The sequence below is a fragment of the Azolla caroliniana genome, unplaced genomic scaffold (assembly GCF_043228905.1).
Source record: "Azolla caroliniana isolate FFs.n. ecotype wild unplaced genomic scaffold, voAzoCaro1.0.p SCAF_18, whole genome shotgun sequence".
Taxonomy (NCBI): Eukaryota; Viridiplantae; Streptophyta; class Polypodiopsida; order Salviniales; family Salviniaceae; genus Azolla; species Azolla caroliniana.
In genome coordinates, this window is record NW_028230453.1 from 12339335 (window position 1) to 12411423 (window position 72089).

At 43.8% G+C, this 72089-nt stretch overlaps 1 protein-coding gene and 1 pseudogene across 4 annotated transcripts; one reads left to right on the plus strand and one right to left on the minus strand.

Moving 5' to 3' along the window:
• Positions 1-45374: 45374 nt before the first annotated feature.
• On the plus strand, positions 45375-46019 carry LOC147852426 (small ribosomal subunit protein uS10 pseudogene; annotated as a pseudogene).
• Positions 46020-50180: 4161 nt separating this feature from the next.
• On the minus strand, positions 50181-54176 carry LOC147852427 (uncharacterized). Of its 4 annotated transcripts, XM_087334450.1 has the most exons (9): positions 53049-54164; positions 52595-52697; positions 52300-52464; positions 51756-51826; positions 51507-51606; positions 51091-51213; positions 50797-50889; positions 50476-50543; positions 50181-50364 (listed from the first exon to the last, which is right to left on the minus strand). In XM_087334450.1, exons 1-9 carry the CDS (start codon positions 53912-53914, stop codon positions 50289-50291), a joined length of 1665 nt encoding a protein of 554 aa, XP_087190576.1. In that variant the 5' UTR covers positions 53915-54164; the 3' UTR covers positions 50181-50288. The 4 variants fall into 4 exon arrangements, 3 of the variants coding, with proteins under 3 accessions (XP_087190576.1, XP_087190577.1, XP_087190579.1); XM_087334451.1 differs by lacking the exon at positions 52300-52464 and having other exon boundaries at positions 53049-54165; XR_015531473.1 differs by lacking the exon at positions 50181-50364 and having other exon boundaries at positions 50487-50543; positions 51111-51213; positions 53049-54172.
• Positions 54177-72089: the final 17913 nt, after the last annotated feature.

The window sequence follows — 72089 nt, forward strand, 5'->3', positions numbered from 1 at the left end:
TGATATGAGGAATAAAATCACGAAGTACCTTGTTCATTCCATTCATCATATGCGGCACTGAGTTGGTCACTCCTTGCGGCAAGATACATATACGTACTAACCCTATAGGTGTCTTGATAGAAATAATATCTCGACTTTTGATAGCAAGTTGAAATTGATCGTACCCAGAATAAAGGTCTCCCATTGAATATATAGCTCTTCCCGCAAACATCTCAACAAACTCATCTACAATTGGCCCTACTCCTGAGTTTCGGATTGTTACCTTATTCATGGGTTGCATATCTTGGATAAATCAGAGCCGTCCATCTTTCTTTAACACAGTGAACCATCGACTCGAGTAAGGAGCGTTCGATGGTTCCAAGATACCCATCCTTATCTTTTCTTTCAGAAGTTCTAATAGTTGAGGGACTCTAGCCCTAGGCATGGGTATTGGCTTAAAGTTCCATGGAATATGAGGGATAGTAAATATAACCATGGGCTCTACAATTCCTGGATCCACACACCCTATTTCCTCAGGTTGGAATGCGAACACCTTTCCATGCCTTTTTAACATCTCCCTAAATTGTTTTTCTTCAACTGGTAATAGGAAGTCACCCCCTCCTATTTTCATCCCTTGTATTGTTTCTGGAGTAAACACATGTCCCACCTTTCGTGGGTATCTAATCATTGGCTCTGTGGCTGCCTCTTTGATTGCCCTTTCACTATCCCTAGGAAGTGGAACAGCAATAGGACGAACCTTCTTCTCTACTATTTTGTACTTTATTAAGACATGTGCATCATGATCCTTTTGAGCAACTTCTTCAATGACCTCGTACATCTTGATCGAATGGATAGGAACTTGACTTTTGTTGTCGTCCTCCATTGTTTCCAGATGAGTTAATTCTTAATTCTTCAAAACTTAATTCTTCAAACATATCCTGAATTTCTTCATCATCATCTATTAATCCAGAACACTTGAAGTACTCGGAAACATTTTGTATTTTATTATTATCTACTTTTAGCATAAAAGTAGCACCACTAGATGAGATTGTACAAGGAATATCTTTATTTACATTATTATTTATGGGGTTTTCTTTCATGTTCGGGCTATCACAGCCCTTACTTGTAAAAGCCCTATCTAAAAATCCTGGGAAAATTCTTCATTAACATCCCGAACTAGATGTTCCCTCAAGCATGCTTTATTTCTTTCATGGTTGGGCCTCATGGTTAAGAATTGGACTATCTTTCTTCCATCTTGACTCTTGATTCTCACGAAAGCCGAACCATCATCAATCACCTTTGTTTCCATCTTGACTGTGGTGATGTAAGGCTGACCAAGGATGACGGGGTAGGTTGATCGATCCTGCACAAAGAAATTTTGATTCACCGACACATCACCAATTGTTACCTTCACATTGGGGCATGCTCCAAATAGATCCTCCATAGTCTCTGTGGCAGCTCTTATCTTCCACCCATGATTTTTGTCAATCGGCCACCATCCTTGAGCGTAAAATTCCAACGACATCATGTTAATCTCGGATCCATGATCGATCAACCCAATACATGGAATTTGTTGCTCCCCAATTTTTGCAAGTGCCTCCGTTGTTGCTCGAGCCCAATGGTCCCTTGTATAGTGACTCCTATCCTCTTCATGAATCCCAACGTCATTTCTGATTTTTACACTTGCAGCGTTAATGGTACCACCATACAAATCTCGAAGTGTTGCTGCACACCCTCCCGTAACTTCCTCCGTCACCTGTCTCTTTCTTCTAATAATATCTATGATAACTTTATGAAATTCTTTCTTTGCTATACCCAATACTTCTCTTAAAGTAAATTCTACCTTACTATTTAATATTCTTGTTTCTAGTACCTTTTTTATATCCGTCGTTGTTTCTATATCTGAAGCAAGCTTGAAAGATGGGCCTGTCTTCCCTTTTACTCTATCAGCTTCCTTCGTCTCAGGATCACCCTTTTCCATATCCCTTCTCTTTTGTTCTCGTGTCTCATGTTTCTTTGCCGGATTAGCCTCCTCAGCTCTCTTTCTCTTCTCTTCCACTAGTACCTCTTGTGCATTCACTTGGGTGAATGCTGATAGTGTGTCTACTGGATCATTCCATCCAGTGAAGTTCCATATTTCATCTCCTGCTCTTTTTAATTCATCCACTCGAACCTTCCCTTTTCTTGCATAATCCATCACATCTTGCCAAAAGCCAGATCCACCATATGAGTCTTCTACACGCAACCCTAACATTGCGACAGATTGTATCGCTTGAGTTGTTTCTCTCTCGGCATCTTCCATTAGCTTTTTCATTCCACCTCGCCCGCCCGAAGTTGAGTTGAAGTGGTTGTCGAGTCTCTTACCATCATGATAATAGATTTTATCATGATTAAGAGCATCCCTATGTTCTTGACAATCTTTCTTTTGATTGTCGATATTGTCACACCACATACACCTTCGGACCATTCCACCTCCTTGCCTTGACGAAGTTGAGCTTTTTCCAGATTCTAGCTTTGTCACTTTGATCGACAAGTCTTTCATGCCTTTCACCAGCTCCTGCAAGAGTGGATCTTCTATTTTCTTCTCTCCTGAGTTGTTTCCTATTTCGTCTCCCTTCCTCTCAGGCAACTCCATAAACCATAACTTTCTTTTACAAAAATGGTTGCACACCCTTTTCACCTCCTCCCAGTCTTCGGTAAGTCCACTTGGATTATTCTGATCTTCCAGAAGCATTCCCAAGTCCTTCCTGTCTTTAATATTAGTGGCTTGTAGAAACAATATTATTTTACCTGGCATTATTATATTTCTATCCCTAACATTTAATTGCTCAAATCTTTCTGAAAATTCTTTTAATACTTCCAAAACACTTAAATGTTTATCAAACTCTACCCAATCCATGAAAGCTCGCCTTGTCATCCTTGAGATATCATTGAGGTTGTATTCATTCAATAATGCTCTTTTGAAAGTCGCCCATGTCTAATGCTCCCTTTGTAGCCCTTGGATCTTCTCTTGTAGCCCAATCACAGCGACTCGACTAAAGCTATTAATTTTTGCAGCTTCATCGACACCACATTTAAGCATTTCTTCATTGTAAATCTTCAGATATCTTGTTAAATTTATACCTTCAAAGATTCCTACTCGTGCAAAAATATTGTCGACCGCTTTGTCAATGCTTGTCATCATCCCTTGCTCTTGCATCACTCGTTCCATCATCGTACACATAAGCCTCATTTGCTCCTCCATTTCTCCTTGTCACCGCCTCCACATCGGGTTCACCAAATGTGTCGGGGTAATTGTGATTCGTGCAGCGAAGTCACAGGGACTAAGGTTTAAGGGGAGTTGAAGAAACTTTTATGAAGCTTGCGCAAAAATGTTAGGAAGATTAAGGATAAGAAGAATAAGAGTTAAAAGTATTGTGTGACAAAGAGACAAGCATAGATTAGAGACAAAGACCATATATGACTTAAGAAGCAAGAGTATATGATATTAACATGATTTATATTAAGAATATAAGATTTTACCACAAAGATTCAGGATAGCAGGAATAAAAGTTGAAAGTAATGTATGAGAGAGAGATGAACAAGGATGAGAGATAGAGACAATGTATGATTGAAAAGGTAAGAAAATATGATAAGAATATGTATTATATTAAAAACCAAAGATTGTACCAAAGTTACAATGTCGATCACAAGATGCAACTTTTCTTTTAGTAAATTGTAGATTTGAACCCTTGACTCCAACCTCCAAACACAAGCCTCTTCCCAAATGAGCTAACTTGTTTGTTTGATCATATTATTTCTCTAACTTTCTCTTCTTGATTGATTTCCCTCCCTTAATTGATTCCCCTCTTTTTATAGGTGCCCCCATGCAAATAATGCATGTGAGGGTAAAGATATGCATGCAACGCATGATCACCATTTGGCATTCATGCGTTACATGTGATGCATGATAGACATCTCGCTCATTTGAGCTTCCATGTATGAAAATAGACATGGGATAAGTATAATGATGGAAATACATTCCAGAATAACTAACCTAGCTAAGTGGTGTATACCTTGTGCTTGGTATACAAGGTTGAGGGTTCACGTCTCTCAATTTTGCTCAATACAATATTTAACTCATTATTATATCATGAAGAATACTTCTAAAAATAAATAGCCTAGCTTAGTGACATGTACATTGTATTTCATATATAAGTGTGTGGGTTCAAGTTTTTCAAATATTATTAAATACAATATTTAAGCTCATTTTTATATCTTGAAGCACATTCTTCACGGCACCGTCTCCTCGGTTCCTTGCGCAGGGTTAGCACGGTAGAATCTCCAGTACTCACTGATTCTTCATCCGACTGATCATTCCCACTCAGCCGGTCATTTAGCCAACTTAGCCGGAATGAGATCGGACTCGCATATAGAGTACCGAATTCCTCACCTTCTACTTGAACCTCTTCGGGTTCACTAGCCTCATCCTCCGGAGTTGGGTCTTCATCAGGAGTTGGAGTCGGTAGAGAGTACTATGATGCTGACTCATCAAACTCGACATCTTGACTTACTCGGGCTTGTTTAGTGCGGGGGTTATAACACTTATAACCCTTCTATTCATGCGAGTAGTCGACGAGTATGTCCTTCTCCAACTTCGGATCCAGCTTCCTCCATTCCTTATCCGGTACATGCACATATGCTATGCTACAGAATATCCGAAGGTGTTTTAAATTTGGCTTCTGTCTGAAATACAGCTAATGTGCTTACACCTTATCTCCGATCCGGTTTTGGATGTAGACGGCCGTTTGGACCGCCTCAGGCCAGTAAAACCTAGGCATGCTTTTCTCCTCCAGCATTTCCCTTACTACGTCGACAATCAACCCGTTCTTTCCATCGGCCACACCGCTTTGTTCCGATGTGTATCGGCAACTAAATTCTCTCCGAATTCTGTTTTATTGCAGATAACTATTGAATTGGCCGGAAAATTATTCTTTTCCCCCATCCGACCACAGGCACTTGATCTTTCTTTCTGTTTCTCTCTCGACTAGGCTTTGTAGCTTCCAGAAACGGTTGAAGACTTCACTTTTCCTCTCAATGAGGTAGATCCATGTGTGCCAACTGTAGTCGTCGATGAAGGAGATGAAATACCGACTCCCGCTAAGACTAACATTCTGTCTAGGTCCCCATACATCTGAATGGATTAATTCAAGCTTGTTACAACTCCGATTTTGTTTGGTGGAGAATGGAAGCCGGTGTTGCTTCCGGAGTTGCCGGGCTTCACATATTTGGGCCTTCCGGCCACTGAATTACGGCAATCTGAGAACAACCTGTTTCGATTGCAAGTCTTCAAGCCTCCAGTAGTTGACGTGGCCAATCCGCTTGTGCCAGAGATCAATGTCTGATTCAGTCTTCTGTCCTTTGGAAAACAAGGCAGTGCTGATGTTGCCTCTCAGGAACACGGTCCATGGTCAGTCCGTCGACCTAGACCCCAAGGTGAGTGGGAACAACGAATAGAGCTTAAGCGTACTGCGTAAGAAGAGAACTGTTGTGGTTCCTCCGTGTGTAAGGGGAGATGGCTACAACCGACTCCTTATCACAGGTTGCGCTTACGTACTACTACGCTTACGTATCCGAGACACAGACACTGAATTAGTCGTAGTTATACATAGAAACTTAGAGAAGATAGTATTCTATTATCAGGCGTTCTTTTACAATTCTCAAAATTTACACGCACCCCGTTCAGAGGTTTTTTTCCCTTTATATATGCAGGGTCTAATTAGTTGTTCACGCGGGGAAGCGTGAACCGTTACATACGTTACGCTTTGTATAGTTTCTTATTCATACGCTTTTGGCCGTCGGTTACTATTCCGGCAGACAACAGCTGACGTCGTTGGTGTCGGGGATGAACATCCTCCTATCTCTGCGCCTTTATGTCAACTGCACCTGCATTTCTCTAGTCGACGATTTGTCTAACTGACACCAGGTTCTTTGTGATTGTCAGAACGTGTAGTACGTTCATCAGCCCCTTTCCGGTTTTCCCAGTTCTGGATCCTTCCGATTCTTCTGCGTAGTGCGAGCTTTACCGGTTTCCCTGTCCAGCCTTGCCGGATCCGGATTTGTCCGAATCAGCACACTTCTTCCAACACCTACTTTCTCTATGGCCTTTTGTGCCACAATACCAACATTCTGTGTTGGCCTTCCCTTGCCGGTTTCTAGCGCTATTTTGACTCCCCCTGCTCGTGGAGGGTCCGAAACTACTGTCGGCACTGTCTCGGTGCCTTTGATTTTGCTCTTGTCAGTCGCCTCCATTGCATTTCAACCCACTTTGTCCTCCACGCCCACGGGGCCGGTTTGCCTCCGTGGACAACATCTGGTTTTCTGGTTGATTGGTCCTCGACCCACTCGCGTAGTTTTCTTCGACCATAAGCATTAATTGCAAGTCGAATTAGGATGGTGGCTTCTCCAAGGTGCAAACCGCCATCCTGATTGGCCCATATTGTTGTGCTAGACCACCAATGCATATTTGTACCATTTCGTCTTCGTCCACCGTCACATTGATGGTGGTGTACTCCGTAACCAACATATCTCTTTGTCGGATGTTGTCAGCTCTTGCGAGAGCTGCAACTTATGAGTTGTGGTACTTGCTGGGAAAATCTTCCGAAGATTTTCCTAGGCCTCCGGTGTTTTTGCATCCTTGATGTAGCCGAGCATCTTATCGTGCAAACAAAATGCGAGGTAGTACAACACTCGGCTCATCCCTTGTTTCCATTTCGGGAAGACCTTATGTGTTGGCTCCGGCGCTACATTGTTCGATCCTTCCACATAGCAGTAACAATGCCCCAGTAGGTACTGGTGCATTTTATATGACTAGGATGCATAGTTGCTCTTGTCGAGATTTTCTATGGGAAGCGAACTTGTTGGGAATTCGGTCCCTCCGGATGGGATCCGGATGAGAACCGGACAAGCCGGATTCGGAAGGGTTCCGAATAAGATACGGAAACCGGATGGATCCGGTGCGAACCAGATCCAAGGACATATTTGTAAATATGTTAGGATAAGCCCACTGAGGCTATATTTGTAAATAGCCCAAAAGTCATATAAAGTATAAATATGATTTATGACAATCACATTGTGTTGTTGTTATTACTATTTGTTGTACAGAGAGAGAGAGAGAGAGAGAGAGAGAGAGAGAGAGAGACAAAGAGCAATACTCTGTCCTAACCGCCGCTTGGCGAAGATACAGAGCTTGAGGTTGTTGCCTCCGAGTCTCTAATTGTAGCTTTCTCATACAGTGACAATTTGGAGTCTGGGGGCTCCCATGGTTTTTTCCCATCAAAGGTTTTCCGTGTTAACATCCTGTGTCCTCTTTATTTTATTTTTTCCTTCCATTCATTGTTTATGAATCAGTTGTGGCCGAGTGCCATTTTCCACACAATCTGGTATCAGAGCGAACAACATAGGCATGTTCAAGCTCACCGGCTCCAACTACTTAGTGTGGAAGTTAAAGATGAGGGACATGCTAGTGGTTAAAGATCTTTGGTTGTTGGTATAGTTCGGGGACAAGAAACTGGATAAGATCAATGCCGCGACATGGGAGGTGATGCACATGAAGACGACGGCGTACATCCGGTGCTTCATCGACATAAGCCTGTATAACAACTTCAATGAAGAAAGTAAGGCCCATGAACTCTGGGAGAAAATCGACATCATGTTCCAGAACAAAAATGTCGTTAATTGGGTTTCGGTATTCTGGAAATTAGTTAGGCTTTGGTACCAAGACGGCTCTAGTATGGCAGAGCACATGAATGCCTTCCAAGGGCTAATACAACAAGCCACCTCATTAGAAGTACCTCTCGCGGATGAGTTACTGGCAATACTCCTGCTCGGTTCCCTCCGGGATGGTTGGGAGATGTTAGTTGTCACGTTGGGCAATGTTGGGCTGGAAGGAAAGCAGTTGTCCCTAGCAAGGGTAAAATCAAGTTTGTTAGATGAAGAAGTTCGCCGGAAGGACCAAAAGTTCGGAACCGATCCGAAGGCCTTGGTCACTGAAGATGACCAAAACCAGGGAAAAGGTTAGTATTGGAGTCCCCAAAACCGGGACAAATTGGGGACGAGGTTGGAGTCAAGGGGAAGGCCTACTTGCTTCTATTGTGGGAAGTCGGGGCACTTCTAGAAGAACTGTCGGCATTTCCGGAAAGAAAAAGGAACTGACACCATCGATCCGAAGAAGAGTTCAGATCGGAAAGGAACGTTAGTGATCACGACAAGTGAAGAAGAATTGATGCTCATTGCAGGGGAGAATGACTTAAACCTTGTCGGCAACAAGACAACGTGGGTTGTCGATTCCGGATTGTCATTCATTTGACACCGGACTGGAAATGCTTCCTACATAGCCGGAGATCACAGTTTAGTCCGGATGGGGAATGAAGGTACATGCCGAATTGTCGGCATAGGAGATGTGTTGTTGACGACATCAACTGGATGCAAATTGCTTCTGAACGAAGTCCGACATGTTCCGGAGGTTCGGTTGAACATGATATCAGCCGATCGGCTAGATGATGAAGGCTACACGAGTAACATCCGCAACTGAGTCATGAAATTCAGCAAAGGAAGCATGATCGTGGCTCGAGCCCGGAAGATCAACACGTTGTATCTTATGCATGCCTGGATATGTCAGGAAGAAGTGAACATAGCATCCGACACTTCCGATGAGTTATGGCACAAGAGATTCTGTCATATGAGCCAAAAGGGGATGAAGAGACTTGTCAAAGATAATCTCATTCCGGTGAAGGACGTGCAACTTGAGAAGCACCACCGATGAGACGGAATGCAACATTGGAGCTGGTGCATACTGATGTGTGTCAAGTGGAGACGAAGTCACATGCCGGATCACATTTTCCGCACAATCTTACCATACCTCTGTCCATCTCGGTTCTTTCCTATTCTTCACAGGGTGTTAGGGTTTTTCTTTGAAAGCGTCTGTCAGATGCAGAGGTTCTCAACCCTCGCGCTCTGATACCATGTGAAAGTTAATATGTGGTAGCGTATGACAAACCGGCTCAGCCGAATACCAACATAACGTAGAGAGAAAAAGGTTTAACAAAGAATGCACAAGAGAGATAGAGAGAGCAGAACATAAAACTCAATTCAAAATAATAACACTCTGTGTACATAGAATGTGCTTAGAGGGCACTTTTATTCAAGTCCATAAAGGACTAATATAAGTACTGACAAGTATGTCAATGCTCATACGAGCGACTGACATTGACTCCCAAAACTATGCCTACATACTAGGCTAGATCCGCAGGCCTCTAACGGCCTGCCGGTTTGAATCCAATTCGGCTCTTGGTTTCGGATACTATCCGAACACCAATCCGGCTCTAGCTTATTCAGCCGATCTGGATCCGGTTGAGCTTGCTTGCTCAACATTAAGCAAAGAACAATTTCTGAAATTGAGAACCGAGAAGGTCGAGATATCAAAAGTTCCTTATGCCTCGGTAGTCAGAAGCCTGATGTACGCGATGGTATGTATCGGGCCAGACATAGGATACGGAATCAGCGTGGTTAGCCGATATATGAGCAACCCCGGAAGAGAGCATTGGGTTGTCGTGAAGTGGATACTTCCGTACCTAAAAGGCACCTCGAACGTGTGTCTTCGTTTCGGTTCGGGTAACCCCACACTCTGAAGAGAAGAATGCGGAATATTGCTCGGCTACAACTGAGTCTTGAATCGCTTCACTGAGAATGAAACACAGAAATGGGAAGTGAAGAGTACACAAAGGAAATACACAGGATGTTTACGTGGAAAACCCTAAATGGAAAAAAACCACGAGAGCCCACAGACTCCAACTATCACTATAAAAGAAAGGTACAATCAGAGCCTTGGAGGCAAAGACCTCGAGCTCTATATCTTCGCCAACCAGCGGTTACAACAAAGTATCGCTCTGTATCTCACTCTCTCTCTCTATACAACAATATGACAACAACCTAAGTGATTGCTCTAAGTCATATTTATACTTATATGAACTTAGGGCTATCTACAAATATAGCCTCAATAGGCTTACTCAAAACATATTTATAGATATGTCTTCTCTTCCAATTCTCACCGGGTCTCCTTCGGTTTCCGGATCTCTTCCGGCTCTCACAGGGTCCTCTTTATTCATCACCGGATCCCATCCGGAGGGACCGATTTCCCAACAATCTCCCCTTTCACTCCGGCATGGGATGTCTTGTCAGCCCGATCCGCTTTCGGCACACGTCCAACTTGTCGGTTGTCAGGACCTTGGATACCATGTCTGACCCATTCTCCTCTGTGTGGATCTTCTTCAGCAAGAACTCTTGATCTTCTACTCTCTCTCGGATCCAGTGGTACCTCCGTTGGATATGTTTCATCCAAGAATGGTAGGCCATGTTCTTTGCAAAGTGGATGACACTTTGATTGTCGCAGTAGAGCCGGTATTCCTCCTGTTGGATTCCTAGCTCTCCGATGAAGTCCTTCATCCAGATTATCTCCTTGCTGGCTTCTACAGCTACCATGTACTCCGCCTCCATGGTTGACAACACAACCATCTTGTGCAGCTTCGACTACCATGAAACAGCTCCCCCTGCATAAGTCATGACATATCCGGATGTAGACTAGTTGGTATCCGCATCAACCGACATATCCGAATCCGTGAATCCGTCAAGTTGAGGATTTTCGGAACCGAACTGGAGGCACATACTCAAGGTGCCTTTCTGATACCGGAGTATCCACTTGACCACGTTCCAATGTTCTCTTTCGGGATTGCACATGAACCGGCTCACCACTCCGACTGCATATCCGATATTCGTCTAGGTACATACCATCGCGTACATCAAGCTTCCGATAGCAGAGGCATATGGAATCTTCATCATATCCGTCTTCTTTGCCTTTGTCCTCAGGCTTTGTTTTCCGGATAGCTTGCAGTTTTCCGAAAGTATCGATCCGACCGGCTTCGCCTTCGAATGTTGAACTGTTGAAACACCTTTGTCATATACTTCTCCTGTGACAACCACAACAACTTCTTCAACCGGGGTCCCGGATGATGTGCATCCCCAATATCTGTCTTGCGGGACCCAAGTCCTTCATTGAGAAGGTTCGATTCAGAGCCTTCTTTAGCATCCGAATCTTGCCTTGGTCTCGTCTGACAATCAACATATCATCCACATATAGGAGGAGTATCAGGAAATCCCCTCCATCAAATTTCTTCACAAACACGTAGTGATCGGCCTACGTCTTGTGGTACCCTTGGTCAGTTATGAAGGAGTCGAACTTCAGGTACCATTGTCGAGGAGCTTGCTTCAGTCCGTATAAGCTCTTCTTCAGCCGGCACCCCAGGTGCTCCTTCCCTTTCTTCTCAAATCCTTCCGGTTGATGAATGTAGATCTCCTCTTCGAGGTCACCATGGAGGAATGTCGTCTTCACGTCCAATTGCTCTACCTCGAGGTCCATGCTTGCCATTATGCCCAATACCATCCAGATGGATGCCATCTTTACTACCGGGACAAAGATCTCATCGAAGTCCACTTCTTTCTTTTGCTAGAATCCCTTCACCACGATTCGGGCCTTGTACCTTGGTGGATTTCTTGTGTCTCCCGGTTTCAGCTTGTACAACCACTTGTTCCGGAGTGCTCTCTTCCCTTTCGGCAACTCCGTCAGTTCATATGTGTGGTTCTCATGCAGGGAATCCAACTTGTCCTGCATGGCACTCAACCACTTGTGGCCGTGGGTGTCTCTCTTTGCTTCTTCGAAGCTTTCCGGCTCCCCCGGCATCCGGAAATCTCCCAGAGAGGATATCTCCATCCCTAGTTTTTGACTACCGGTTCCTCCGTCTGTTCTAAATCCGAATCCAATTCGGGATCTTGCCCGGTTCCGGTGTTTTCTTCTTCTTCTTCTTCTTCGTCTTCTTCAATCAGTTCGGTTTCTTGTCCGTAACCGACCGGTTGGTCGAGTGTCATCTGGTTACCACCTAACATCTGGTTTTCAACCAAGTAGGTCCTTGTGTCCTTAGGACAGTTTTCATTGGATGATCCAAAGTTGATCATCTTCTTCTCCGACTCCCAGTCGGTAATGGTCCTATCTTCCATGAAGATTATGTCCCAACTCCGGAACACCTTCTTGTCGACCAGATCCCACACCCGGTAACCGAACTCATCGTCGACGTAGCCAAGGAATATGCATAGCTAGGACTTCGGATCCAGCTTTGCTCTCTTGTCCTTTGCCACATGCACGCATGCGAGACACCCGAACACCTTCAAATGCCTGTAAGACACATCTTTACCGGTCCATACTTTTTGAGGTGAGTCTCCTCCCAAGGGTACTGAGGGTGATGTGTTTATCACATAGATCGCCGTCATTAGCGCCTCAGCCCAAAATGTCTTGGGTAACTTGGTATGTGTGAGCATGCTCTGGACTCTCTCCATTATGGTTTGATTCATCCTTTCGACCAGCCTGTTTAATTCAGGCATCTTCGACACGGTAAATTCAAGTCAGAATCCCTTCTCCGGTCCTGTGTCGGGTGGAACGACGCTCCGGAATCGACAACCCACGTTGTCTCGTCGCCGACAAGGCTTAACTCATTCTCTTTGGTAATGAGCATCAATTCTTCTTCACTTGTCGTGATCATCAACGTTCCCTTCCAATCCGGGCCTCTCCGGTCTGAACTCTTCTTCGAATCGGTGGTGCCAGTTTCTTTCTCTTTCGGGAAATGCCGATAGTTCTTCTAGAAGTGCCCCGGCTTCCCACAATAGAAGCAAGTAGGCCTCCGCTTTGACTTCGACCTCGTCCCTGACATGTCCCAGTTTTGGGGACTCCGATACCAGCCTCTTCCCCGGTTGTGGTCATCTTTCGTGACCAATGCCTTCGGATCGGTTCCGGACTCTTGGTCCTTCCAGCGAGCTTCTTCATCTAGCAGGCTTGATTTTACCCTTGCTCGGGACAACTACTTTCCTTCCGGTCCGGCGTTGCCCAACGTGAAAACTAACATCTCCCAACTATCCGGGAGGGAACCAAGCAAGAGTAGTGTGAGTACCTCATCGGCAAGAGGTACTTCCAATGAGTTTGCCTGATGGATCAATCCCTGGAATGCATTCATGTGCTCCGTCATACTAGAGCCATCCTGGTACCGTAGCTTCACTAGCTTCCAGAATACCGAAACCCAATTAACAACATTCTTGTTCTGGAACTATCATGATATGGCAAGAATCGAACCCATGACCTTATATTACATGGGTCGAATTCTTACCATTAGGTTATGTATTGTAATACGAAGGATATTACTTTCATTTAAGTTTTACTATAGAAAATTGATGTATATTCTAGATTTCTCTAGAACATTCTAAAAACTTCAAGAGTACTCCTCAAAACACTATAAAAGGAGGCACAAAGCATTATTTCGAACCAAATCGGTTCAACGTCAATCTTAAGCCTCATAGCGATTCTTGTACTTATTCTTCATATAATATAACATATCTTTTGTTATCATCATTCTCCCTCTCTCTCGATCTCTCCCTCTCCGGTTGGATGCAATATTTAGAAAAATGGTTTGGTAGATGGGATGCAAGACACTTGCTTCATGATGCGTCACTAGATTCCTATGTAAATGAGGCCTTTTTGCAATGCCAATGTATCATGACATGGGACAAATGTGGTGGCTCATGCTTCACACATTATACTACAAATGTTGCACCTAACTACAAAACCATATTCTTCGCGGAACGGGGAAGCTATACACATCAATACATGTTAGAGCCCATCCCAATATTTTCCATTCGAACCACTGCTTCCATGCAACTTAGCTCGCACGATTGAATGTGAGACGAGGCGTTGGGGCACAAGTGATGAGAGTGGCCGACTATGCACACTTTGCCCTAAACAAGTTTGAGAGTCTGAGTATCACACTTTGATAAAATGCTCTGCCTTTGATCATATTCGACCATGCTTTCTACATCTCTTCGATCGAGCCCAATCCTTGCACAAATTTCTCTCACAACCACGATGTGCAGTCTCAATTGCAACATTCATTGGTAAAGTTCTTGAACATTGAGAGTCGCTACTCACCTTCACATGTATCACGTGAAATGTAATATTTTTGGTCTCATAGGTCATATTTGACCTCTGAAGACGATAATATAATCTATCTATCTATCTATCTATCTCTCCTTCTCTCGTGAGTTCTACACCCTTTTCTCTCTCTAATTACTAATTCGCATCTGTTAGTACTAATTCTCTCTCTTTCTTAGTGTTGTTCCTAATAGTTTGAACCAATTTTTTCTCCCTCATCCTCTTATCCTCCATAGTAAAATGGCAACTGTTAGCACTCAAGAATACCAATATGTTCTATCAGAGCTCCAGTGCTTAAAAGAGAAGTTTGTAGCGCTAGAACAAGAAAATCACCGTTTGTTGGGGGATCTTCAACAAATAGCGCTAGAAAAACAACAACACGGGGAGCTAACGTTACATGTACAACAACTTAAAGAAACTATTATATCACTACAAGAACAAGGATCAAGCACTCAAGGGATTCACAAAGAACCCAAGATCGGTCTTCCTACAAAATTTGATGGGACCTGATCACAATTTAGAGGTTTTCTTAATCAGGTACGTTTAGTGATTCAAATGCATCCTTCTCGATATCCCACTGATGCATCACGAGTGGGACTAGTCGGCACTCTACTTAGTGGCACGGGTTTGGCATGGTTCACCCCCCTATTAGAAAAAAGCTCTCCCTTGTTAAATAATTTCGAAGAGTTTATTACCGAGTTTAAAGCCTATTTTGGAGATACCGATAGTGTTAGGACGAAGATCAACAAAATCCGGAGATTGCGCTAAGGTGAGCGACCGGCCTCGGCTTATGTTGCGGATTTTCGTCTCCTTGCCACGGATATTCCCTGGGATGACCAAGCAGTAATGGAGCAATTTCGTTTTGGCCTACGTAATGATGGTAAGGATTTACTCTTAACCTTCCCCGAAGAGCCAAAGTCATTGATAGAAGCAATCAGTCGCGCGATGCGATGCGACAACCGCCTTTTCGAATGACGTTCGGAACGTCAGTTCGAGATGCCAAGGATACCTATGCCTCAATGGTAGCAAAACCTTTTTCAAGGGAGTCATATCATGCGTCTCCAACTATTGGGAGATAGGTCCCTCCAGATGGGAAGGGAGAAGAACAGTGCCGACGAACAATCGGATGAGGAGTACCCGGCTACGGAGAGCCGGATGATACAGACCCGGTGTGAACCGGATGAGGAGTACCCAGCTACGGAGAGCCGGATGATACAGACCCGGTGAAGACCGAATGAAGAGACATATTCGTAAATATGTTTCTGAGAGTCCATCAAGGCTATATTTGTAAATAGCCGAAAAGTCATATTAGTATAAATATGACTTAGGGCAAACTTTCATGCGTTGTAGTTGTTGTCATTTTCTTGTTGGTGCAAGAAGAGAGAGCGTGTAACAGTGTACAGGTTGAGAGAGAGAGAGAACGAGGTCGTTGCCTCTGTTGTAACCACCGCCTGTGGCGAAGATCATGAGCACGAGGTCATTGCCTCTGTGAACTCACTGTTTGTACATTCCAATATAGTGATAGTTTGCAGCCTGTGGGCTGCCGTGGTTTTTCCCTCAGTTTGGGTTTTCCACGTAAACATCCTGTCTACCTTTTTTTTTTCCTCTCCTTTGTGTTGTGCATTTGTTTCCCGTTTTCTGTGTATGAAAAGAATCTCGGTTGTGGCCGAGCGTTGGACATAAGGAGCGTTGAGTTCCCGTCACCAACAAATACTCCAACTCCGATGGAAATCGACACCACACGTCATCGCGGGCCATTATCGGAAGAGGAAAAACAATGAGGCCGAGCAAATCCACTATGTCTTTATTGTGGTGGACTAATCCACCTATACTCCCTCATAAGTCACGATGATAAAACTGGCTATGTTCTTTGGCATAGCCGAGGGTCGAGGGTGTACTTGCATATACTCATGAAGCACACAAGCGACCTCTCGGAATAGAGTGTCCTCGCCGCCTTGCGTGCGGTACGCTTTACTGGCCAGGGAGTACTCACCGAAGAACTTTGTGAGCATCTCCGGTGAAGGGTTGTCGATCGAGAATAATCCGCCCTCCAGTAGGTCGGTCATGGGACGGATGGCCTCTTCTGTGATGACCTTTGTATCAATCTCGTGCATGACTTTTTGCGCCTCGCCATGTGGAGGTGCCTCGACGATTCTTATGAACCCTTCCAACCCGTGTTGCTTGAACCATTTCTTGGCCGCTTCCGAGACTACCATATGTTCCATATTGTCGTTTGAGTCTATGGGACTTCTTGCGCTCTATCTGTTCTTCTTGCGCTCGTCTGATCACTCTTAATCGGCTGTTTGCGCTTAGTGCTTTGTTCTCGTGAAATGAGAGGGACTCTGCGAGGCAGAGGTTTTGTCTCTCCATGCTTGGCACCTTTTGTCTCTCCATGCACGTCGTGTACTATTATAGCAGTCAGTTGACACATGGTGGGCTTTTCAAGAGGCTTTAATTAGCCACCAACCCCATACCTTTCCAAAAGTGCCCGTTCAGTCCTCGCCTATGCATGATGATTTTTATTTTATTTTTTAGACAATTAAGCATTAGTCCCGGTTGTCTCATAACACTGGCTCCTCTTGGTTGCCGGCCAATTGCTTGCCGCTTCCGGTTACCGTGTCGGTCAGCACCTGATGGAATGGGTTTGGTGGCATGGGCCCATAATAGGGTTTAAGCCGGAACCCATTTACCCATTTGTCCAGTACTTCGCCGACAAGTGCGCCTAATTGGTAAGAATCGTTGAATTCTCGTGTGATCCAGTATGGTCCGGTCCACTGGAATCGTAGCTTGCCTGGCATTTTACCCACCTGGGTCTGAAACAAGAGTACCGGTTTGCCGATTCTGAACAACTTTTCATTGCCCTTCCAGTGCTAGTCGACGAATGCCTTCCTTCGTCGCTGCTCCAGTCCCAACTTCATGATATTTGCTATCCGATGCTCTTCTAGCTCACATAATGCCGCCAATTGGATTTTTTCTGATTCCTTTTCACTCAGTCGCTCCCGGACTTGTATCCGTAAGCTCGGTACTTGAAATTCAATTGGCATCACCGCTTCTAGTCCGAATGCTAACCGGAATGGTGTCGTCCTAATGCTTGTTTTATACGTCATCTGGTAAGCCCATAATGCACTGTGCAATTTCGTGTCCCAATCGGTCCGGTTCTCGTTAACAATCTTCCAAAGGATGTTCTATAGTGTCTTGTTCGTGGACTCAGCCAGTCCATTGGACTGCGGGTAGTTTTATCGCTAGGGGCCGGACAATGGCCTAATATAGGGTATCTCCTTGAGACACTTCACCAAAGGGTGTTCGGTGAGATAGAGTTAGACCGACTATTAACGGATCCTTAATGAGTTACTAGCGGCAATATCATTAGTCACAATACACGCGTAGTATAATTTACACTTAGCGCAGAACGGTAATTAACAATGATTCAGATATAGAACAACACTCCTCTATTAATTATCCGCTAATGATTACAATCTAGCCGGCCCTTTTTATAGGTCTCTGGCTTTAGGTACAAACCGCTGCCAACCGGCAACCGGCAACTGGCTACCAACCGGTCCGGATCCGGATCGGCATACCGATTCCGTGTCCGTCTGTTCGTTTCTCAAATCATAATAATAAATATATAATTAGCTCCCGGCTATTAATTATCCCCTCGTTTCCCATTCTAGACTTCGCTTGTCGGCCGGCTAACACATGGCACGCCCGTGGGACAGTACCTTGTACGTCGAATACAACTATCCGACCTTCATTCATCCTCCAAAATGTCCAAAATACTTTGATCCAAGGGTTATAATGGTTCCTCAGGAAGTTGTTCTGTCATCTGCGGTATCATCCAGGTGTGCCACCAACTGGTGTACCGCCACTCTCTGCTCATCCGCCAAATATAGGAAATCATCCGACAGTTCATCCTTTATTGTTTCAATGCTTTCTCTATCCAGGATGTAAACTTTATCGCCTTCTTTCCGCCGGTTTTCCACATCTACCCGCAACAATTGTAGCTCGGCTACCTGCTTTGCCCACTTCGACCACCAATTGCTTTCTTTCACCAATTGCTTCATTCGATTCTTCCATGCTAGTACGATGTCCCGGATCTGCCCCAACCCCATCTTCGACTTGTTTTCTGTGGCCTGTTTTTCGTCCTTCAATTCTTTGATTAGGATTGCAATTGCCACTTCTTGGCTTTTGTAGTGCATGAGTTGGGTCTGATATGTCGTCTGAACTCTATTCAAAGCCATTGTAGCGCGCTTCATTTCTGCATGGTGCTACACTTGCAGGTCCAGTCGCTCTTTCGCTACTGCCACCAATTGTTTTGCTTGTTCGGCTTCCTTCGACTGCTCTTCTATCACTACCGCCGTCAACCGGTTAACCTCCTCCCGGAGTTCTCCCCACTTTTCCTATTGCCGGTCACTTTCAGTAGTCAATTTCTTATGATCGGCATCCAAATGCTTATAATCCCAGTGCAGTCGGTCGAAGTCGTCGGTTTTCTGTTTGAGCTTTTGATTTATAAGCTGGCGAGCACGGTCCTCACGGTATTTTTGTTGCCGAAGCTCTTCTTTGAGGCGCTCAATCTCTACTTCTGCCATCCTCCGGAGTTTCTCTTTTTCTTGCATAAGTTTGTCTTTCTCTTCTTTCAGCCGGTCATACGCTTGATGACCTCTTCTCAGGCTTTCCTCTGTTCGGCGGAGGCTTTTGGCCGTTCTCCGTTGTTCCTCCTCCACCGCTTTTTTCCATTCTCATTCCCTGGCCCGTAAGGCTTCCTATGCTGCCAGGTCTTCCCTTGGTGTGGCGATCTCCTATGCTAACGAGACATGAGTATCTGGGCCCGCCGCCGTCACCGGGGTTTGGTCGATCTGTTGAGTTACCGGGGCCACTGGTTTTGATTGTTGTGGTCCTTCTATGACCAACTTGGCCATGGTTGTTCTGGCCTTCTCCATGTCTTCTTCCATGCTCCGGATTCTTGATCGGGCCATATCTAATTCCTCAGTTGTGGCTAGCAACTGGGCTTCCTGCGCTTGCTCTTCTAACTGGCTGACAACCCCAATCACTTGTTTTGCCACCCAATGGAGCCATCGACTGACGGTGCCTTCGGGTCTTGCCAGTTCTGGTGGTGGGATAGCGTTTCCACTGGTCACGAGCCTATTGACGGTTACGTCCCCTAGCCGCTCCCGTTCTGGTTGTTGTTGCTGTGGTAGTGATGCCGACAATTCAATGACCGGTTCTTGATTCACCGGTACTGCCGTGTTTTGGACCGCCGGTTCTGCGATGTCCTGCCGCAGCCCTTGCTCCATCCTCGAGTCCTGTTGAGCCCGTTCTACCACCTTCCTCGATTGCGGCTCCTCCGGGGAGGGTTCCCGTCTACTGTCCTCCGTGAGCCTTGATGGTCCCCCTTCGTGGCCCTTTTCTCTTGTTTGGCGATGCCGTAGCAGCGTCTTGGTCACCTCGTCGTCCTGTTGCTCTTCTTCCAGGGTCTTGTTGCTGATTACCGCCGCCAAGAGGTCCTACCTCGGCGTTTTCTCCGGTTGCTGCTCTGCTTGATGTTCCGGCAAGCACAACTTGATTTTCAACGGTCTCCCCGAGGTGTCCATCGAGGCCTCCTGCTCTGCCAGCCGCTTCCGATTAGGCCGTTCCTTTGCCTGGGTAGGCAGGAGTTGTTGTCGTTTTGAAGCTGTTTTGGGGGTCGCTTCTATCGATCTTCCCCTCTTCCTTTGTTTTACGGGCTCCAACAATGGTGTTAACAGTGTGAGCCATTGCGCCACTGTTGTCCACATCCTTTTGCCATCTTTTATCGAGACGATCGTAGCGCTCAGGCCGTCGGCAATCATTACCGACCAATCCACCTGTACTCCCTCATAGGTGCCTATGATCAGACCAGCTCTATTCCTGGGCATCGCCGGGGGTCAGGGGTACACATGGCCATACTCGTGGAGTACCCGAGCAACTTCCCGAAACAAGAGATCTTCACCGCCTTGCGTTCGGTACGCCTTGCTACCCAAAGAATATTCCCCAAAATACCTCGCCAGCTGCTCCGGCGAAGGGTTGTCGATCGAGTATATTCCTCCTTCCGGTAGGCCGGTCATGGCTCGGATGGCCTCCTCGGTGATGACCTCTGTGTCAATGTTTTTAACAACATTTTCCGCGTCTCCATGTGGCGGTGCTTCGACTATCCGCAAGAATCTCTCCAAACCGTGTTGCTTCAGCCATTTCTTAGCCGCTTCTGAGAGTACCATGCATTCCATGTCGTCTTCGGAGTCGGTAGGTTGTGGTAAGATGGTTGCGCCTACGTGCTCTGTGTGCTATCACCTGATTACTCGTAATTAGCCACCCACCACACCTTTTCAAAGTGCCTATTCGCTCCTGGCCTCTGCATGATGACCTTCTTCTTTTCTTTTTTTTCCTTTTGAGTTTGAGTTAACTGGAAATACTGGGTCCGTATCCCGGATTTTCCCCATATTCACTTGTGCCGGTAACCTGTTCATTGTTATCCGGTAACGCCGGCTTTGCCTGCCTGTCGGGTAATTCTTCCCTGCTTCCTACTGTTGTATCGTCCTCCGTCTGTTCGAACGGGTTCTGTGGCATCGGTCCACAACACGGTTTAACTCCATTGACCCATTTGCCCATTATCTCACCGGCTAGCGTTCCGAGCTGGTATGAACCGTTGAATTCCCGTGTTATCCAATACGGTCTGGTCCACCTGAACCGTAGCTTTCCCGGCATCTGACCCATCCAGGTCTGGAACACGAGTACCGACTTTCTGATCACGAGCATCTTCTCATTGCCCTTCCGGTGCCGATCGACAAATGCCTTCCTTCGTCGCTACTCCAACTCCAATTGTATGAGACTTGCTATCCGATGTTCCTCGACTTCACATAATGCGGCTAACCGGATCTTTTCCGATTCCATTTCACTTAGTCGTTCTCTAACCTGTATCCGCAAACTCGGAACCTGTAATTCGATCGGCATTACTACTTCATATCCAAATGCTAACTGGAATGGTGTTGACCGGATACTCGTTTTGTATGTTGTTTGGTATGCCCATAGTGCACTATGCAGCTCGGTGTCCCAATTGGTCCGGTTTTCATTGACAATCTTTCGTAGGATGTTTTGGAGCGTTTTGTTCGTGGATTCGGCCAGGCCATTGGCATGTGGATAGTAAGGGGTACTACGCTTGTGTACCACAACATAAAATGTTGTCAAGCTCTCCACTACTTGACCGAGAAAATGTCCGATTGGTCGCTAATTAACTCAATCGGGCATCCATACCGGCACCAAATGTACTCATATAAGAACTTTGTCGTTAAAGCCGCAGTGTTGTCCCGCAACACCTTGGCTTCTACCCACTTGGTGCAATAATCGGTGGCGACTATGACATATCTGTTGTCGGTTCTCATTGCCAGAGGTTTAAATGGCCCAACGAAATCTAGGCCCCAATTTTGAAATGGTTCTAAGGGTAGCACCAGTTGGTGAGGCATCCTTGCCTATTTTGTTGGTTGGCCCATCCATTGACATAAATCACCGACTTTTGCGTACCGAACTGAGTCCTTTAGTGTCGTCGGCCACCATAGCCCGTTGTGCGTTATCTTTCTTGTCGTAGCGTCCCCGGCATAGTGCCCTCCTGCAACGCCACAGTGTGCTTCTCGTAATATTGTGTCCTTTTCATCGATGTGCACTGCTCGCCGCCATATGCCATCCGCGCCTTTGTGGTACAAGGTGTCCTGTAGTAGACAAAAATGTCGGCTTTGTACCGCTAACCGCTTCCGCTCATCCCGATTCATCTCCTCTAGTGGGAGTCCCGTGCTTAGGAATTGAAGCATGTTGGTTAGCCACTTGTCTTCGTCAGCTACCGTGCTATCGGCTACCGTTTCGGTTGTTACTTTAAACAACTCAGCATCCGGAAAGTCATCCGGGACTCCGTCGCTGATCTCACCAAAGTCTAACCGGCTCAGATAATCGGCAACCGCATGCTGTATTCCCGGTCGGTGATATATTTCAAATTCGAAATCTTGTAGCAACAATGTCCATCGGGCCAGCTTGCCGATAAGTGATGCCTTTGAGACCAAATACAACAACACTGAGTGCTCAACATGGAAAGAAAATTTCCCTCGCAATAAATAGTGCCTAAACTTGGTAACAATGTAAATCATCCCTAGGGCTTCTCTTTCTGTTGTTGAATAATTGCGTTCTGCCTGGGATATCTTCCGGCTAGCGTAATAGACCGGTCGGTACCATTTCGATTCAGTCAGTTGCATTAGTGCGTTGCCGATTGCTATGTCGGACACATCTACGAACACGTGGAATTCTTTTGACCAGTCTAGTGGTTGCACAACCAGTGCTTGTGACAGCAGTACTTTCAGTGCCCGGTAAGCCTCGTCCTCCGTATTGGTCCATTGGAACGGTGACCGGTGAACCGCTGCATGCAATGGTGTAGCCAGATCGACCAAATACCGGAGCATCCAACTATGCCACCGGATTTGTCCTAGAAACCGACTCAACGCTTTCGCTGTGGAAGGTGCCGGGGCTTCTAAGATTGCTTTCACCTTATCGGGGTCTACTGCGATCCCGTCCTTGCTGACTAGATGGCCCAGCAATGCGCCGCTTGTTACTCCGAACACACACTTTGCTGGATTCAGGCTTAGCCGATAACTCCTCCATTTCTCAAGACGTAGCCGGAGGTGTTGGAGATGTTCTCTGTCTTAGCTATACACGGCAAAGTCATCTAGGAATACCTGCATGAATGCCGAAATGAAGTTGCCAAATATCTCCATGATTATTCGTTGGAAGGTCGCCGGCGAGGTCTTGAGCCCGAACATCCTTACTACTGCGACAAAGACTCCCCATTCGGTGGCAAATGCCGTCTTGTCTTGGTCATCGGGGTGTGTCCTTATTTGATTGGAGCCGCTTAACCCGTCTAGGAAACTATACACTTCATGCCTGGCTACCGCATCCAGCACTCCATTTGTAAACGGTAGTGGAAAGGCGTCGGTCACCGTCGCCGCATTGAGTTTGTGGTAATCAACGCACACCCGGATCTTACCGTTCTTTTTCGGCACGATGACTATGGGGCTTAACCATGTAGCTTTTTTCACTGGTCAGATAAAACCGACCCATAGCAACTTGTCAATTTCCTCTTTGACTTTTGCCGCATAGTTAGGGTTCATCCGGTAACGTCATTGTGCTACCGGTTTGGCATCCTTATGGAGGTGTATTTGGTGTTGGTACAACTGGGGATCCAACCCCTACATGTCTTCATAGGACCAAGCAAATACGTCTCGGAACTCCTTTAATAAAGTGATCATCACCATCCTGTTGTCCGGTGACATTTCCTTAGCAATATGCACTGGTCTGGCATTGTCCCCGGCCCCTAAGTTCACTTCCTCTAACTGGCATGCTTTCACGCGTTGGGATACCGCCATCTCCCTCTCCAGAGCTTCCTGTGCTTGCCGTAATTCTCTGGTAGCTTCCCGATCTGGTTCCTCGATGTGGTCGTCCAATTGCATTCTATATGGTGACACTGCTTCCGCCACATCGATTTCAAGTAGGGGTATGATTTTTGGGTTTTCTTCTAAGTACTAGTCGACCTCTTCGTCCGCAAGCCCCTCGAGCATGTTCACACCTTCCACATATAGCGACGTCAGCTCCTTGCCAGTACTGGCTCAAGGGTGGGTAGGTACCCTTATTTTTGTCTTCCCTTGTCGGAAGGTAATCATGTTTTTCCGCCAGTTTTGTTTGATATTTGCCATTTTCAGCCATGGGCGGCCCAGCAACAGCGGGTAAGCACCTTGCACATTGAGTTGGAGAACCAATGCCAAAATGCGGAATGTGTGACCTCCGACAGTTACCTCTAGGTCTCGTATCAGACCAGTAGGTCTTACCGAACTTGTATCCGCCATCCGGAGCCAAAACGGGCAAGGCTCCCATTCCTAGATTCCCAGGGTATTACAAGTCCGTAGACTGGTCACGTTCACGCCTGATCCTCCGTCCACAATCATTCCTGGTAGTTCTCGTCCTTTGACAATGGCAGTGATTGCCGGACTGTTCGTGTCTACCACTGTTGGCCCTTCTTCCAAATTTGAGAAGAACGCAGGAGCCGGTAACGGAATGGATGTGGTCATTCCTGATTTCAGCCCTTCCGTAAACCGGGGCACTAGTTGTAATGACCGACCCAATGGCAACGTAATTTGACATTATTGTAACGCTTGCCATGTTGGATTGTCTAGCTGACTCGTGTCATTGGCCCTTTCTGGTCTCTCCTTTTGTTGTTCAAGCTCCGCCACATTCTGTTCATTTGCCTTCTTCACCCACTCCGTGGCTTGCTTTCGGATGGCCTATTGTGTTTCCCACTCCATTGTATATCGGCAACTTCTGCTACCACCATATTTACGGCTGGTTGTTGCTCGTAGCTTTTAATTGAGCACTGATTGCTACAATGCCCTTCTTGCCGGCAATAGTAGCAGTACGCTTTCCGGGTGTTGCTGGATTCAACATTCCCTCCGGTTCCCGGTTGAGGTCCTATTGGTGGTCAGTTAGGTGGTTGGCCTTGGTCCGGTTGGTTGCTTGGCGTGCCCTTGTCCGGTTGCCACTGGTGGTCCTCCTTTCTAGCATTCCATTTTTTGTTGTAGCGTTTCTTGTTCTGGTAACCCTATCGGGGTCGGTTTTCATAGTTGCCTTGATTTTCCCTCCGCTGGTTGTACCCAAGGGAGTGGTCCCGGCTCTATCTCTCGTATCATTCACCGATGTAATCTCGGTAACTATCCTGCCAGTTTCAGTTGTGAGTGTCCCTCTTATCGTTGTTCTGGATATCTTGCGTCGGCCGATAACGCTCATCTCACCGCCAACGTTCTTCTTCCTCCTCCCGGTTGCTCTGGGGTTCGATTTGCCTTACCGGTGCCGCTTGTTGGTTCAGCAAGTTATATTCGCATCGGTCCATTGTGTGCGTTCTAGAGGGGCATAACATGCACTGTATCCGTATGGTACATTCTATTGCCGAGTGCCCGGCATTGACACAAGTCGTACATTGTATAGTTTGCCGAAACCGTAGGTCTTCTTCTGTTGGTAATGTCCGTTGGAGTGCCCCCATTGTTAGCCATGAGCTTGTTCCCGGCATTGACACAAGTCGTACATTGTATAGTTTGCCGAAACCGTAGGTCTTCTTCTGTTGGTAATGTCCGTTGGAGTGCCCCCATTGTTAGCCATGAGCTTGTTTTCTCCATCTCCCTGACCCTTTCTATGACTTGGTCGATCGTGCTGGTGTGGAAATCGATTAATGCACACACTGTACGCAGGGGTTCCCTGAGTGTGGCTAGGAATATTGATTTCGCCTCTTCCTCCGGTGGTGCCTGATTGAGTTGACTGTCCATTCGTTGGAACCGGATTACGAATTATTGAATGGTTTCAATAGGTTGTTGTCATATGGTGTAGAACTATAAAGATTTGGTTTTTAATTCCTCAAATGTCGTGATGGTGCCGGGAGTGTGCGTCAAGCGCCATCGCACCGCTGGTCCTTCCAAGGTCATGCCGAACCCTGCAATCTTCGAGCGTTCTGCTTCGGCAGCGGTCAAGCGTTGCGACACATGGTTTGCTTCCCATGTTTGCAGAAATGCATAGACATGAGCTTCTGCGTCCGGATCATCCCGGTACTTGGGATATTGGAACGGCATGTCGTCGTCCGGTGTCGTAGGTCTTTCCTACTCTTCTTTTGGTGTCAGAGGTTTTGCCTCCTCTTCTTTTTGTGTCTCACGTAGCGGGGTCGGGAGTTGATTTGCCACCTACCGATCTGGGGCTTCCAGTTCCGTTAGCTCTGGTTCTGGTGTTGGCAAGGTATCCGACTGCTCATCCTCTGATCCGTCTAGGGTGTCGTGGCTGCTACGGTAATTCGAATGGGCACTGCATTCGCCGTCTGAATCCGATTCGAAGGCTGAGAATGGTTCCGAATCGCCTCCCCCTGTCGCTAGTGCATGCAGAATGGATTCCGCGTCTCGGAGACTGCTCAAGCTGCTTCCTTTGTCCCGTTGGGAATTCTGCTACCCGCGGAGTGACTCTGCGGCCACTCACCGGATTACTTTGGAAAATGAGCGATTCGCACGGATCTCTTCAGTCGCCTGTTCGAAAACCTCGCTTCCGCAATCGTTCGGCAAGTCTTCTTACTGGCTCCATAATCGGGTCGTTTGTTGGTCTAGTCATCCATGCCCGCCGTTGGTAGCTGCGTTTGTGCAGTAATCGTGGTCGCCAAAAATTGTGTTATCGCTAGGAGTTGGACAATGGCCTAACACAGAGAGTCTCCTTGAGACACTTCACCAAAGGGTGTTGCGGTGAGATAGATTTAGACCGACTATTAACGGATCCTTAATGAGTTACTAGCGACAATATCATTAGTCACAATACATGCGTAGGATAATTTACACTTAGCGCAGAACGGTAATTAACAATGATTCAGATACAGAACAATAACACTCTATTAACTATCTACTAATGATTACAATCTAGCCGGACCTTTTTATAGGTCTCTGGCTTTAGGTACAAACCGGCGCCAATCGGCAACTGGCTACGAACCGGTCCGGATCCGAATCGGCATACCGATTCCGTGTCCATCCATTCGTTTCTCAAATCATAATAATAAATATATAATTAGCTCCCAGTTATTAATTATCCCCTCGTTTCCCATTCTGGACTTTGCTTGCCGATCGGGTAACATGTAGTACAGAGTGCTACCCTTGTGTACTACCGCGTAGAACGTTGTTAGGCTCTCCACTACTTGACCGAGGAAGTGTCCAACCTGATCGCTAATTAATTCGATGGGACATCCATAACGACACTAGATGTACTCATAAAGGAACTTCGTCGTTGATGCCGTGGTATTGTCTTGCAAAGCCTTGGCCTCTACCCACTTGGTGCAATAATCCGTACCGACAATGATGTATCTGTTGCTGGTTCGCATGGCTGGTGGCTTGAATGGTCCGACAAAGTCCAGCCCCCATTTTTCAAATGGTTCCAAGGGTAGTACCAGCTGGTGAGGCATCTACGCCTGCTTTATCGGTTGGCCTATTCGTTGACACAAATCATATTCCTTCGTATATCGGACCGAATCTTTTAGTGTCGTTGGCCACCATAGCCCACTGCGGCATATCCTTGTTGCTGTAGCTTCTCCGGCATAGTGTCCTCCGGCGACTCCGCAATGTGTTTCCCGTAATATGGTGTCCTTTTCATCACTCTGCACCGCTCTCCGCCATATTCCATCGGCTCCCTTGTGGTATAGGGTGTCCTATACTAAACAAAAATGTCGGCTTTGGACCACCAATCGTTTCCTCTCGTCTCTGTTCATCTCTTCTGGAGGTAGTCCTATGCTTAAGAACCGATGCATGTTCGTTATCCATTTATCCTCGTCCGGAACTGTACTATCCGTTGTGGTTTCTGCCGTAATTTTAAATAGTTCGGCATCCGGAAACTCATCTGGTACGCCATCACCAATCTCGCCAGTTTCTAACCGGCTCAAATAATTGGCAATCGCGTGTTGTATACCCGGTTGGTGATAAATTTCGAACTCGAATTCCTGTAGTAGCAATGTCCACCGGGCCAGCTTACCTGTGAGGGATGCCTTAGAGACCATGTATAAAAGCGCGGAATGGTCTACATGAAACGAAAATTTACGGCCCAACAAATAGTGTTGGAACTTTGTGACACTATAAATCATCCCCAAGGCCTCTCTTTCTGTTGTGACAGTTTCTGGCTCGCATATTATACCAACCGGTACTACTTGGGTTCAGTCAGCTGCATAAGTATGTTGTCAATTGCTATGTCGGACGCGTCGACGAACACATGAAACTCTTTGGACCAGTCAGGGGGTTGTACTACTGGTGCTTGCGATAGTAGTACTTTTAGCGCGCGGTAACCGTCATCCTCTATAGCCATCCATTGAAACGGTGTTCGGTGAACCGCAACATGCAGCGGTGCTGCAAGATCTGCCAAATACCGGAGCATCCAGCTATGCCACTAGTAGTCGGCACCGTCTTGAGTCCAAACATCATCACTACGGCAACAAAAACTCCCCACTTGGTAACGAACATCGTCTTTTCTTGGTCATCAGGGTACATCCATATTTTATTGTAACCGCTGAATCCGTCTAGGAAGCTATATACCTCATGACTAGCTACCGCATCCAGGACTCCATCCGCGAATGGAAGTGGAAAGGCATCGGTCACTATCGCGGCATTCAATTTCCGGTAATCGACACACACCTGGATCTTCCCGTTCTTCTTCGGCACGACAACTATCAGACTCAACCATGTCGCTTTCTTTACCGGCCAGATAAAACCAACTTGGAGTAACTTGTCGATCTCTTCTTTTACCCTTACTACATAATTAGGGTTCATTTGGTAGCGCCTTTGTGCTACCGGTTTGGCGTCTTTGCTGAGATGTATCTGGTGTTGATACAACTGCGGATCCAGCCCTCGCATATCCTCATAGGACCAGACAAATACGTCCCAGAATTCTTTCAATAATGTAATCATTGTCGTTTTGTTTTCCAATGACATTTCTTTGGCAATATGTATTGGTCGTGCTTCCTCTCCAGTTCCCAAGTTTACTTTCTCTAGCTGGGACGCCTTCACCCTTTGAGATACTGCCATTTCCTGTTCCAGGGCCTCCTCTGCTTGACATAGTTCTCTGACAGCATCTCTATCCGGTTCCTCTCCAGCATCTTCTGGTTGTGCAATATACAGGGAGACTTATTTGGCCACACCTATTTCGAACAAGGGTACGATTTTTGGATTATCCTCGAGATACTGATTGACTTCCTCATCAGCGAGCCCTTCCAACATATTAATGCTTTCAGCGTATAATAGTGTTAGCTCTTTGTCAATTCCGGTTTGTGGATGTGTCGGTACCCGTACTTTGGTTTTGCCTCGTTGGAACGTAATCACATTCTTTCGCCAGTTTTGCTTAATGTGCGCCGTCCGCAACCATGGTTGTCCAAGCAATAGTGGGTAAGCCCCTTGGGTATTTAACTGGAGAACCACCTCGGAAATGCGGAATGCATGTCCTCCAATTGTTACCTCCAGATCTCGTATTAAACCGGTGGTGGGTCTTACCGAACTTGTAACTGCCATCTGGAGCCAAAATGGGCAAGGCTCCCACTCCTGGATTCCCAGGGTGTCACAAGTACGGAGGTTGATTACATTGATGCCCGATCCTCCATCGACGATCGTCCCAGGTAGCTCACGTCCTTTGACAATGGCAGTGATTGCCGGACTGCTTGTGTCCACCACCGTCGGCCTTTCCTTTGGGTTGGAAAAGAAAGCCAGAGCCGGCGATGAGTTTGGTGGTGTTATTGCCGATTTCAGCCCATCCGTGAACTGGGGTACTAATTGTAGTAGTCGGCCTAATGGCAACGTAATTTGACATTCCTGTAACGCCTTCCATGTTGGGTTTTCTGACTATATTGTGTCGGTGAGCTCCGCCAGTGCCTCCTTTTGTTGTTTGACTTCAGCCACATTCTGCTCATTTTCCTTCTCTACCCATTTGGTGGCCTATTTCCGGATAGCCTCTTGTGCTTCCCACTCCGTTGTCTTTCCTTTTGACCTAGTGGTGACTTGTTGTATATCCGCAACCTCTGCTACCACCATATTGAGTGCCGATCGTTTTTCATTACTTTTCACCGGGCATTGGTTGTTGTAATGGCCTTCCTGCCAGCAATAATAACAATATGTTTTCTGGGTAATGCTGGATTATGCTTTTGGCCCGGTACTTGGTTGAAATCCTGTTGCCCATTGATTAGGCTCTTCTGTACGTCTTTGTTCTGGTTGGGTGCCACTTAAGCTTCTCTCCGGCTCTCGTGGGTATTCCTTCACCGGTTCCCGACGCTCCTCCTTTTGGGTGTTTTGTTTCTTATTAAAACGTCAGTGGTTCTTGTATCCCTATCGGCAACGATCTTCATAATCCCCACGCTGATCCTCTCTCCTCCGGTTGTAACTTGGAGAGTGATCTTGATCAGAACGGTCACCATTATAATCCCGGTACTTGTCATACCGGTTCTGGTCATAAGTGTCCCTTCAGCCCCTATACCGGACATCCTGTACTGGCCGGTAACGCTCGTCTTGATGCCAACGTTCTTCTTCCTCTTCCCGGTCACTTCGGGTATCCATTTGTCTTACCAGTGCCGCTTGCCAGTTCAGTACGTTATACTCGCATGGGTCCATTGTGTGCAACCTGGAATGGAATAACATGCACTGTGACCGCATGGTACATTCTATTGCCGAGTACCCGGCATTGAGAGAAGTCGTACATAGTATAGCTTGCCAAAAACATAGGTCTTCTTCTGTCGGTAATGCATGTTGGAGTGCCGCCATTGTTAGCTACGAGCTTGTTTTCTCCATCTCCCTCACCCGGTCTATGACCTGGTCAATCGTGCTACTGCGGAAATCAATGACTGTGCACACCGTACACAGGGGTTCCCGAAGTGCTGCTAGGAATATTGCTTTAGCCTCTGCTTCCAGTGGTTCCCGACTTAGTTGGTTGTGCATCCACTAGAACCAAATTACGAATTGTTGAATGGATTCCATAGGTACCTGTCGTATGGTATAGAATAGGCCAACCATCTCTCATTGATCCATCTCCTTGTTGAAGAATTGTAAAAAACTGGTTTTCAAGTCCTCAAACATAGTGATGGTGCCGAGAAGGTGCGTCAAGCGCCATCGCGCGGCTGGTCCTTCTAAAGTCATGCCGAACTCTGCAATCTTCGATCGTTCTGCTTTGACGGCGTTTAAGCGTTGTGACACATGGTTTGCTTCCCATGTTTGTAGAAATGCATACACATGGCCTTCCGCATCCGGATCATCCCTGTACCTGGGATATTGGAACGGCATATCGTCATCTGGTGTCGAAACTCGAGCTGGTGGTGACGGAGGTCTCTCCTCCTCTTCTGGTGGAGGCGGTGTCGGAGGTCTTTCCTTCTCTTTTCTCGGCGTCGAAGGTCTTCCCTCCTCCTTCGGAGGCTCGCGTGGTGGTGTCGGAGGTTGATCCGCCTCGTGCCTTCCTAAAGCTTCCAGTTCTGTTATCGCCGGATCCGGTGTTGGTATATTATCCGATTCCTCTTCTTCCGGTCCGTCCAGGGTGTCGTGACTGCTGTGGTAATTCGAATATGCGCTGTATTCGCCGTCCGAATCCAATTCAAACACCAAAAATGGTTCCGAATTGCCTTCTCCCGCTGCTAATGCTTGTAGGATGGATTCCGCTTCCTTTACACTACTTAAACTACTTCCTTCGTCTGGATGGGAATTTTGCTGCAACCGGAGTGACTCCACGGCCACTCGCCGGATCACCTTTGAAAAGGATCGATACGCGCGGATTTCTTTTGCCACTTGGTGGTACTCTTTGCGCTTCCACAGTCTTTCGGTGAGTTGTCTCGCTCACTCCGTTGTTGGGTCGTTTGTTGGTCTAGTCATCCATGCCCCCCGCTGTTCACTACGCTTGAGCAGGAATTGTGGTCGCCAAAAACTGTGTTATTCCTTGGGCCAGGACGAGGCCTAACACAGGGTGTCCCTCTAAGACACTTCACCAAAGGGTGGTGCGAGTGGGGTAGGCGTAGACTGTGTGTGATACAACGTATTCCTAATCGGTGACTAACCGGCGTGGTTAAGGATAGTAATACACTCGTAAGATAGATTCTATTAAGCACAGAACGGTAATTAACTTAGACCTTCAAAGATTAAACAAGATGTAAACAACACTTTCATTAATAAACCGCTATTTAATTACAATTTAACCGGGTCCTTTTATAGGTCACCGGCTCTGGTTACGAACCGGTCCAGATCCGGATCGGCATACCGATACCAGGTCTGTCCATTCACTTCTCAAAATATAATAATTATAGATAGTTCTAAAATTATAATTATCCCTTTCCCATTCCGGACTTTATCTGGCTTTTAAGTCTTTGCCGGTCAACAAATCACACTTCAATGAGAATGAAACACAGAAATGGGAAGTGGAGAGTACACAAAGGAAATACACAAGATGTTTACGTGGAAAACCCTAAATGGAAAAAAACCACGGGAGCCCACGAACTGCAACTATCACTATAGGAGAAAGGTACAATTAGATCCTCAGAGGCAACGACCTTGAGCTCTATATCTTCGCCAACCGGCGGTTACAACAGAGTATCGCTCTGTATTTCACACACTCTCTCTCTCTGTCGCTCTCTCTGTACAACAATATGACAACAACAACCTAAGTGATTGCCCTAAGTCATATTTATACTTATATGAACTTAGGGCTATTTACAAATATAGCCTCAATAGGCTTACTCAAAACATATTTACAGATTTGTCTTCTCTTCCGGTTCTCATCGGGTCCTCTTTATTCATCACCAGGTCCCGTCCGGAGGGACCGATTTCCCAACACACTGGAAGTTTATACTGACTTGGACATGTCGACTAATGTGGATACTACTCGATCCATGTCCGGGTACGTATTGACTTATGCAGGGGGAGTTGTTTAGTGGCATTTGAGACTGCAGAAGGTTGTGGCGCTGTCGACCACGGATGCCGAATATATGGCCGCAGCGGAAGCCGACAAGGAAATCATATGGATGGAGTTTATCAGTCAGCTTGGAATTCGACAAGAGGAATTTTAACTCCATTGCGATAACCAAAGTGTCATCCACCTTGCGAAAAATGTCGCCTACCACTCGAGGACTAAACACATCCCGAGAAGATATCATTGGCTCCGACAGCGAGTAGAAGAAAAGGAGTTTGCTCTAGTGAAGATCCACACGGTCAAAAATGGATCAAATATGTTGATGAAGGTGTTGTCAACCGAAAAGCTAAACACGTACCAATAGAGAGCTGGTTTGGTGAAGTACCCCATCTCGGAGTGAAGGGAGAGTTTGTTGGGAAACAAGTCCCTCTGGATGGGAAGAGAAGAACCGATTTGGTGAGTAACTCGGTCGAGGCTGAAACTGAAATCGAGGATACAAGGGTAATTCGGCCGAGGTTGATAGGCCGAAAATGAAACCAAAATCGAAATGGAAATCGTTTCGGAAGACTATAATTGTAATGGTCTAAAATGCCTCTTGGGGGCTATACTTCTAAATAGCCAGAAAATTGCTTTTGTTTATAAGCAACTAGGGCAAACTTTAGTATCGTGTAGTTGATCATTATTGTAAAAGTTAGAATGAGGTAGTGGCCTCTGTAACTGTTCAGATACAAGCTCAACATTGGTAAGATCGGTGCGTAAACCGATACGCAACAAGAGGCCGGATCGGCGGTGCGGAAACCGGGAGGCCGTTGAGCAGATATTCCGCGAGGGAATATATTTGGGAGTTAGTAAAGGAGCTCAATTATGAGCATTGAAGTACGTGTCAGTACTTCTATTAGTCTGTATGGACTTGTATAAAAGTGCTCTCTAAGCACATCCTATGTACACAGAGTTTTTACACGTTATTTTGAATTTAGTTTCTTCTATGTGTTTTTTCCCCTCTTTGTCTCTTCCGCGTACATCGTTTCTTAAGCTCTCCATTAAACCTGTTGTTTCCTCTTGTTGGTATTCTGTGTGTCATATAGCTTCCACATGTTACATTTTTCATGGTATCAGAGCGCGAGGGTTGAGAACCTCTACAACTGACTTCAGTTCGAAACACATACAAAAAACAAACCTAATCTCGGTCAAGAATAGAAAGGAAAAAATAGATAGAGGTATGGCTAGTTCGCTTCCAATTGAGAAGCCCGACAGAAGTAACTACGCATCTTGGTCGTACAAGATGCACCAGTATCTACTTGAACATGGATACTAGACCTATGTCGATGGAGTGAACGATGGAGCACCCGAATCGACACACAGAGACTTCCTAGTCTGGGAACAGTCTGCGAGCAGAGTTCTGTACTGCTTCACGTCCTATGTGAGCGAACAGATCTTGAGCTACATTCAGGATGCAAGAACACCGAAGGATGCTTGGGGAAATCTGAAAAAGATTTTTGCCGCAAGCACCACAGCCAAGAAGCTCCAACTCTAACAAGAGTTGAGCAATGTGCATCACGTGACATGACGGTGGCTGACTACACCTCCAAGATAAAGGATATCTTGGTCTCCCTCGCCTCCATACATGTGACGGAGGATTAGCATCGAAGTTCGGAGCATTCCGAACTGCTAATTGTACAAGGGAGAATATGCCGTCGTTTTTCAACTTGCAGTCGATGCTCCTTGTAGAGGAGAATCACGCAGGTGCGTCGACAAATACACACGCCAACAACAAGATGTTGTACACGGAGGGAGATAGGCCCCGTGGTCGTGGTGGATGAGGCGAGTCGGTGCGCAATGGAGGCCGCCAGCGGGAGCAAGGAAGAAGGCATCGTGGTGATGCCGACAACGATTCCGGACCCTCCAGAAGCATGGGTAGTCGAGGAGGCGACGAGAACCGGCAAGGAAAACACGCCGCAGAATGCTGGTATTGTGGCAAGAAAGGCCACAAGGAGACCGAGTGCTGGAAGAAGCACGCTGATTCGGAGAAAACCAAATCCGAATCCGGACCAACCGAACAAGGAAATCGGTAGCGGACGCACTACGCCGAAGGATCCGAAAAAGTTGGAAAGGGGGCAGCCTTCGTGACAAGACACAAAGCAAACTCGATGAGGAAGATCACCCCGAAATCAGACGAAGTGTGGGACATTGACTACGGAGCGTCAAACCATATGACGAACCATAAAGAGTGGTTCTCATATCTGGAAAAACCGGAACAACCGGGAGTAGTCGCAACAAGAGACAACACTTCGCATTCGATTGTACATGTCGGTGAAGTTCCCCTCAGCCACGTCGGGAAATAGGGTAAGCTAATGAAAGTGTTACACGTCCCGACAATTACGAAGAATTTGGTGTCGGTCGGACAGATCGTCGACCAGGGGATGCAAGTCCAGTTCACGCATCTCGAGGAAGAAGGCCAAGTTATTGCACAAGGGCGCAGAGATGGGAGGATGTTCATCCTCGACACCAATGACGTAGGCACCACCATGTTTGCGAAAGGGCAAAAAATCGAGTCGGATATCAACTTTTGGCATAAGTGGATACGTCAACTACCAAAGGTTTTAGGACTTGCAATCGAAACAAGTTGTATTTGGATTGTTGAAATTCAGTGGATGAAAGGCCCAAATTTGTGAAGCCTGCCAGCTAGGGAAGCAACACCGACTTCCTTTGTCCAACGAGCGTAATCGGAGCCTACATAAGCTCGACTGGATACATTCAGATGTATGGGGACTGGCACAGAACGTGAGTCTTGGCGGGAGTCGATATTTCGTCTCCTTCATCTACGACTACACTTGGCACACATGGATCTACCTCATCGAAAAGAAGAGTGAAGTCTTCGACTGTTTCCGGAGCCTCAAAAATCTTTTCGAAAGAGAAACAGGGAGGAAGATCAAGTGCCTATCGTCGGATGGCAGAAAAGAGTACTTTTCCGGCCAATTCAACAGTTATCTACAACAAATGGGAATTCGGCGTGAAGATCAGTTGTAGGTATACGCCGGAGCAAAATGGCATAGCCGAAAGAAAGAATCGATTGGTTGTGGAAGCAGTGCGGGCAATGCTGGAAGAAAAGAGCATGCCCAAGTTCTATTGGGCCGAAGCGGTCCGAACCGCGGTCTACATCCAGAATCGGATCGGCCAAAAAGTGTCGGCACATGAGCTGTATTTCGGAAGGAAGCCAAATCTACGACACTTGAGGGTTTTCGGTAGCATCGCATATGTGCATGTGCCGAAGGAGATGCGGAGGAAGCTAGACACAAAAGCCAAGAAGTGTATCTTGGTCGGCTACTCAGATGAATAGAAGGGTTATAAGTGTTATAACCCAGGAACCAAACAAGCTCGCGTAAGTCGGGATGTTGTGTTTGATGAGTCCGCGTCTTGGTATTTGCCTCCGACTCCGGACCTCAACCCTAATCCAAGTTCTGAAGATGAGGTAAGTGAAGCTGCGATGCCTCCTGATGAACACGAAGTCGGAACTCTTGAAGAGATTCCGATCTCATTTCGGCTAAGTGGACCGAATGAGTGACTGAGCTGGTTTGACCAGTTAGATGAAGAGCCGGCGAGTAGTGGAGACTCGGTCGTGCATTCCCCGCACAGGAAGCCGAAGAGATGGCTTATGCGCAAAGAAAAGGGAAAGAAGAAGATGCCGGAGTACGGCACGGATAGGGACAAGTCGGATCGATGTGAATCCGACTCCGAGAAGAGCGATGACGGGCCTTCAAGAGCAAAGTCTGCGTCGGCCAGAACAGCCTCAACATCGGCAAATGCGCAATTATGTCGATTTACCCGCCAGAAGAACCCTGGTGTGCGGTTCAGATACAACGAGTACATGGTGCATCACTATGCGTACATGACATGCGTAGCGGAAGTGTGTGAGCTAGAGAGCTACGTAGAAGCGGCAAAGGATGCGAATTGGCGTGCCACCATGGAGGAAGAGATGAACGCACTTGCGGAGAATGAAACCTAGGACCTAGTTGACACCCCCAAGGGTGTAAAGCCGATTGGATGCAGGTGGGTGTACAAGGTCAAGTACAATGCTGACAGCTCGGTCAACCGATACAAGGCCTAGTTAGTAGCAAAAGGCTACACGGAGCAACACGACATCGATTACGATGAGACGTTTGCGCCGGTCGCGAAGATGACGATCGTCCGTGTTTTGCTTGCGGTAGCTGCGGCAAAGGGGTTGCATTTACATTAGATGGATGTAAAGAATGCATTCTTGCAAGGCGAGCTTGACGAACAGGTGTACATGGTACAACCCCCTAGATTTCACTACGGAACGAACACTTCGGCGGTATGCCGGTTGAAGAAGTCCCTTTACGGACTAAAGCAAGCCCCGCGTGCCTGGAACACGAAGATCACACAGCGATTGCGTCGAATGGGATTTGTGACGTCCAAATCGAACTCTTCATTGTTTGCTGGCAAGGTCGACTTGGGCTAGTTAGTATTTTCCTTTATGTTCATGACTTGGTCATCGCCGGCGTCGACCTAGGAGAAATTGACCACGTAAAGCTCCAGCTTGAGGCCTCATTTGATATGAAGGAGACCTGGGGGACCTTCATTATTTTCTCGGGATCGAAGTGATCCGTACCCCCGAAGGCATACTGATCAACCAACGGCATTACGCGCTGAGTATGCTCTTCAAGTTCGGGATAGCAGACTGTAAGTCAGTCTCAACTCCTCTTGATAGAACCATGAAGCTTCACCTCGACTCTGGAAAGGTTTGCGACCCAAAAAGGTTCGGACAGATTGTCGGAAACCTCATATACTTGACTATCACCCAGCCGGACCTCAGTTACCCAATCAGCTTGATTAGTCAGTTCATGGCGCGACCAACCGAGGAGCACCTTTAGTGCGCGCAACGCATACTCAGGTACGTCAGTGGCACGAAGGACGGTGGGCTACTATATCGGACCGGTACTGTCACGCAGGTAGTCGGCTACACAGATGTCGATTGGGCCGGAAACGCCGGCGATCGCCGGTCCACATCCGGATTCACGTTCTCCATCAGGAACGCCGCAATCGCGTGGAGTAGTAAGAAGCAATTGAGAGTTGCACTATCGAGCACAAAAGCCGAGTATCGAGGAGCGACTGTCGCAACATTCAAAGCCATATGGCTGAAGCGACTACTTAAGGATCTGTAGGTGGAGATGTCTGATCCGACGACGATCTACTACAACAACCTTAGTAGCATCCAACTTGCGAAGAACCCCGTCTTCCACGCCCGGACTAAGCACATTGAGGTGCACTACCAGTTTGTATGCGAGCGTGTCCTCTCTGGTGAAGTCGAACTTCAGTATGTTCCGACGGATCGGCAACACGCCGACATTTTTACCAAGCCCCTTGGTCTAGACAAGTTGCGGCAATTCTCGGATGCGCTTGGGTTGCGACACCTCAACGTGCCGAACTTGAGGGGGAGAAAAGTCCCACATGACCACGGAAAGGAGCAGGAAAGGAGTGGAAGTGACCGCGACACCAAATTGGATGACGAATTTGATTTAGTGTCGGCTGAAGAAGCCAAAGGCGGATCCGCAGATGAGTCCGAAAGTGGACGAGAGGGCAACAGCCGAAAGAAAGAGCCGGAGCCAGCCAAGCATGGGGGAGATGAAGCCAACAAGGGCGAGAAGGCCAAGATTGAGGACAAATTGGAGACAGCCAATTCGGACAAAAGCGGAGACGAATCGGAGGCAGTCGATTCAGCTCAGATGTTTGATTCGGAGACACCGAATCAATTGAAGGCCAAGTGGAAGAAAGGGCAGCAGAAGAGGCGCCAACACCGTGACATCAAGGGAGCTGGAAAAGGCCACACGAGTAGACAAGCCGACTGTAGGGGTCGAGGCGCGCGGAATCGAATGGGTCGATGAGCGTGAGTGAGGCGAGAAGTCAAGGGAAACTAGAGTGAAGGACCGGAAGAGCCTCAAGTTGAGCTTGAGGGGGAGTGTTGAGATACAAGTTCAACATTGGCCGGATCGGTGTGTAAACCGGTGCGTAAACCGGTGTGTAAACCGGTACGCAACAAGAGGCCGAATCAATGCGGAAACAGGGAGGTTGTTGAACAGATATTCCGCGAGGGAATATATTTGGGAGTTAGTGTAGGAGCTCAGTTATGAGCATTGAAGTACATGTCAGTACTTCTGTTAGTCCGTATGGACTTGTATAAAAGTGCTCTCTAAGCACATCCTATGTACATAGAGTTTTTACACATTATTTTGAATTCACTTTCTTCTGTGTGTTTTTTTTCCCTCTCTGTCTCTCCCACGTACATCGTGTCTTAAGTTCTCCATTAAACCTGTTGTTTCCTCCTATTGGTATTTCGTGTGTCATATAGCTTCCGCACATTACGTTTTTCAGTAACCGTGAGTGAGAGAGTGACAGTGTAACTCTGTAGCCGTTTGTTAGATGAAGGAGAAGTCGAGGTCGTTGCCTCCTAGTTCTGTATTTGTAGTTCCTCTCTACCATAGTGATATGTTTTTCTCGGGGTTTGTGGACCCTCGTGGTATTTTCCCATTTTAGGTTTTCCAAGTAAAATATCGGTGTCTTTGTGTCTTCACGTTTTTCTGTCTGTGTACTAGTTCTTGGTTTCTGCACATGAATACGAACATGTAACCGGTTGTGGCCGATCGATTTCTAACACAGCGAAATTGGTTAGAGATGTGTGTTATGTGTGTGTATGTGTGTGAAAGAAGAGAGGAGAGAAGAGAAACACAAGATAGATGGATGATAGAAAATGAAGTACTCAAGAAGAAGGTGTATATTCACAAGTAGAATAGCAAATACAAAATGTAGCATTACAAGGAGACACAATCGACTTCGTATGAAGTAGGAGAAGGGTGCTTTATATAAATTCAACCTCTCTCTTCATTAACTCACTACAATAAGTACTCTGTCTTGGGGAATGTGAAGACTCATAGTTATGGGGAATATGAAACTCATTAGTTATGTTTCATAGAATATGATTCTTGACCTTTGAGTGATCATAGTTAATGTGTAGACAGTAGTGGTGTGACTCTTGACCTTTGGGTGATCATAGATTCTCAAAGGGTGTGTTTACACATTGCACTAGGTTGAGCTTGATTTTCAACAGGCACATATTCCTAACAGACTTCCCCTGCTTGTGGAAGGTCCGGTACTACTGTTGGCATGTTCATTATGCATTTGATTCTACTCTTGTTGGCCGCCTCCATTGCATGCTGATCCACGACATTCTCCACGTCAACGATGCTTATTCGCCTCTGTGTACAACATCCGATTGTCATATTGTGTGCACACCTACATGGTTTTCTTCGACCATAATCATTGTGCAAATAGTCGTCTGGATCGACACAACTACATGGTTTCTCCCTTGTGCAAATTGTCGTCTAGATCAGCTTGTACCTCTAAGCTAGACCTCTAAGGAAAATCTATACCATTTCGTCCTCATCCACCGACACATTGATGGACCCCAAGGCATCACAGATTTCCTTGATCTTCGTGGTGTAGTCGGTCACCGTCATATCCCTCTATCAGATATCGTTGAGCTCTTGAGAGAGCTACAACTTACGGGCCATGGTACTTGTGGTGAAAATATTCTTCAGATTTTCCCAAGCTTCCTTCGACATCCTTGCATCTTGAATGTAGCCCAATATCTGGTCGTGCACACATGATGCAAGGTCATACAAGACTTTATGCCCCATGTTGCCACACCAGAAAATCCTTGTGTGTTGACTGTAGTGCTATTTCGTTTTCTCCATGGATGTGACTCTAATAGCAATGCCCGCGTAGGTATTGGTGAATCTTATACTCCCAAGATGCGTAGTTGCTTCTATCCAACTTCTCTATCAGAAGAGCGCCACCCATTCCTCTGTCCATTTTCTACTTCTTGTGTGTACTTGTCTAGGAATTCGGGTTTGTCTATTTTGAAACGCTTGCTGGTAGCAAAGGATTCTCAATCCTCACACTCTGATACCATGAAAAGATTCCTGTGCGGAAGCTTAACAGAACACAATCGGCTCAACCGTACAGCAATAGGGAAACACGGAGAAGAAACAGAAATACAGTAAGCGGGAGAGACAGAGAGAGTAGAAGACTAAAAAACTCGATTCAAAATAATATGTGCTCTGTAGTTACAAGTGTGCGTATAGAGAACTTTTATACAAGCCCTGACACAACTACTATGAGTACTTTAATGCTCATGAATGATCCTGACACTAAGTCGGCCCACAATATTCCTATTTACTAGCATAGGAATATAGGCCCCTAACTCTATAACTACATACTAAACTAGGAGCGTAAGCCTCTAACGGCCTGTCGGCTCCCCACGGATCCAATTCTCTCATTTGATCCGGGCCTAGCCGATCGGTCTTCATCTGATCCGGCTCTCGGCTTATTAAGCCGATCCAGCCCATGTTGAGCTTCCATCTCAACATTCTCGTTGTATGCTATGCAGGTTTGAATCAAATGGTAAAAGTTTCAAGGGAGCCTTCAACAATCATGAGGATAACTATTTTGAAGAATCTACACAATTAGCTACTTCAACTATTCATGTATTAATCCCACGTGAAATACAACAAAATATGATTTTGTAACATGGCAATGCAGAATTCGTGAATGGAAATATAATCTAAGACATCATGCTAACCTTGACTACAGACAACAACTTCATAGAAACGCTTGTATGATGCAGTCTCATTCAAAATCTCATCAAATTGGAAAGTCTTCCACATTCCTTTGAGAGAACTATTTATTCAACACAACAAATCACAAATTGTGAAAGCAACTATGAAAATACATGTTTAGAAAAGACATTCACAATTATCAACTTTAAAAAATCTTGCAATTTAGCTTTAATGACACAAGAAAATAAAAAATAGATATCTAGGATATGTAATGACCAATTAAAAAAGAACAATGTTTTTCATTGAACAACAATTATATTTGGGACCAGAACCCCCATTTGAACCATTGATTCGAGAACATTTTGCAGTTAAATAAATAAAAAATGAAGTTACTTAAATAAACTTATGTAATAAGTTTTGCCTCTTCACTTAGAGCATAATCTAAGTCAAATTTACTCACTTGTCAAGATCTGTCTCATACACCCAATAAAATATTTCAAATAATCGTTCTCTTTTGTTTGGACCAATGTTGCATTCCGAGAAATTTTTTTCGAAGTGTTTCGAATATTAATCGATGAACCATAATAATCAAATACAATATCACAATCAACTTTGCCATCACGTTAAGATCTAAAAAGATGAGGTGTCCCCCATTTGTATCATCTACAACAATGTTTCGTAGATGTTGATAAACATTGTGGACCATAAGTTATGAATAAGAAATACACTCCTTTAGTATGACAAAAATCATGCCTTAAAAATTTTCTCCAAAATTGAAGATATGTAAAAGGACCCTCCACACCAACCTCATAATATCTTCTCCGTCTTCTTCTTCTTCCTACTCTTAGTACCATTAGAACCAACTTCTCTTTCGGAACTGTGATATATTCAAACATCTACATATACTCTCGTCTACATTTTGCTTAAAATTTTACAAATACCTTAGTTTTAAAGAATGCAAAAAAGTGAGAAACAAAATTGAGAAACTTAAAGTGTACCATACATATCTAATAACTCTCATATCCTATCCCTCTCTTTTTTGTTTGTTTTTTAATAGACACATCGCACACCAACTTTTTTTTTTTTTAACAATACGCGTTCCACTCTGGGAATGTTGCATAAATTCTGTAGATGTTGTACAACGTAGTTAGCGGCATCCATTGTTTGCATCACTTTGCGATGCGTCTTTCCAAATAGGGAATCGTTGCTAACACCCCATTCTATTGTATTGCATATTTGATAATTTGTCTGACAAATTTTCAATCATAAATTTCTCTTGTTGATTTGCAACAATGACATGAATTGTGCCATTATGGTGGAGGGTTGTCCACATCAGTGTTAAGAAAACACCAACTTGGCTTACGTTACTTCTCAATTTTCGACACTATGACTTTGTTGTTTTTGCAAGGGCATAAACTATTGAATTATGATAAGGGCATATAGTTTGAAATTTAAGAAAGGCATGGGTAGTAGGTTATTGAATCACTTCTCAATGGATACAACTAGGGCTAGGTTATTGAATTAGTGTGATTATGGTCTCTATGGTGTCTTACTATCTTCCTTTGTTACCATAGTTGAAGAAACCTCTTGAAATGGTGTCACACTTAATGTGAATGTTGTTATGGAAGAGAAATGGGAAACGTGTCATGTCGTAGTTGGCATGGGACCATTTTTGTACTCTGAAACGTCTTGGTGGGTCATCAATATTGAATTTATATGAGCATATAGTGGGTGGTCAATTTACTTTTATTTGATTTACGTTTGGTGGTGTACAATCTTGTACAGAAATGGTGGTCCATTGGGGAATGCATTAAACAAAAGAAACATTACTAGAGGCATGTGTTTCGTTTGTTCAGTTGAATTGGAATATAGTGGGCATCAGGTTTTTTTCATGCTAGAAGGCTAGAATAGTTTGGAGGTGTATCAATTTAGTGTGGATGTCTTTAACTAGAGTAAGACTATCTTCATTCAATTGGGTTTTTGCACATGTGGGGATCTTGAGGTATTGGGGGCTATGGTTCAATTGGAATATGTGGAATGCTTTCACTTTTGATTTGCAAGTTGGGGTAAGGAAATATGTTGAAAAGTTAAAAAGGACTTCTTTTGTGGCAATTGACATTTAGAATTAGTCTCTAGGGTGGGATTGACTTTGTATAGTATTTAGATCCCTAGAAGGGTTCTATACTTTGTTCTAAGTTAGAAGTGACTCTGGTGTTTTTTCCTTTTAGTAATGAAAGCCATTATTAAAGGAGAAGAGGATTGACATTGTATAGTATTTAGATCCCTAGAAGGAAGTGCGCATTTTATAGAGGTCAAAATCTAGATCAAAAAATTTACTTTGTTTCATGATGAAATTACATCAAGGTGATGCCTAGGGCACTTCATGATCATTTCCATCTCTCAATTGTGCATGTGTAGGGTATCTACAAACATAGAACACATCAAATTCTACCACTACATGGCAAAGTCTACGTATACACTCTTAGATACTCCAGCTACACCATTGATCTCAGTTACTAAATGATGTAAAGAAAATCAAAGTTGGCAAATCACTATCTCTATATGTATTTGGATGTATAGTGAGGTTGCTCAATAAAGGCCTAGCCTAAGATGTTAAGAAAATTCTTTTTTCCATCTCTCAGGTCTTTCTATGTTCCTTATCTCTGGTCCTCTCTTCTATGTTCTTTGTAATCTATGCATAACAGAAAAATGGCTTCTTTCGTCTTTTGCTTCTGATTGAAGTTGTCTGACGATCAAACCTCTCTTCTTCTTCTTCTTCTGTTTCTCTTTAATCCGTACCTAACAAAAATTGATGGTTTTCAATTCTTTCAATTCGAAGCTTTACAATTATCAATCCTCTCTTCTTCTCTTCTTCTCTTCTTCTCTTCTTCTTCTTCTCTTTCTACACGTAATAGAAATTAATGGCTTCAAAATCTTCCGTTTGAAGATTCACTAATCTTTATTAAACATTTCTTCTTCTTCTTTCTTCTCTTCCTCTGAGGTAATTCGTGTGAGTTGTTGTTCAATGGAGTTTCATTGAAGTTTTACCATACAAGATCCTAACATAATTGTTTGATGGTTGGTTTCTTGATCTAGATATTCTGCCAATTTCGAGGAAATCCTTGTGCTAATTCGTAGTTTAGTAATGCACATCTCCATTCTTTAGTCACTAGGTTGTTTTAGTATTTTTGGAGCATATGCCATAGATGATGTTTATTTGAAGTTTATTTATTAAACAAGCATTTTATATACATTTAATTGTTTCTAATTTTTCAGAGTTGACTTATCACTTCATCACTGCAAAACCATACATACTTGATTTGCAACAAATCTTTGTTTCTAGTCAAGAGAGTATGATGGTTGTTGGGGGTTGCGTTTGCTCGGAATTAGAAGAGAAAAAAAAATTGGGGAAAAATTTCGAATAAAAAAGCCATAAGTGTGCACTTCTTCTGTTCAAAGTGCGCACTTAACTTAATGGTTCCTGTACTTTGTTCTAAGTTAGAAGTGACTGTGGTGTTTTTTTCTTTAGTAAGGAAAGTCATTATTAAAGCAGGGGAGGATTGACTTTTTTACAGTATTTAGATCCCTATAACGGTTATATTAGTGTTGGGCAAAGTCCTAGGAACAGTGTTAGCATTTTGGTTAGGTTAGGAACTTTGCCGGCCAAGGTGGAGGACAACTGGAATTGATTCCAGCCATGTTTTTGTACCAACCAGAATCTAGCCAGTTCATATTTTTTGAACCGGCTATTTATATAGTTTTATAAAATAGAAGAAGTAAAAGTAAAACAATTTTATGTTTATTTATATTGAATTTCCTCTTTTACCCCTCTTTGTGTGTGATAGTCTTTGCTTCTCACTCCTCGTTGCTCGCTAGTCACTGCTCCTTCCTCCCTTCTCAAAGCTCGCTACTTACTAACAATCACTGCCCTTGTCATCTTATTTCCTTTTGCTTGTTGCTCGAAGCTTGTTGCTCGCTGCTCGTCGACTGCGTGACATCTCCAGCTCGCTGCTCTAAGGTATGTCTCTCTCACACTTTTTGCACCCATATGTGTTGTCTCATACCCCTTTCTTTCTCTCTCTCTCTCTCTCTCTCTCTCTCTCTCTCTCTCTCTCTCTCTTTATATGTTACTACTACTCTCCACCTACCAAAAGTATCTCCCATCTAATCACTTGCAAAATATGTTAATGTAATAACTATGGAGAGAGAGAGAGAGAGAGACCTCAACAAAAGTAGCTTCTCCTTCCTCCACTTAGCAAGTAGTCTTCTCGGTGTCTGTCTCAGGGGATCGACTATACATAATGGCAATGACTATCGCACCAACTGTGAAGCCTAGAAAGTTGGGTTTTGAAGAACCATAGGAGGCATTACATAGGAGTCATATCACTCTTTCTTCAAGGAGTATTAAAAATTTGGAAAACATTTGTGTTGATTTGGTTCGTGGTGCCAAGGAGAAGATGCCTAAAGGGAAAGGACCTATGAGAATGCCTACCAAGGTGCTTCACATCACAACTTGCAAGTCTCCTTATGGTGAAGGAAGAAACATTTTTGAAAGGTTTGAGCTCCGAGTGCAAAAAAGGGTAATTGAAATCCATAGTTCTTCCAAGGTTGTCAAATAGATTACCTCCATCAGAATTGAACCTAGAGTGGAAGTAGAGGTTATTATTGCAAAGCCTTGAAACAATATACTTTATGGCTTACTCTACTTCTGAGCTTGAGGATATGGAATTTTCTACTTCTTTTTAATAGTTTATTGAATTCTGACGTGTTTTTATGTTCTTGATGTAACTCCCTTAATAAGCCTTTGGTATAGAATCAATTTTGATTTTGCTCTCAAAAGCTCTTTCTATATGTTTGTTAATTGTCATGGTAGCATTTGCTAAGATAGATAGATAGATAGATTATATTATCGTCTTCGGAAGTCAAATATGACCTATGAGACCAAAGATATTACATTTCACGCGATATATGTGAAAGTGAGTAGCGACTCTCGATGTTCAAGAACTTTAACAATGAATGTTGCAATCGAGTGTGCACATTGTGGTTATGAGAGATATTCGTGTAAGGATTGGGCTCGATCGAAGAGATGTGGAAAGCATGGTTGAATATGATCAAAGGTAGAGCATTGTATCAAAGTGTGATACTCAGACTTTCGAACTTGTTTAGGGAAAAGTGTGCATAGTCGGCCACTCTCATCACTTGTGCCCCAACACCCCATCTCACATTGCAATGCATGTGAGCTAAGTCGCATGGAAGCAATGGTAACGGGATGGGCTCTAACACGTATGTATGTGTACGATTTTCCCATTCCGCGAAGAATATGCTTTTGTAGTTAGGTGCAACATGTGTAGTATAATGTGTGAAGCGTGAGCCTCCACATTTGTCCCATGTCATGATACATTGGCATTGCAAAAATGCCTCGTTTACTGAGGAATCTAGTTATGCATCATGAAGCAAGTGTCTTGCATCCCATCTACCAAACCATTTTTCTATATCTTGCATTCAACCGGAACACAAAATTTTGCATTTATGCATATTTTGGATCTCTTTGTTTGCTTCCCATGCAATTCTAGGAAGTCAATCTCAGGGACTTTTTTGAACCTTAAGCATGTATTCAACAACCCTTTCCATGGCCATGATGACAATGGGAAGCGATCCTATCTCAAGGAGGAGGAGGGTGTAGGGCGTTTGTTTCTTAACTTGTAGAAAGTTTGTACGAAAATGTTTTTGGACATTTTCAACCTCTTTCCACGTAGATTTAGGGATGTTACCGTTGTCGTGATGTTGCACGTCCAATGGGAGAAAAAGTGAAAAAGTATGGTTCCACACACATTACACAAATACTTGTAAAAAATGAAAATAAATCAATAATAAATGATCCTAGAGCCTAATGGCATTGAGTGCATATAGAGATGTGCAAGTAAGATTTGAATCTTGCACCTCCAAGATAGGAGGCAACTAACTTACCACTAAAGCTACTACCAAGTGCTCTAGATTTTGTATATTTTCTTGTCATATTCAATGTTCCGTAGGAAACAAATGTACAAAAGCATGTGCACAAAACCATGGTTTTTAAGCCTATGGTTTTGTGCATGCCATAAGAAAAACCGTGTGCCCAAAAACCATGGGTCCAAACCCATGGTTTTGTCCAAGGCTTGTGTAAGGGGGGGCTCAATATGTGATATCACCATCACCACCATCATCAATAAAATATTCTCATTTATCTTTTTCTAATTAATCATCTTCTCTCAAGTGTATCAATTTTCTTAATCTTTTCAAGTGAGACATTGTCTTCCTTGACTCAAACATCCACTTTTCGCGACGCCGCCCCATACTTCCACCCCATAGAGAAGAACTGGTGTCACCAAAGTGTCGTAAAGATATTTCTTGAGGACCCAACACTTAATATCTCCAAGATTGCATGTGTTCGCAAATGCATAGTATGCTCGCTTACCCGCCTCTAAGCGGCGTGTAGCACATTCATTGCATCTATGATTTGAAGGAACTTCAAGGCCAAGATATTTGAAGCTTTCCACACATTGAAGTGGCTCATCGTTGTACATAATGCATGGTTTATCTATTTTTTGGCTCTTCGCATGCATAATCCTTGTTTTAGAGCTATTGACACTTAATTTAGTATGCATACAATTTTTTGCAATGCCTTCATAAGCTTTTGTGCATCTCCTAAAGTATTTGAAAAAAACACTAAATTTTTGCAAAAAAGGAAATTTTTTCTAGAGAGGGAGAGATAAAGTGCCCATATAGATGTAGCTAATTGGTAAGGTTGCCCAATGGAGACCAGGAGGTCATGGGTTCGACCCTTACATTCGACATTGGCATCTAATGAACTAAAAGCGATATGTATGAAGTATGTAATAGAGCTATTGACACTTAATTTAGTATGCATACAATTTTTTGCAATGCCTTCATAAGCTTTTGTGCATCTCCTAAAGTATTTGAAAAAAACACTAAATTTTTGCAAAAAAGGAAATTTTTTCTAGAGAGGGAGAGATAAAGTGTCCATATAGATGTAGCTAATTGGTAAGGTTGCCCAATGGAGACCAGGAGGTCATGGGTTCGACCCTTACATTCGACATTGGCATCTAATGAACTAAAAGCGATATGTATGAAGTATGTAATAGAGAGGTGAGATAATTGGGTTTCGAACCCAAGACATAGTGCTTGTAGTGTAACAACTTACCACTAGGGTAAGGTATTTACAAGAGAGAGAGATTTTTCTTGGATAATTGCAGCTTTTTCTTCAAGCAAGAAATGGAGCTTTCCTTAAATGGGTTACAAAATGTTGAAAAGACATTTTTGGTGAATGTGATAGTGGTAACATTACTGGATGATGGAATGATGCTCCTATTATTAAAGGGGGAGGGTTTTGTCAATTGAACTCAAATGATCTCATGTGGAGTGGATACTTTGATATATATTATCTAGGAAAACATAATGATTAGTAGACTCTCTATGTCCATATGTACATGGGGCATCTTAAAGGCCATATGGTTGCATCATACATAAGGGTAGGGCAGGAAGTGTGCTTAAGTTCAAGGATAGCCAAAGTTACATATCCTTAAGTGAGTTGATCGATGGTGGCGTGTTCATAGAGAAATGCCTATTTATGCTTGTAAATTTGGTCCGTAGATATAGACAATAACCCACCACTTCAACACATGCCCTCTTGATAGGTTGAAGACAACGTATTTAAAAGTCAATGTGGATGTATGGAACATGGCCTTCCTATTTCAAAAGGAATAGCATATAGGTTATTGAGATGATATTGTATACTTGCAGAAGATTTACTATGAGCTCCTTTTCAGGTTTACTATGAGCTCCTTTTCAGAAGGAATAGCATATAGGTTATTGAGATGATATTGCATACTTGCATAAGATTTATACACCAAGATTATAGCGTCCACATAAAATCTCACCATCTCCATGTCGCCACCTCATCTATGTAGAGGTCGTCCCAAGTAAAAAGGGGGGAGGGGAGAGCATATTTGCTTCATATAATATAATGTCCTCTATCAATGTTGGAACCTCATCTTGTGCTAAAAAAATTTGCCTCCATTATCAATCTGCCTGCCCATGTTTTATGTTTATTATTGAACGATTTTGCAGTCAAACGTAAAACCACAGATGTACTGAGACACAAGCAAGACAAGACAAGCAACACACGATTTACATAGAAAACCCTAATTCCAGAGAAAAACCACGGTGTACAAAGGTTTCCACTATGAGACAAAAGAAAAATACAAAGCATACAATGATAGAACGTGATTGAGTATGGATGTACTCCGAGGTTGTTGTTGAAACCACAGTTTCAACCGATTGCACCAAACCCTAACTCGTTGGTATCTACCTCTTTCCAAGCTTTCAGAGCTTCTCTGTTATATCTCTCTTTTCTCCTCAGTTTCATCCTTCTTTTCTTGCTTCCTCTCACACTGTGCTATAGACCTATGTCTCTCACAACAACCACCACTGTCTCAACTCTCTATTGTTCTTCTCTGCATCGCCCTCTCTCTCTCTCTCTCTCGCTTCTCTCACACACTCACATTTTGTATTCTCGAATATTACGAATATTACGAATTTCACGCATGGGTCAATCTATGTATATATATATATATATTCGTCCATTCCATGTATATATATATATATATTCGTCCATTCCGCTGACTCTCATTTCGTCTTCTCAGCCAATTTCGGCCAACTGAGTCCCGTTTCGGCTTTTCCTCGATTTCGGAAATCGGCCAACCGAGTCCCGTATCAGCTTTCCAGCCGCCTCCCCCATAAGGAGGGACAACCTTACATAACAATTATTAGGATAATGTGCCTCACGCCTTGGCAAGACGGATTTTCAGGTGTTTCATTAGTTTACATGCCTGTAGCCTACCATGTAATGTGATCCACCATTTTTATCTATCTATTGGAGTTAAGAATCATACACTTTGTTCTCGTTCAACTCTCTTTATTCTCTGTCTCTGCAGATTAATTTTCCTAATTAATAATCCTCTCATCTTACAATATTATGAGATATATGAATAATGCAATTCATTACTCCAGTTTTAGAGAATTGATCATTAGATGTGTCACATACTATTCTGCCAACACTCTGCCTCAGCTCAGGCATGCCATGCCTATTATCATCATAAAGAGCAACATAACTTTATGTCCATGGATGCAAGGCATATACTGAAGGCTTGATATGCCGTAAGTGGGAATCTACATGAAACATATGAGGCAGTTAATTATATCCAGAACTAAGGTGAAAAAAGAGTGGGAATTTTCAATTAAATATATAGATTAGATGTGGGAGGAGGAACTACTTATTACCTGTACTCCAGGAGATAGTTGGACTTCCCAATCTTGGCGAGCATGAGGATCGCTTGCTTCCCATCCTCCTTTTCAGTAGACCAAACATTAATAAACAGCAAACATTTCACACACATCATTTGGGGGCAGTCACTGATATCCATATCTAACTTCACTCACTCAAAAATATCATTGAGCTCATCTTTCGTTAAAACTTGAATGAATGTTGTCGTTTCCGTTTCTGTTTTGAGGACATGATGGGATTATGTATACGAAACGCGCGCGCGCGCACACACACACACACACACACACACGATGATGATGATGATGATGATGGCTTACATTCATAGTCAATTGGAAGTTCTTAGTAGACGTCTTTATGATCACACTTCTCTTCGCCCGATCTCGGAAATCAAGCTCATAACGCCTAGCAGCCTGCTAGGTAGGTTCCACGATTTGCCAGCAGAAGCAGACATGCCAATTAAAGAATCACGTTATGAATATTTAATAAGAAAAACTCAAACACGTGAATTAATGAGAAAGAGAGAGAGAGAGAGAGAGAGAGAGAGAGAGAGAGAGAGAGAGAGAGAAACAAGAAATTGATGGGCCATTAGAAAGACCCATCGAATCAAAAACCTTGTTATAAGATGGTTTACGTGAATAGAGCCGGTGCACATTATTTTTACTGATATTATTACTTCTGCTCTTTGAATCCCATGAATCAGGTGGCAGTCCAGTATTCCTGGTTATCTCTCGCTGCTGCTGCTGTTCCATCATGAGCACAAGGAACCCAAAAACGAGATTAAGCTATAGAATCACCATCAATGTTGGGCTGGGTAGGATAACAGAAAACGTTTCTAATAAATTTGTAGTGTGAGACAACAGTTAACAGCGAAGGTCTGTTACTGTTAATGGATATATATAATAAGAATATCAGGAATTGAGGAGAGTTTGGGATGATTAACCAATATTCATGTACAAACAATTTATATAACAGATGCTGTATTATATTAATAAGACATAGAATGGAGGTTACAGTGATTATGAAGTACATGAATAGTGGATGGCAAGATTTGCATGGATTGGTACTTGGGGATGGAGACTTGCATAACCCTGTATGTCCCCGCCAGCGTCGTCACGGTTGGTTGGAACCTATATATTATACACATATTTAGTAAAACCCAAATGTCTAAGCAACGGACTCAACTTCCGTTTGCGTTATGAAGATTATTAGCAGAAGGCCTCTTAAGTTATGGAAGCTGTCTGCAGGTCAGGAACAAGAAAACTGTGACTCAACTCACATGACCACACCCAGCAAAGGACGAGATCTAGCACTACTACCTCCTCCTTTTTGAGTGCAATTTAGGTCAACCTAGTCATCCAAAACCAGATTTAACAATGGTGGTGCATCAGAATAAGAAGAAGCAGCTATACATACATATAGTTTGATTGACTGATGGAATCATTATGTTATGGACAGAATCAAATTTAGTCATTTCAACTGTGACAACAGTACACCTCCATGAGTACTACATCATACATATGTGTGAGTTTATTATTGTGCGCAATACATGCGGATGTAATGCATTAGCTTAAAGTTGTAATTAGTTCAAACCAGATAAATTAGATAGGCCAATCAATATTCGGTTACTCTGTCTGTGTAATCAATGAATGAGTTGAATGAATCAGTAGGATTAACAGACTGCCCCATGATAAATTACTTATCGGATATCCAAAGCTATAATATGTGTATCAGCTGAAAGTTAGGGAGGATATGCATGCAAAGAATGACGGTAGAGAGTGCATCCATTAGCATATATATATATATATATATACATAACATACCTCATCCCATATGGCGTAGCGTGAGCCAACCACATTGGCTTGGATTCTGCCTAACATGGCCACGCGGTTGTCCTTGTCAGCCGGAAAAATCAGGAATTCAGACCTGCCCGTCCGACGCCGATGGTGGGCCACGGCCAGCTTTCTGTCACGTCGCCCATGCCCCTCCTAATAACACAATTCACATTCATATATATATATATATATATATATATGTATCAAGATTCCACCTCATTAATTAAATAACGCAAGCAAGAGAATTAATTGGTACTGCTACATATGTAATTAGTAGTATTACATCTGTGTAGAGAGCATAGCCCTTGATCCCGTCCTTGCGTTCTCTAGTGATGTAGCAGACACAGCGACCCACGTCGACAGGAAGTGGCCGGCAAAGCAGAGTCCTGATCATAATAAAAGCCATACATACATACATAACTACCATACTTCAGAATCTATTAAATCCAATGCCTCCTGGATGCGCATATCACATACATCGCCCCGCCCTAACTCATGCACTTGCACTTGCAGTGGCATGTAAGCTAGACTCTAGTTGTGGACACGCCCGTTTGAGAGATTTAATTCCTTCCTCATTCATCATGCATGACATATAGGTAGCTCGCTCCCGGGCTCATGGGTGGAATTTTAAAGACAAGGGAGGTTGTTACAGATCATGGTTGAAAAAGAAAGGGAGGGAGGGAGGGAGGGAAGAAGGCATATATGTATAGCCAACCATATAATATTATTTATTATACCTGTTAGCCAAGGTGGACCAGGCGGAGACTGGAGCCACGGCATGATCGCTCGTGTATGACTCTGGATCCGCCCACATCACGTACTCCGGAATTCCAGCCCCTCCGGCACTTGCACCACTCTTGTTCTTGCTGCTCTTGCAATGATTTTTATGATTATGATGATCATCCTTCTTCATATTCCGCTGATGAATATCTTGATTACTCGTGCAGCTAGTTACGATACGCTTATGTTTCCTGATGAGGTGGAGCTGAGAACCCTCTCCATCATCTCGTCCTTCTTCTTCTTCTTTGAAATCTAACCCTACTCCTAATTCTTCTGTAACATCTGATCTACACCCTGTGTGAGCCTTGTCTACGCATTTGGGAGCTGACACCCTGATGAGAGGAAATATTGGCGTAGGAATTGGAGGTTGTCTATTATTCTTCTTCTTCAATGCAGGCGCGGCATGGCTACAATTACAACTGGTTGTAGGTCCACTTATATCCTCCTCGGTCTGGGAAGAAATGTAAGTCCAATTGGTCCGGTCATCCTCTCTGTCTTTGTAAATCTCCTGCACCGTGGAATGAGTACAGAGGGAGGGGATTGCTGCACGCGAGGCTAAAGACGGCAGAGATGGAGCAGAAGAGGTTTTAGAAGTAGAGAAGTCGGAATTATTGGAGGAGGAGATGGAGGTCCGTGTTGTGGAAGAATTAAGGAGAGCCGTAGTTGTGGTTGTGGAGCTCTGGTTTTGGTCTTCCTCTTCTTCCTCTTCCTCTCGGAGCGGTGAAGGTGAATCGGAGCAGCTTAATGGGTTTACATAGAGGGATTTGTATAAGAGAGCATCTTTTGATGCTACCAGACCACATTTCCTGAATAATGGGGACATAGAAGTCGTCTCTTGTGTGTATGTGTGTGTGTGTGTGTGTGTGTGTGTGTCTCTCTCTCTCTCTCTTACATTGCTTTGCTTCTAATTCTGATCGATGCAACCTATGTCTTCTTCACAGATCACCAGCATTTGATGGAGCCTCATGAATGGGGATATGGAAGGACTCAAATACTACCTACACAGATCTGATCTGCTCAGACTACAGAGAATTCAAGAGATCATCGTTAAGCATAGAGAGAGAGAGAGAGAGAGAGAGAGAGAGAGAAGGATGAGGGTAAAAAAGTGCAATTATATAATATTGAATATACACTCACTCAGACTAATTGTGGCTGTCATTGCAGGTTGGGTTTGATTCACGTTCACGTTCCTCATGATTCATAATGCAAGTAATAATCAGACACATACAGTACATCCATACATACATACATTCCTACATACATGCAGTCATACACTATTAGCCCCACACGTGTGTGTGTGTTCTTAAATATATACATATACATATACATATACATATACATATGGAGAAGATAGCCCACCCTGAAACGACATCGACAGCAGAGAGGGAGGGAATGGATATGTAATGATAAAGAGTCATGTAGAGCTGGCAGCAGCTTCAGAGCAAGCTGTAGTTAGTAAGTATGAAAGTCCTTTAGGGAAGGCAGATGAGACAAAACACACACACACGGCAACTAGTGTTGCCACTTTCTACCACTTTCTACTTATTCTAGTGTTGCTACCTCACCAATGTATGTATGTGTCTAGTGCCTACTGGATAGATATGTGTAGGGATGGGTGCAACCACTGAGTATGTGTGTGTGTGGAGTTTGAGCTGAACACGTACGTCCCAAGCAAAATATGATTCTGCTTTATGTTTTCTCTAACCGAGAAGAAGAAGATCATATGTAATGTGACCTATTATATACATATAATGTCCTCCTTTGCTAGTCCAACCTGAACTAGATGTATGTGACTTGCTCTAAGCATTTAGGACATATAAACAATGTTTATCAATAAGCACATTGATCTTGCTACACGTGCACATTGATTCCTCAATTTTTAATGAAGAGGAATGATGTGTGATTAGTGAGATTCATTTAGCTTAATCTTTCACAAGAAGAGAGGCACTCTAAAAGGTTTGTTGAAACAAGAATGCTAACTCTAATTACACCAACACATTGTCTCTTTCATGAAGTCTCATGAATTCCAATGTGGAAACAAGAATGCATACTCGTATGTAAAACAATGTTGCAAAGGAAATTTGATTCTCGTCATAATACAAATGGATAGCGTGCTGACTTGGGGGATGTCGACGTATGGCATTTATGATCTCAAGCGGAATATGAGCCAAAGATTTGACATTAGGGATATCGAAGGATAAAAACACTTCTTAGGTATGGGAATAACTCCATATAGGAAAAAACTAGAAGGCTGACTCTATGTCAAGGTGAATATATAATGAGGGATTGCTCTACCTCTAGGCAATATTGAAGTTGCCAAGAAAATGTAAAAATGGAATGGGGTAGAAGGAAATGTAGAAACAATAAACTATATGCCATATACAAAGGTAAAGAAAGGGTATAAATAGGGCTGAAAAGCTGCTATTTGGGCAAAGTAAAATCTCCAAGTCTGACATTTTACGCTACAATAAGGTCTTATACTAGAATATGATCACATATTGTGCCTATTGTTTACTAGTTGAGATGTTCACAATACTAGTAATTGACATGTTCTCATGTTGTGGCTATTGTTTACTAGTTGAGAATATAAAAAGAAGGTCACAAGGTAAGACAAAGTCAAACACAACAAAAGTCATAGGTCAATTGTCAAGAGTCAACACTAGGAATCTTGTCTAAACTAGGAGAGATCAAGTGGACGTCAATGGGATGAATGATTTCGTAAAGATTGTGGTTGTGTGTTACAACCGTTGTCGTGAAGATCTTCGGCAATGGTGTGAAAATCGTGTGGAACAAACAAAATCGAGAAAGTGTAATGTGCACTCAACACATTTGTAAATAAAATAAGACTAAATCCTAGTAACCTTTGAGTCCATACAAAGGGGTGCAAGCAAGGCTTGAACCTTGCACCTCCAAGATAAGAGACGAATTAACTTACAACTAAAGCCACTACTAAGTGCTTTAAATTTTATATTTATTTTATATTTTATATTTATTTTATATTTTATATTTATTTCATATTCAATATTTCGTAGGAAGCAAACATATAAAAATTATTGGCACAAAACCATCGTTTTAACCCATGGTTTTAGCCTATGGTTTCAGCCCATGGTTTCAGCTTGTGGTTTTAGCCCATGGTTTCAACCCATGGTTTTAGCCCATGGTTTTTGCATGGAGAGACCTATAAAAGTCTATAGTGGGGCTTGTGTAGGGGAAAGTGATGTAAGTAAAAAAAGAAACTTTTAATCAAAGATTTGAGTTATCCTAATGGTGATGTATCTTGTCTCTTAAAACTAAAGTCAAGGGTTCAATTTCTATCTCAATCTATCTCTCTCTCTCTCTCTCTTCATCCCTCTATCTATCTTCAATACTTTCATCCCTCTATCTATCTTCAATACTTTCTCGCTTATGCTGCTAAAAACATCAAATCCTTCTGGTCCAGGACCCCGGTGGTCCCGCTTCATTTCGCGAACACACGAGGATTTCCTCGACATTACTTGGTGAACCCGATGTGAATGAGGCGGTAGGGAGGATCTCAAGTACAACGATGGCTTCGACAAGCGGAACTAAAGGAGAGCAATTAACAAAAGGTATGGTGTCTGTAGTGGAATACATGCTGAAGGTGAGAGATCGAGAAGCTTTAATCGACAAAGTTGTTGATTGTACGGTCGAGATAGCTGGACGATTTGGTGGCAAGAACATCACGGATTTCCTTGCTACCTATCGGAACAAGATGCAGCAGAGGGATGTCAATGATCTCAAACAAATTTCTAGCTTCAAACGTGTGGTGGAACCAGGGATCCGTGAGCGTGTCATGGAGATCCAAAACGAGCACACAACTTGGGTGGAGTTCGAAAAGGCGCTTCTCGCTGAATACATGCTTGAAGATGCGTCACAGATGACTCAACATATGCTAATGATGTGGATCGAGAAGAAAGGGAAGAAAGGACAATAGAGCCGATGGTAATCTTCACGGTGCCGCACGTGCCTTGGAATTTGAAACCGATACTGGTTTTGAGAGCACACCTACCGAAGCTGATCGAGCTCTTAAAGGAGAAGGTGGATATGGGAATTTTGGAACCGTCGAATGCTCCCTGTTCTAATAGGTGGTTCACGGTGCCGAAGAAGAATGGATCATTGCGATTCATCCAAGATCTTCAACCCGTCAACAAGGTGACAATTCGAAATGTTGGAATCAGTCCGAGCGTGGACGAATTTTTCGAGGCGTTTGCGGGCCGGTCCATCTACTCCATTGGTGATCTCTACTCCGGATATGACCAATTCTAGTTGGCAATTGACAGTCGTGACATTACGACCATGAGGACTCCGATCGGGCTCTTGCGGATGCGTACCTTACCTCAAGGTGCAACGAACTCGGTGGCTCATATGGTGAATGCCATGAACAAGGTCTTGAAGGATTGCATCCCAAACATCACGATGCCATTCTTGGATGGTATTCTGATAAAAGGATGTTCGGATGAGGAGAAAGATGAATCGAAAGATAAGGAAGGGTGTAGGAAGTTTGTTGCGGATCATATGAAAGACTGCGAGAAGGTGCTCCAAAGGCTCGAAGATGCGAATTTGACATTTTCAGGAGAAAAATCTGCATTCGGGCAATTAGAGATCTTGGTGGTAGGTCACTTGTGCGGAGCATATGGCCGGAACCCTTCGCCATCCAAGCTGAACGCGATCCAGGATATGAAAGAAGAATGTGTAAACCAAACGGAGGTTCGAAGGTTCCTTGCAACATGCGCATTTTATCATATCTGGATTCCTCACTACGCTCATGTCGCTGAGCCTTTATAGATTGGTAAAGAAAAGAATGAAGTTCGAATGGCGAGACAAGCACGCAAACGCGATGCAAAGATTGAAGAAACTACTTCTTGAAGCTCCAGCACTAAGAAAGGCCGACTATACCGAAGGGAAGCCAATTTATGTGACTGTAGATACGAGCCCAACCGGAATCGGGTGGGTCATCAACCAAGAAGGAGAATATAATGCACGGTATGCCATCCAGTTCGGAGCAAAGGTTCTCAGCGAAAAACAACGAGGATATGCCCAAGTCAAGCGGGAACTTTGGGGTATTGTGTCGGTAGTGAAGACAGACAAAGACTACCTGATCGGGTCGAAAGTGATAATTGAGACAGATTGTCTCCCAATCCTTGGGATGATCTCAGGATGTGCGACCATAGATCTAGCTATGCTAAGGTGGATCGCCTATATCAAGTGTTTAAGCTCAGAGATCCGCCACATTGCAGGGAAGAAGAACACTATGGCTGAGATGCTGTCGAGGCCAAGATTTGAGATTGAAGGTGATATGGTTTCGGAAGATTAAGACGTCACCCTCGACTTCTTCAAGATGGCTCGACTATCGGCGGAAGACAAGGGCATGCTAACCCTCCACGCCTTCAACGAGGAGGAGTACGAAGGGGAGTGGTTACTAATCGGTAGATTCCTAAGAACAATGACGACGGATGCTTCGTTGACGAAGGAGGAGGCCTTAAGAATCCGGAAGAAAGCTTACCAATGCTTCTTGAAGGGAGTATTCCTTTGGTGACACCCAAAAAGAAGGATTGGAATACCACGTCGAGCGGTGGTGAAGAAAGAAGAGCAAGTGACGCTAATGACCGAATTCCACGAGAGTGCCTAGGTAGGTCATAGAGGAACATGGGCGACGTTCGAGAAGTTGAAGGAGAAGTACTGGTGGCCAACCATGTACAGAGATGTTCTCCATTTCGTGTCCACATGCGAAACATGCCAAGTACATTCGAACATCATCGTGATGAGCTACGACCGACATACCCACTCACCATACACTTGAAATGGATGGTGGATATGGTGTCAATGCCAATGGGAGTGGGACAAATGAAGTACTTAGTTCTGGCAAGAGAAGAGTTGACAAATCAAGTGGAAGGACGGGCCTTGACAAATAAGACGACGTCCGCTATTTGCAAATTTCTACTCGAAGAGGTTGTCTGCCGATACGGATGTGTGGGAAAGATAGTCGCCGACCGAGGGGAGCTAGATGCACACAAAGTAACGAAGCTTTTCGAACGACTAGGCGTAAAGCTCTCCCTCACGACTGCCTACAATCCAGAAGCGAATGGGAAGATCGAGCGAGGGCATGGACCTGTCATCAAAGCCATCGTACGAGCATGCAATGGTCGAGTCGGGAATTGGCCACGACTATTGCCCTATGCCTTGTGGGCTGACAAAATGACACACAACTCGGTGACAGGGTATATGCCAACAGAGCTTATGTATGGACAAAAGCCAGTAATGCCCATCGAAAGGATGATCACCTCATGGGTAGCGATACGATGGGAGAACGAGATGAGCTGAGAAGAGTTATTAGCGGCACGGATAAGGCAACTTGAAAGAAGACCCGAAGATCTAGAAAAAGCGCAAAAGATGATGGAGGCAGCCCGAGTGAAGAACAAAATTCGGTTCGACAAGACGCATCGACTGCGTCCCAAGAAGATCGAAGAAGGAGATTGGGTATTGGTCTACGACAACAGCCTTGACAATCAACACCGTACAACAAGAAATTTCGCAAGAAGATGATTCGGACTGTATGTGGTGACAAGTGCCAACGATAATGCCACAAACCACCTTACAGAGCTAGACAAATTAAGGTTGGTCGTACCCATTGCAGGGAAAAGAGTAAAGATTTTCAAGAAAAGACAAGACCAGGATCCTAACCTTGATCACCTCGACGATGAAGATAATAGGACAGATGTGAATGAGGACGTGGAAGAATCTGATTGATCACTATAGCCGAAATCTCGCACTCTCTCTTCTTGGCACCTACCAGAGGACGTGCGGTTTGGTGGGGGTGGATGTTGTGAAGATTTTTGGCAACGGTGTGAAAATCGTGTGGAACAAACAAAATCAAGAAAGTGTAATGTGCACTCAAAACATTTGTAAATAAAGGGGTGCAAGCAAGGCTTGAACCTTGCACCTCCATGATAACAGACGAATTAACTTACCACTAAAGCCACTAATAAGTGCTTTAGATTTTGTATATGTATATATATATATATATATATATATATATATATTTCATATTCAATATTTTGTAGGAAGCAAACATATAAAAACCATGGGCACAAAACATGGTTTTAACCCATGGTTTCAGCCCGTGGTTTCAGCCCATGGTTTTTGCATGGAGAGACCTATAAAAGCCTATAGTGGGGCTTGTGTAGGGGAAAGCGATGTAAGTAAAAAAAGAAACTTTTAATCAAAGATCTGAGTTATCCTAATGGTGATGTATCTTGTCTCGTAAAACTAAAGTCAAGGGTTCAATCTCTATCTCAATCTCTCTCTCTCTCTCTCTTCATCCATCTATCTATCTTCAATACTTTCTCGCTTACGCTGCTAAAAACATTGAATCCTTCCGGTCCAGGACCCCGGTGGTTCCGCTTCATTTCGCGAACACGTGAGGATTTCCTCGACACCGTCGGGGTTTGGTGACTTGGGGACGGTATGAGATAGATGCGAAGTTGTTGAGAAAAGAAAATTAATTGATTAAAAAACACTTACAATATTTGTTTGGTAAAAGTTTCTTTTGGCAACAGTTGTACCTAGCTCCTTCCCATTTAGAGAAAATGCTATTGTGATAAACCACTTCAACCTCTTTTATATTTCTTGTTTCTATCTTAATCAAAATAAACTAGTTTGGGAAAAACCTCAAACCCACAACTCTTGAGAGAGTTTTTGAGATAAAGCACTTTGGCACACCTCTTTTTTTTTTCTTTTTCGTTCCTCTACTTTTTGTGTGGTATTGTGTAGGTTATACACCTCCTACACAAACCATCTTCTTGAGCAGCCTCCTTGATGACACACCCTTGCGAGATCCTTGACTCGCTTTCTATGCCCTCCACTACCATGGGATAGGGGCTTTTATGGGGGGGAAACCGGCCTTGCCACCTTCCTTGAGGTGGTTTGCTACCGCCTGATGTAGAAGTGGTTGAATTTTTTTAATCTGCATTATAAAATTACACCTTTTGACAAATTAGAAAATCATCCTTATTTTATCATGATAACATTCTCAAACCTGGCATAATCCTTCCAGAGTTTGTATCTTGGGTTTCCTGACTCTGATTCATGAACAATTGTCGTGATTTGGGGTGTGCATAGGAGAATTTAGTTGAACTTGGATTATTTAAAAGGTTGATTGATAGATCAAAGGTGTCAAGAGAAACACATTTTGTGACTTTATTATTATTATTATTTAGGAAATAAAAAGCATGGTGCATGCTAAAATAAAAAAGCACATACATTTATTTGAGAGGAAAGTCGAGTCCTTATCCTATAAAAAGGGTGAAGAGAACGCAAACAAGGGGCAGAGAAAGAGAGAGTCGTGAAAGCTCTACTAGATTGGGAGGTGAGGGTAACGAATCAAGAGGGCATGTAAAATCATCATCAACAAAAGGCAACGTGGTCATTGATCGTTGGGAATTTACTTAAGGTTTTATTTGCATCTTTTTTGTGAAATTTAGGGTTTTTAGTTCATGTTTAATTTCTGAAAAATTATGATTGAGTAATAAAAAACTCCAAAATCTTGTAAATCCTACCTTGTACAGGGAATTTCTTTCGTAACCCAACGTTTTAGCTTATAAAAAGGCCCATCTACCATTCATAATCTCAAGTTTTTTAGGTTAATGACGTGTTAAACCGGGCTTAACTCATTGTTCGAATTGCTACTACCTTTGCCTCTAGGCTACCTTTTACTTTGACCTACATTTGACTTTGTAGAGCCTTTGAGTTTGATGATCTTTCGACTCTACAAAGTCTTCGAGTCTAACTGTTAGCCGGTTGACTACCCAGAGTCCAAGGGTCGGAATCAGAGTCGACAATGTGAACAGTGGTCGAAAGGTCGGAGGGACAAAGACAAAAGCAAAATATGAAAAGGACAAGAATGAATATAATGAAAAATATACTTTGCCAAGTATAAAATATAGTAAGATAATTAAAATAGTTTTGCCCATGACCTTATGTTACATGGGTCGAGCCCTTGCCATTAGACTATATATTATAATATGAAAATATTGTTTTCATTTATTATTTCACTATAAAAAATTGATGTATATTTCCAGATTTCTCTGGAACATTCAAGAAACTTTAGGAGTACTCATGAAAACACTATAAAAGGAGGCACAAGGCATTATTTTGAACCAAATCGGTTCAACGCCAGTCTTAAGCCTCATAGTTATTCTTGTACTTACTCTTCATATAATATAATATATCTTTTGTTATTTATCATCATTCTCTCTCTCTCTCCTCTCTTTCTTTCTCTCTCTCCTTCTCCCGTGAGTTCTACACCCTTTACTCTCTCAGTACTCATTCACATCTTTTAGTACTAATTCCCTCTCTCTCTTAGTACTATTCCTGACAGTTTGAACCGTTTTTTTGGTCCTCATCCTCTTACCCTTCCTTCCTTTCATACTAATCTTCTTATCCTCCCTAATAAAATGGCGACTGTTAGCGCTCAGGAATACTAATATGTTTTCTCGGAGCTTCAGTGCTTAAAAGAGAAGTTTGTAGCACTAGAACAAGAAAATCACCGTCTGTTGGGGGATATTCAACAAATAGCTTTAGAATAACAACAACACGGGGAGTTTACTTTACGTGTACAACAACTTGGAGCAACTATTGTATCACTACAACAACAAGGATCAAGCGCTCAAGGGACTCACAAAGAACCCAAGATTGGACTTCCTATGAAATTTCATGGGACCCGATCATAGTTCAGAGGTTTTCTTAATCAGGTACGCTTAGTGATTCAAATGCATCCTTCTCGATATCTCACTGATGCATCACGAGTGGGACTAGTAGGCACGCTACTTAGTGGTACGACTGGTTCGCCCCCCTATTAGAAGAAAACTCTCCCTTGTAAAATAATTTCAAAGAGTTTACTAGCGAGTTTAAAGCCTGTTTTGGAGATACCGATAGTGTTAGGACGACAACAAACAAAATCCAAAGATTGTGCCAAGGTGAGTGGTCGGCCTCGGCTTATGCTGCAGATTTCCGTCTTCTCACCACTGATATTCCCTGGGATGACCAGGCATTAATGGAGCCATTTCATTTTGGCCTACGTAATGGTGTCAAATATTTACTCTTAACTTTCCCCGAAGAAGTCATTGACAGAAGCAATCAGTCACGCGGTGCGATGCGATAATTGCCTCTTCAAACGACGTTCGAAATGTCAGTTCCAGATGCCTAGGACAAGATCAGAGCCCACCTATGCCTCAGTTGTAGCAAAACCTTTTCCAAGGGAGTCATATAATGTGTCTCCAGCAAATACTCCAACTCCGATGGAAATCGACACCACACGTCGTCGCAGACCATTATCAGAAGAGGAAAAGCAACGACGCCAAGCAAATCGACTATGTCTCTATTGTGGTGGACTAGGGCATATGGCGGTGAACTGTCCCCATAGGCCAAGAAGACAGGTAAACCAAATAGTCACTAGTTCTAATTGTACTAAAGCCCAGTCTATTTCAGTACGAATATCTGATAGTCCTAATAGTACTAATAGCCCAAGCCTTTCTGTAAAGAAATGAGGAGGCAAGAGTGGTTGTAATGTAGCGGAAGATGAGTGTGTGTGTGTGTGTGTGTGTCAAGATAGAGAGTGAGTGAGTGAGTGAGAGAGAGAGCTCTTACAAGAGAGATAGATAAACTGTATCAAAAGATAAAACATCCAACTACAACTAAGTTACAATGCATTGGTTTATATACCAACTAAGCTAGGGCAAGTGCCCTTTCTATTATTTACAACACTAGCCTTGTATGTCCATGAGCTAGTGTGAAACCTATTTCTATGGGAAGTTGAGTTCGATTCTCAACATGCCCCTTTGAACACAACTTCTGGATATCGAAAAATTGTTTCGGATCGGTCTTTGGAACACTTCGAACTTCGATTGTTCGGCTTTTTGGTTGCATACTCCTTGTTCGGCTTCGATCACTCGATCAGTTCACTATTTTGTACTCCCCCTCAAGCTCAACAATGTAGGTGTCGTGAGACCAAGGTCCGATGAAAATTGCCCGAGTTTGTCGACTCCCAAGGCCTTCGTAAATATATCAGCAACTTGGAGGTGTGTAGTGGTATGTTGTAGATCGATCTCTTTGGCATGTACGCACTCGCAGATGAAGTGGTACTGCACCTCGATGTGCTTAGTCCGCACGTGGAATACGGGATTCCGCGCCAGGTAGATATTGCTCATGTTGTCGCAGTAGAGACGAATTGGATCCTTGATGGGTGCGCCCAGCTCCTTTAGTACGCGTTTGAGCTAGACGGCTTCGCATGCGGCGACTGTTGCGCCCCTGTATTCAGCTTCCGTGCTTGACAGTGCGATTGTCGGCTGCTTCTTACTACTCCAGGAGATTGCTCTGCTACCAAGAGAGAAGACGAATCTGGATGTGGATCGCCTGTCCGCTTTATATCCTACCCAGTCCGCGTCTGTGTACCCTTCAAGTTGAATGATAACATTGGTCTTGTACATAACGTCGTAGTCCATTGTCGTACTGACATACCGAAGTATCCTCTTAGCGTAGTCCACATGAAGATTTCGCGGATTCTGCATAAATTGCCTAAGTAGGCTGACCAAATAACTGAGGTCGGGTCGCGTAATGGTCAGATAGATCAAACTACCGATCAGTTGTCGATACTGAGTTGGCTCGCTCTCAACGGTTCCAGAATTGGCATCAATCTTTAGGTTGCGATCGATAGGGATAGACACAGGCTTGCACTTGGTCATTTCGAACTTGTAGAGTAAGTTAAGAATGTAGTGCCATTGAGAGATCATTATTCCGACTGGTGTCCGAATTACTTCAATAACTAGGAAGTAATGAAGTTCATGCAGGTCTTTCATTTTGAATCTGCCAGAGAGAAATGTTTTGACTTTGTTGATCTCGACAAGATCCTTTCCTCTGATGACCAAGTCATCCATGTATAGGATGATGATGATCGGGCAATCCAACTCATTTCGGATGTACTGAGAAGTATCATATTTTGACATCAGTTTTTCGACTTGATGAAGATACTGCGTGATCTTCGAATGCCAAGCACGCGGTGCTTGTTTGAGGCCATAGAGTGGCTTCTTGAGTCGGCATACGGCGTGCGGATGTTTACGCAATTCGAATCTGGGTGGTTGTATCATGTACACCTCTTCTTCTAACTCTCCTTGGAGGAAAGCATTTTTCACATCCATCTAGTGGAGGTGCCATCCCTTTTCTGCGGCGAGTGCAATTACTGTTCGTATAGTTGTCATCTTTGCCACCGGGGCAAAGGTTTCTTCATAGTCTATGTCATGCATTTGCGCGTAGCCTTTCGCAACGAGCCGTGCTTTGAAGCGATTTACGGATCCGTCAGCATTGTATTTTACTTTGTATATCCATCTGCAGCCAATCGCTTTCTTGTTCGGGGGGAGAGGAACAAGATCCCATGTCTCGTTTTTGCATAACGCTTCCATCTCCTCATTCATCCCGTCGATCCATCGCGGATCCTTTGCGGCTTCGAAAAGCGTTTTCGGTTCCCGTACTAACGCTACTTTCATCATAAAAGCGTAGTGATACGCCATATACTCGTCATAGCCATAATGGTTTATGGGGTTCTTTTCACGTGTGGATCGGCGTAGCTCTTGATCCATGGGGAGTATGGCTTTCTTCGCTCCATCTATGTGGATGTCGAGATCTTCAAATTCACTGTCAAGAGAGTGAAGCATCTCAATCTCTTCCTGATCTTCATATTCCCGCATTTTCGCCTTCCCTTTGTCTAACTTCGGACTCGGCCGAGATGTGCTTTCATTGCTCGACGGCTCTGATGGCCCACTCAGCCGTGTCGTAATTGGGCTGTCTTCTAACATCTGTGTGAGCCAATCCTCAGCTTCTATTTGTATTTCAGTGTTATCCACGTCGAGCGGGGTTGGAGTCGAAGTGTTCTCTGGTGCATACCAGGATGCGTATTCGTCGAAGACTACGTCTCGACTTGTTCGAACCTGACGGGTAGATGGGTTGTAGCATTTGTACCCCTTTTGTTCGAGTGAGTATCCTATGAGGATACATTTCTCCGACTTTGGGTCAAGTTTTTGCTGCGTATCGTCGAGAATATGTACGTAGGCGATAGAACCGAAAATGCGGACATGTGACAAGTCCGACTTCTTTCCGAAGAACTTCTCATGCGGAGTTATATCGTGTACTCCCGAGGTTGTGCACCTGTTCATGAGATATACGGCCCTATTTGCCGTGTTTGCCCAATATGATTTCGCAGGTTCTTCTCGTTTATCATAGCTCATGCGACTTCTACTACATGGCGATTTTTACGCTCTGCTACGTCGTTTTGCTGAGGCGTGTGTCGACACGAGAACTCTTGTCAGATTCCTTCTTTTCGAAGATACGCCGAAAATTCATCCGAAAAAGATTCTTTGCCTCCATCTAATCGAAGACAACGTACATGTCGTCTCGTAGTTTTTTCGACTTCGGCTTTGAATGTCTGGTAGTGCTTGAACACTTCACTCTTCTGCTTCATTAGATAGATCCAGATGTTCCTGGAGAAGTCGTCGATGAACATGACATAGTATTGGCATTTGCCGAATGTTGTTGTCTAAGCTAGTCCCCACACATCTGAATGTACAACATCCAGGATTCCTTTGCTCACATTCCGCTCTTTAGAGAATGGGTGACGGTGTTGCTTTCTGAATTGACATGCTTCGCATACGCCTGTAATCTCCTTTGTCGTAAAGTTCAAGAGTCTGATTACGACTCCTTTCAATTGCATGTTTTGTAGTTTCTGGAGATTAATGTGGTCGATTCTCTTGTGCCACAATTTAAAGCCGGTTTCGACTTTCTGGCCCTTTGCGTACATGGCTGACTTTACCTCGCTCAATTCGAGGATGAACATACGGCCTTCTCGTCGGCCGTGAGCTACGACTTGATCGCCTTTCTCGATGAAGCATACGTCATTATTGAAGCATACTTGCATTCCTTGTTCGACAATTTGGCCGACTGAGACCAGGTTTTTTGTGATGGTGGGGACATGCAACGCGTTCTTGAGGTAGGTCTGTTTGCTGTCGTTTCCAAATGGGACGTTCCCGATATGCTGTATGGGGTGAGTCGTGTCATCTCCTGTTTTGACATATCCAAGACGTTCGGGCTTCCAAAATTCCCGAAACCAATCTTCATGGGACGTCATGTGATTGGATGCTCCCGAATCGACAAACAATACGTTGTTCGGAGTGGAAGCGGTAGTTGACGCAAGTGCGGACATTGAGTGCGTGTCATGCTTCATTATGAACATTCCACCGCGGTCGCCATAGTCGGAGTTCGTGGCGTAATTTCTTAGTTGTCGGCCTTGCTCACGCTTCTTCTGACATTCCTCTTCGTAGTGGCCGGGTTTTCCACAATACCTGCACTCAACTAGGTTCCTACTGTTGCTTGGTCCGGCATGATGACTCCCCCTTCCACCGAACTCTCTGGGGCCGTTTCTGTTTGCTTGCCATTGGTGGGAGTTACGCTCATGGTTGTGTCGGCCTTGACCGAATTGACCTCTCCTTCCGTGGCTTTGTCCTCTTCCTCCATCGAAGTTCGAATATAGCATTTGTTCTTCATGCGTGTTGTTCCTTTGACGCATGTGATTCTCTTTGACTAGCAACAATGATTGGAGATCAAAAAAGGAGGGAGGATTCTCTCTCGCAAGAACGACCGATCTTATTGTGCCAAATCGCGGTGCCAAGCCACCGAGGCATATCTGCACCATTTTTTCATGGTCAATGCTAACATTGATCGATCCAAGGGCATCGCACAACTCCTTGATCTTTAAGGTGTAGTTGCCGATTGATATGTCTCTTTGTTGAAGATTGTTCAGCTCCTATCGAAGTTGGAGCTTTCGTGTGGCCATATTGGTTGCGAAGATCTTCTTGAGTTTTTCCCACGCCTGCTTTGGCGTTTTTGCCTCTCGAATGTAGCCAAGCATATGATCATGAACGCATGATGCAAGGCAATACAACACACGGCTTGCGACCTGCTCCCAAGCAGGATAGTCAGCGTGTGTTGGGGTGGAGTGTGATTCGTGAGCTCCTTCGATGTAGCTCCAGTAGCCTTGTCCGACAAGGTATTGATGCATCTTGTATTCCCAAGATGCAAAGTTCGTTTTGTCAAGCTTCTTGGTAGGAAGAGCGCTTCCCATTTGAGTATTCATGGTGATTTCTTCTTCGTTGATGTATCGGTTCTGTTGATCGTCGGCGTGCAACACAACACAATTGAATAGGCTTGATCAGGAAACCACACGCACTGATACCATGTAAAGAAATGAGGAGGCAAGAGTGGTTGTAATGCAATGGAAGATGTGTGTGTGTCTCAAGATAGAGAGAGTGAGAGTGAGAGAGAGAGAGCCCTTACAACAGAGATAGATAAACTGTATCAAAAGATAAAACATCCAACTACAACTAAGTTACAATGCGTTGGTTTATATACCAACTAAGTTAGGGCAAGTGCCCATTCTATTATTTACAACACTAGCCTGATATGTCCGTGAGCTAGTGTGAAACCTATTTCTATGGGAAGTTGAGTTCAATTCTTAACACTTTCAAACAAATTTGAAATCCTTCGTCAACTAGAAGAAGAGTTAAATGATTAAGTTCAGCCAAAATAGGAGCCGTTTGGTTGGACAACCCTAGATCTGTGCAACCCATTAGTGGTTTCATTTCCTCTAAGCAAGTTAGCAATGTGTTCTTAGCAATTAGTACTAAAAGTATTCCTCTAGTACATGTATTAGCACTCTTAGATTCCAGAACCAACTCTTGCTTTATGGATAGGAATTTTGCCCAAGCTCATCACATATCCCTAAGAAAACATTCTTGCCCAGCATCCGGAAAAATCGTAGAAGAGTCAGAGCCGATTTAGGTTGTCCTAGATAACTTGGTGTGTGTAATATCATTTAATATATTAGTAGTCCAGACCATCCAATTGTCTTGGGGTTACCATGGTTCGAATTACATACCCAGACATAGATTGGAGAACAAGAGAAATCCGGGGATCTACTCATAGGATTGCAACCATTTCGCTACGTCAATTGCGTGAGGAAGGACACAAGGAAGCAATGTTTTCTTCACAGTATCGGTAAAACCTTCCGATACCACTAAAGAGGAATCCACAATTCAACTTCCAAAGAAGTATCATCATTATACCGATGTGTTTGATAAGGGACAAGACAATGCGCTTCCTCACCATTGATCGTATGATTGCCCCATTGATTTACAACCGGGAAAAGAGCCACCATGGGGCCCGATCTACAACTTGTCACCAACCAAGCTAGAAGTTCTTCGAGCCTATGTAGAGGAGAATTTGGCAAACGGTTTTATTCGACATTCGAAATCCCCAACCGGCACACCCATTTTCTTTGTCCAGAAAAAGGATGGATCACTTCATCTCGTCGTAGATTACCGTGGCTTGAATAAGGTCACCATTAGGAATAGGTATGCACTCCCCCTTATCTCAAGTCTTTTAGAATAGGTCAATGGTGTAAGATTCTTCACAAAGATTGACTTACGAGGAGCATATAACCTCATACGGATCCGACCAGGAGATGAATGGAAGACCATGTTTCGCACCAGATATGGGCATTTCGAGTATACAGTCATGCCATTTAGTCTCACTAATGCACCAGCCGTCTTCCAACATATGGCAAATGATATATTCCGAGATCTCTTGGATGTTTGTTTGATTATCTATTTGGATGATCTACTGATTTATTCGAAGACCCAAGAAGAGCATGATTCTCATGTACTGTTAGTACTAAAACAGCTTCGAGAATATGGTCTTTATGCAAAACTAGAAAAACATAGTTTCAAATGCAACAAGGTGGAATTTCTGGGCTATGTCATCTCTTCGGAAGGCATCTCTATGGATCTAGCTAAGGTCAAAACTGTGATAGAGTGGCAGATCCACGTTCGTTGCAAGATGTGCAATGCTTTTTAGGCTTTGCCAATTTTTACCGCAAGTTTATACAGGATTACTCATAGCTTATTCTGTCTCTCACAACTATTTAACTATCTACATCTATTTAGCTATGCATAACTATTTAGCTAGTCACAACTAATTAGCTAAATATGTAAGTCACTTATATACTTAGGTCAAAAAGTAAGAGTGAGATGTAAGAGAGTAGTTGTAAGAACAGAAAACAGAAAATATATGAGAGCAAGTTGAGCTCTACGTGTAATGGAATAGAAGCTTTTGTTTTGTTACAGAGAGGTAAGTCTCCTTCCCCTTCCTTTTCTGTCTTGAGCACTAAATGATCTAGCACATCATGATCCATTGTGCATAAAGAAGAGTCGGAGCATCTTTGTAACATGGTATTAGAGCAGCGTTGCTCGTAAAGAGGAAAAATACAGATCCGAGAAGTTTGTTTTTGTTTGCTTATCTTAATCAGAAAGTTGTCTGTGAAGTTAAGCGTAGCAAAAGACCTAATTTGAAAGAGAGAATGGCTATTGAGAATGGAAGACAAATAGTCACAGAAAAATTGGACAAAAATAATTTCCCTACGTGGAAATTCAGAATGACAAATTTCTTGATGGGAAAAGGATATTGGTGTTATATTGAAGGAGACCTAGAAGAGTGTTAATCCTTAGGGCCGGACAATGGCCTAACATAGGGTTTCTACGGAAGACACTTCACCAAAGGGGTGTTATGGCGAGATAACTTAAGACACAATGATTAATCAGACTTAATTGGTTACTTAGCAATATGGCATTAAATTCGATACACGCATATGATAGAACAATTAGTACAGAACGGTAATCAACACTTAAAGATAAAACAAGAAGCTCTATTAATTATCCGTCAAAGTTTTACATTATAACCGGGCCTTTATATAGGTCACCGGTGCTGAGTATAAAACGGTGCCAATCACATTTTCGAAGGCCAGTGGAGACAATTTTGGGTGCCTGCAACTGGGGATAATAATCGGAAGGCGGGACTTGGCATTGCAATAAATGACTTTTGGTGCTCTACTTTCTTACATTACGGAGTTTTGACTTGTGGTAGAGGTCAATATGTAATTTTACAAATTGGTTTGAAAAAATGGGGTTTGTTGAATATATATGCACCGAATCATACGAAAGATAGAACGATACTTTGGAAGAGCCTAATGGCACAATTACCGGTTGTTGACCATTGGGCATTGGCAGGTGATTTTAATATGTTGGAGGATGGGTGTGATAGGTTAGGAGGCACATCACAAACAATATCCGGTTTAGAACTATATGAATGGGAACGTTTAATTTTTTCTTTAGGTTTATTGGACTTGTGGCATGTGTCTTCTTTTACAAGGATACAAGATTCCTTAGAGTATTCAAGATCAGATAAAAGACAATCACATGCAAATTTGTCTAGGTTAGATAGATTTTATGCTGATAAGTTTTTGTGGGACAAAGGAGGTTCCATTGGAATCATACCTTCATTTTCCTTTTCTAATCATGCACCGCTTCGGTTAGTTATAGTCTTACAGGAGCAGTATAAGAACTCAAGGTTTAGAATTCCGAATCATGTGTTTCTTAGCCCACATTGTTCCCCTACGGTGCATAATATTTGGAATAAGTATGACTACTCTTATGATTATGCATTATCTAGTGTTCACAAGGCTATTAGTGAAACACAACAATTTTTTTACAGGAAGGCTAAACAAGTATTTTATGCATCTTTGACTAAAATAGGTAGGTTGCGTAGGGGATTGAAATCCCTGCAACATTTGCAAGAGAGAAGACCACATTCGAGTTATATAAGTGCTCGAGTGGTTCAAGTAGGGAATCAAATATTGGACTTACAAAAGATTTCTGTTGATTTTAACTATCACAATACATCATCCACATGGGCAGAATCGGGAGATAAAGTCAACAAGTTGTTCTTTGCAGTGCATAATCATCATAAGTCATCAGCTAGGATATCTAGATTAAGATGTCCTGATGGCTCTTATACCACGGATCCTAGCTAGATGCGACAAATAGCCT

Bases quoted from the DNA above. Each gene is read 5' to 3' on its own strand.
- LOC147852427 (XM_087334450.1), bottom strand. From the start codon at position 53,914: ATGTCCCCATTATTCAGGAAATGTGGTCTGGTAGCATCAAAAGATGCT. The intron at 51,214-51,506 runs GTACTTCATAAT...GAACAGCAGCAG, and splicing joins TCTTGCCATCCACTATTCAT to CAGCGAGAGATAACCAGGAA. The intron at 50,544-50,796 runs GTAAGCCATCAT...TCTACTGAAAAG, and splicing joins ACTTCCAATTGACTATGAAT to GAGGATGGGAAGCAAGCGAT.